This window comes from Meleagris gallopavo, chromosome 3 (assembly GCF_000146605.3).
Source record: "Meleagris gallopavo isolate NT-WF06-2002-E0010 breed Aviagen turkey brand Nicholas breeding stock chromosome 3, Turkey_5.1, whole genome shotgun sequence".
Taxonomy (NCBI): Eukaryota; Metazoa; Chordata; class Aves; order Galliformes; family Phasianidae; genus Meleagris; species Meleagris gallopavo.
Window position 1 is genome coordinate 6,268,797 of NC_015013.2, and position 72,089 is coordinate 6,340,885.

The 72,089-nt window shown below is 41.9% G+C and overlaps 1 long non-coding RNA gene across 1 annotated transcript; it reads right to left on the minus strand.

Moving 5' to 3' along the window:
• Positions 1–12,416: 12,416 nt before the first annotated feature.
• Positions 12,417–40,827, minus strand: LOC116216418. The gene is made up of 5 exons (XR_004159106.1): positions 40,519–40,827; positions 29,099–29,197; positions 28,180–28,285; positions 19,167–19,233; positions 12,417–12,531 (listed from the first exon to the last, which is right to left on the minus strand). It is a non-coding gene; the product is annotated as an uncharacterized LOC116216418 (long non-coding RNA).
• Positions 40,828–72,089: the final 31,262 nt, after the last annotated feature.

Genomic DNA, 72,089 nt, shown 5'->3' on the forward strand with positions numbered 1-72,089 from the left:
CAGTGAATTTGCAAACGTCATTTTTCATTATATTTTCTTCCTCTCTCCTGTGTTCTGGTTCACCTCAACTTCCTATTATGATATATTGAAGTTTCATTTAACTGGCTTTTAATACTGCTTTCACTAGCCAGATAGACCATTTTCTGTTTTTTCTATCCAAAAACTGCCACACATACATTTTGGTATTGATGACGGTCCAGTCTCTGTCTGGATATAGACAGGTTTTCTAATAACAAGAATTCCAAGTGAAAATCATGAGAGGTAGCACCAACCTCTACCCCTTGAAGGGCTTCTGTATAAAAGATCTGATCTCATCCTAATCAAGCTAGAATCTGCCTTCTCCCAGAATTTTTCTTAGCACTTGAAGTATGTATTATCCCTCATTTAACACTGCATTTTTTACACATTGGTTAATGGGTATTTTCTCTCTCTCTCCTTATAGAAAAGAAAAATTCAAAGAATTAGATGAAAAGGACCTGACTCAGTTCATAGAAATGTTGACTTAGTTTCCAGAACCTGCAGAAGTGGCTGAGTTTCTCCACCTCTAGCATATTTTATCCTAATCCTCTCCCATTGCGAAACCAAATTTCCAAAAGTGGAGCATGAATCTGTTACTGATATCTTTGAGAGAACCTCTATTTCAGTGTTTAAATGAATAGCTCTTAAAAACATGCAGCGTTTGTTACATGCAGTCTCACACAGACTCGGATAAATAAACTGAATGTACCTGTCCTCTCCACACTAGGTATTTATCTTCTGCTCACCCCACTCTGGTATAAAACACCGGACTCTTCCACAAGCCTTACCATCTCCTACTCTGGTCCTGTTATGCCACATGCCAGCCTCACATATGTCACTTGGCAAATGTCATACAGATCTTGGAACCTCCTTGTGTCCACGGTCTCAACACATCTTGTTCTGGATTCCAAGAGTAAATGTGCACCATGTACAAAAGGAAACAGTTTTACTCCATGCTTCTGTCCCTACTGCATTCAAGAGCAATATTCTGTAGAAATAACGTAAAAGGCTTATTCTAGTTTGCATTTCCAATTCAGACAGACAGCTGTGGTACCTACGTGATAGCACAATCAGTGCTGACACAGCCATACATGGACAACATTTACAGAAATGTAAAAAGAAAGGTTCCTGGCCTAAGATTCCAGCCTAAATGAGCCAAACACAATAAATGTGATAATTATTCCTTCTCATTGTGAACTGAACAATTCAATTTGGAAGGAAAGATGTTCCATTGCTATCCCCAGTCCTGCTGTTATTTTATTTTATATGCACTGTTACTGCTCATCACAGAGATTTTCCACGTTCAGTCTGGGAGTACCTTTGCCAGAAAGTTCAGATTATGGTCTAAACTCAGGTTAATGAGGCTTCTGAGGGTTTGCCTACACGGGGAAGTTAGAGTGCCATAATGGAAGCTGTTAATTTCTACACTTTCAGGACACCCTTGGCCAGGCACAGACGAGCACATGTTCACATGCTAGAGCTTGAGCTGGCCAGGCAAGAGGGAGCATCGGTCTGACAGCTGTAGAGCTGCAAGAACACAGCACTCTTCCATGCTCTGATAAAAATCTGGCCTTGTCATCCTAGCTTGGCACCCCCAGGCAAATGTCCATCATCTTCAGGGAGAGCTGATGGGCCAGCCCTGCCACATGGGACGCAGTGCCCACCAGGCGACTTGGTGGCTGCTGGCTCCAGAGTGGAAAACACACCCAAAAACATACGGTCCCCAGTACATCTGCGCTCTCAGACAGGGCAGCCCAACACACACCAGCCTCAATGCACAGCACTCTGGGGAGGTCCTCTGAAAGCCTGCCATCCTGCACCCCTTCCAGTTGCTGCTTTTGAATGATTACAGCTATTGCAAAATCACTGCTGCTGTTGCAAAAACAGACAAAAAAAAAAAAAAAAGGCACCAGCCCAGTGCACACTTTTTATATGGGTGATGTCAACTACAGAAAAAAAGAGAAAAAAACGAAGCACCAATCTAGGGGCTGTGAGCTTACACTGTTTCCTGACACTGCAGTGTGAAAGTACTCCAGTCTAATAAAGCATTTTAGCTACTTCCTCATCTCCACTTAGCACCAAAGAGTACCACTACTTAACTTCTTGCACCACCACACATCAGTCACCATGTTAGAAGGGAAAGGTGATTTTGTCCTCTCAAGAAATGTAATCTTATTTGTTAAAATTTGTGCAGTGGTCACTTATTCAGCATCTTGTCTTTGCTTCTTGTTTTGAAGCAACAGCTCGATCTACGTTGGGCTGAAAGAGCAGCACTGTAGGTGGCTTGCCACCATGCAAGACTCTCTTAGTTACCTGCTACCCTCCCATCTCCCATGAACAGGGCAGCTTTGCATGTGTGGCTGTGGGGCCATGCTTAAATGGCAGCACACATTCAGGGCTGCTTTATGGAAAAATAAAGGAAGAAACAACAACGAAAGAAGGCAGATGCACATAAGATACTTACGCTGTCTTCTGAGCACAGGGCAGGTCTGTTGCAGATGCATGGGGCTTTCTCAAGCAGAAAGATGTGCTCAGCTCTGGAGCCTCTCCTAGTAAAGGAGAGCAATTGTAGGGCTTTAGCACGACCTACTATCCTAGCACAGCATGGACAAGTCAGCCACAGTGCAGAGCACCACAAGCTTCCCTCCAAGCAGGTGTCTTGAACCTCACCTGCCCCAAGCACAGCATGAACCTCAGGTGGAATAAGTGCCATCATTGCAGACAGAAAGATGTTTGAGCACGTGGCTCATTTCACTGTGCAGAAATACCCACAGATAACAGCTTTTTTGTCCCATTATATTTAACTACAATCATTACACAGTAATTTTTACATCAAAGAAAAGTTACTTCAGAGCTGAGAATGCTGCTCACATAGAAAACACAAAGGAACTGCTTTTTTTATACTAAAGCTGAAGGGAAGTACATGAGACAGTTATCTCCCATTTGTTCAGGAAGACTGATATCTGCTGTGGAAGGAAATGACTGAACAAACTGCAGGTGTAGCAAGGTAGTTAAATCAATTGGGCCCAGCAAATTGCAGCTTCTCTAAAGGAAGGTTAATAGCTGGCCTGGAAACCGCATGCTAAAGAATAACAAGTGCATGCACATATGTGACAAAGAGAACAAGGCAACCCTACAGATCTTCTTTTATGTCCCTGCACTAAAATGTCTGTGTCACCTGTGATTCAGCCTGCACAGAAAGATCTACAAAAAGCTCCATGTTTTCCCAAAAGACTGATAATCAGGTATATATCCGTGAAACTTTTGCCTTCTGCCCAATGACAAGGGACAGGATGAATCTTCACTTTAAATATTTGCAGTCTTTGGGTAAAAGTGGGAAACCGATGTTAAAAACTGTATTTATATTATACACACGAAGAGTGGTTACGATAAGAATAAATGCCACAAAAAAGATCTCATGATTCCCTGTATTCCCTCACTGGCAATCTTAAGATGCATAGGCAGTATCTTCTGGGTCAAGGGTTTTTGCCTCTTCCTAGAGGCCTAGCATGGGCCCTCTGCCCCAAAAAGCCTACAGCAAAACTTACCCCATTGTTGTCACAGTACTGAGTAATAACAGGGATGTAAGGAGGATGTAAGTTTGGCTACACTCCTCCCCAAACCAGACTTCATGGAGTCTGAATGCCTGCTGCTTGTGTGAGTGGGCTTCAGTGGTGGAACAACTGGTTTAACCAGTGGAACCACTGATTTAACCAATGTCCCAAATTTCTCATTCCCCACACTAAAACTTGGAAATCAGGGTATTCCTCCCTTTTTAAGGCCAGGAACAATCTCAGCTCTGTTAAACTGGGGTAATCTGACTCATTCCCATTTAATTCAGGCAACCTTCGGCAGTGGAGATTTGGGTTTTAGGCAGGTATTGATAGGGCAGCTTTTATGTACTTTTCTGCTTTGCCTTTTCATTCTTGTTGCTCAGGTGTCTGAGGGCTTTAAGGGATATGCATTTTATGTGTCACAAGGAAAGGTAGGATGTGAACTTGACTTCATCAGGTCCTTGGTGTTCTGAGCTGATACCGTGCTCGTAGAAAAAGCCTCTCTGTACAGCTGAGCTTCTGCCAGATCCTGCACAGTTCTTTTTGATGATGTTCTCAGACCAACAAATCATCCACGCAGGCAGGTTGGTAACAACAGACAAGGAGCAGGGTAAGGTACTTAACAGCACTGGAACAGGTTACTGAGCGTTGTGGTTGATGTCCCGTCCCTGGAGGCTTTCAAGGTGAGGCTGGATAAGGCCCTGGGCAACATGGTCCAGCTGTGGCATCCCTGTTCATTGCAGGGAACTTAGACCAGACAGCCTTCAGAGGTCCCTTCCGACTCTAAGGATTCTGTGATTCTATGATTCTATTCTGTGATCCTGCAGTCCATCACAATTCACCAAATACTTAGTATACTTGCCATGTCACTTCATGGATTTGCCATTCTTAGAGATGTTGATGAAAACTTGTTTTCATTCTGTTTGCTATCACAGCAATTGCATTTGTTAAGCTACACCTTTTTCACAGTTTGTATAGAGAAGGCAAAGAGAAAATCTTTTCTTCAGCTGCTGACATTTCAGCTGTTTGACTTCATCAATTGAATCCAACAGATTTTCTTTTGAAAATGCAAGTCAAAGTTTTGTTTGGCCGAGAAGGACACAACCATTTTGAGACATGTGAAACCCACTGTCTTTTAGTCACAGTTTCACAAGCGGTAGATGCTCCCATTTTCAAACATGCTTATTGCAGTCAGCTCAGTTCCCAAGTGCTCTGGCGTACATAATTCCTGAGAAAGCAGTTCTTCTGGCAGATTAAGAGAACAGTTCGCTTTTGCCTCAGGCCATTAACATTTTAATAAAATGTTCGTCAAGTGTGATAACCATTTATCTTTAGGAGACTTTATCTATTATTAGCCTTACTAAGTAACAAGTTTATTTTTGCTGACATGTAGATTTTCCAATCCTAATCAAGACTGATTCCATTTTTTTTCTTCTTATTTCACGTTCCATTGTGTTGTGTTCATTTGTGTGTGTTTTGTGAGTTTATTTGCTTTTGCACTGAATTTCAACGCTTTCCATCCCCTCAGAGTTAGGAAAAATACATGATCTCGTCAGAAGTGGTTACAAAAAGTCTTTTCTCCAATCCATCAGTCACTTCAGCTTGGCAAATTTCTAGTTGCTCACCTCCTGGTTTCTCAGTCACTGGTTTATCTGAAAATTATTACTGTCCCCTAAACTCAAAATTTGGAGAAGAACTAAAATTTGTTTAGCAGAAGCTATAATTATCCAAGGTTTCAGATGTCTGCCAAGATACCAGGGTTACCATTATTCAGAGTAATTAATGCTTTCATCAATTTAGAAGACTGTACAAACATCGTGGCCTCGTGCTACTAGACAATGAGCTCATTCTATGAGATGATGAATGTCTTTGCCTCCTATAGATTTATCAGCATCTTGCAGGTTTGAGATCCATGCTGGTCACGTATGGGAAAGGCTGAACCAGTTAGGAAAAACACAGCTTTCAGCCGCAAGTCTCCCATCCACCAGCTGATTGACAAACACACTCTATTACTGGGAGTAAACAACCTGTTTGGTTATTTTTAATTTAATTTTTAAAGTTTTCAGAGCGTTCATTTCATCCCTGCTTTCTATATACCTTCGCAAAGCCGTGTTATTGCTGAGATTGCTATGGGATGACGCACTGGGAATTTTGCAAGGAAGAAAAATCCAACTGTATTTTATGTGCTCAGAATGACATGATAAGCTTGAGGATATGGATCTGCACAGATAGATATCAAACTATTTCTACTGTAATCTCAGATATGACTACAGTGTAGGGCGGAGTTAGAGCTGGTGGCAGGCTGGCTGCAAAATAAAATAAAAAGCCATGAGGTTGTGAACTAAATCCTCTCTCTGACAAAATTTAAAAAATTTGAAAGCTATCTAATAATAATCTGTGAATTAACAACAATGGAATGAACAAAAACAGCAAACAGGTTCCTCCCTGGGATATAAATAGAGATAGCTTGAAAAGATTTATGGGGAATTCTGGCTTAATAATTTAAAGTAATTGTGATTTGCCATTAAAAAGTCGTAAATTATGACAAATAGACAAGAAGCCTTTCAAATCACTCTGTATGAATCACTTGGTTTGCAGAAGATGGCCTCTTGAGTCAGTAATAAAAGTCTGAAGACAGGATGACATTCCTTACTCTATCACAAAATCTCTCTCTAGCATATGTTACAAATTGCTCTGGGTGCTCTTCAAAGTCCACCAAAGTAAAGAGAACAAAGTGTCTACTAACACTCTTTTAAGAATGTAGGTCCATTCATATCTCTAAGACCTTTAAAAGTACGATGCAAAAAGCAAACTCTGAATGCAAAGCATTTGTGGTAATCCTTGAAACACACACTAAAACTTAAAGCCTTTTCCTTTGAGAAGATTCCTGAAACTCTATAGGTCCTAATGTATACTTGTCCTCCCTCAACCTAGGGAGACAACTCATGGGTCAGAGCCACATTAGCCATTCCCTAGGAGGAAATACAGATCATAGAATCATAGAATGGCCTGGGTTGAAAAGGACCACAATGAACATCCAGTTCCAACCCCTGCTACGTGCAGTGTCGCCATCCAGGTTTCCCAGAGCCAAATACAGCCTGGCCTTGAATGCCTGCAGGGAGGGCATTCATGACCTCCTTGGCAACCTGTTCCAATGCATCACCATCCTCTGTGAAAAACTTCCTCCTAATATCTAACCTAAACCTCCCCTGTCTTAGTTTAAGTTTAAACTTAGTTTAAATTTTCCCGCTTGTCCTATCACTATCCACCCTCATAAACAGCCATTTCCCCTCCTGTTTATACGCTCCCTTCAAATATTGGAAGGCCACAATGAGGTCTCCCCAGAGCCTTCTCATCTCCAAGCTAAACAAACCCAGTTCCCTCAGCCTTTCCTCATAGGAGAGGTGCTCCAGCTGTCTGATCATCTTAATGGCATTCGTCTGGACCCATTCCAAGAGCTCCACGTCTTTCTTGTGCCAGGGGCCCCAGGCCTAGATACAATACTCCAGATCTAAGTGCAAGATCCACAGACAACCCAAACTGCGTGCTTCAGTTCTATTACAAAATCACAAAAAATGAGGAGCCTTCAGGGTCTTCTGTACGAGGACAGGTTAGCAGATAGCCCTACTCCTGCACTGCCCCCAAGGAATGGCCTCAAATGGAGGCTGTGGAGGTTGAGTGCTTGGCCTGCCTCAGGAAAGCAGTGAGCAGAAGCTCTTCCTGCCAATATGCTTCCAGACAGAATTGCTAACTGTATCATTTGCTTTTTTAAACGCAAATGAAGTAGTCTTCACCGTGAGCAGGCAGAATCACTCACATCTAATTTATCTCCTGTTTTATTACCCACTGAAAGGACATGCAGGTTGCCCTAGCGGCATGCAACAGGCAGCTATGGGACAGCAACCATTCATTTCTACATAGCGTATGGGTTTGATCTCGTTTGGCTAATTATCCCATTAACCTGTACCTAAAGATCCAATTACTGCAGCTGTGGGTGACTGAGTAAAGGGCAGCAGCAGTAAGCCTGGAGCCTGGGGTCTGTGCTAACATTCTCTGGTGTTTATATACCTGCATGAGCCAAGCCCTCCCTGAAGAGACACAGCAAAATTTACATTTGTATGATGACCATGAACGAGTAGCATTTTCTATCTCTTTCTTAAGTTAAAATTTGATTTGTGTTGAAGTACTCAAGTACCAAATGCCTGGGTTCATAAACCAGTCACAAAATGTGTGAGTATGGTGTGGCAAAGTTCATTCATCAGTGCAACTGGAAAGACTCATTGAGGAACAGGGAGCAGAGGAGCTATAAAACCTGTCACTGTTTGTACCAGGGGCATTTGAACTGGTCTTGTGTAAGGACCAGCTAGACAGTGTGTCTAGCTTCCTCTCTTCAACAACACATGTCTGGGCTTCATTCCTTCTTGTGTGAGGAAGGGTGGGTGTATATCTTTCCTAGATGCCACATTCATGGTAGATATTACCCCAGTCACTCACATAGAAGAGGAGGTTAAAACCAATAGAACTGCCATGCCTCTGTTCTCATGTAAAGTTCTAAAGGAAAAATGGAAGAGGGAACAGCTGCAAAAAAGCGTATGTTAAAATCCCACTAATATAAAAGATTTATAAGCCAGATTCAAATGTGACCAGTGCAGAAAGTTAAGATGAGGACACAAAGGGACTGTCTCTGAAATTTAGAAAGATAACATGAAAAGCAGTGGTATTGATGAGAAGGAGCAAGTGAATGTCACTAAAAATTATATAAAGCAAGAAAATAAAGGAGAGAAAAGAAAAGGAAAAGGAAAAGGAAAAGGGAAGAGAAAATATACTAATTAGAAACCTTATGTTCCTTAGGGAGGGAAATATCCAACATTATCTATGAGGACTCAGCCAGAAAAGAACAGACAGTGGAAATGCACTCTTGGGACATGCTTGAAGAAAAGGTTTATCATCTTTTAGGAAATATCTTCAACAGACAATTAAAGAATCTTCTGAGGCAAGAAATTCTGTTTTTTTCTGATGGCATTCTCCATTGTAAGAGGTATTTATGTAACCTATTGAATCAGAGACAGAGATTATCACTACCAAAAATTTCAACAGTGGTTCTGGGAAGTACAGTTTGGGTATTTGGAATTTGGAGCAGTTTTTTTAATTGGCAGTCAGCCTACAAAGATCAAATCATTTATCCTGCCCTATTCTCAAAAGCAGAGAATGAAATCCAGACAAGCAGCCTTCTCCATGAGAAATATTTTCCCTCCTTAATTTGGGAAATGTTTTATTTTCTGCCTAAATAAGGAATAGCAAGAACTCAGAAAGCTACACACTCTTCTAATTAGACTTTGCTTCTGAATATCCTTTTGCATTATTTTCCATAAACCTTAGCAGACAGTGTTTTTCATTGCTGTTCTTTGCCCATCTGTCTTCGTGTATCGACTGTCTCAGGATATCTGTTCAGCAGAAGAACCTGCAAGGCTGAAGCCAGGATGGAGCCTGCTCAGAGATTGCTATATTGGTGACTGCAGATAATTCCCTCTCTACAATGGGTTATCTGCTGCTCGCCCAGCAGCACTTTGATTGACTGCTTTCATTTTACTGTTGTAATGTTTGGTGTGATTTCTGGGCAGCGTTTCTAATCTCATACAGTAACAGGTTGGTGTTTTTCATCCCTGAGTTTAATTTCTCGTGCCCAGAGTCCCCAGTGCTGGGTGTGTTTCATATTACAAAACAGGATTCACAAAATAAACCACATCTGCTCTACATTTAATCAGGGTTCTTTTGTTATGTGTGGCTGGGATACATGCAAAACTTCTGCATCCTCTGTGATACAGCAACTACACGCCACTTCCAAGGGCTTCCTGCAAACCTTGGTATCCTGTCTTTCTCTCCCAGGCTTGCTTTCCCTCCTCCTCCATGCACTTGATGAAGGTGCTGGTGATGTCCCTGAGCATTTCACACCTTTGTCTATGGATTTGCAGTGTTCCCCCCCAGTCTCACTCAATACATGGAGCTGAGCAGCTTTGGCTCCCAATCTCTGTATCTATCATTCCTGCACAAGGACTTTTGCCTGGAAACCCTCCCTTTGATCTGTCTATTGGTGCATGTCTCCAAAGGACGACTGGATAGAAGTTTATTTGGCTTAGCTTTTGGTGATTCTGCAGGGAATTTAGTTGTTTGGTTTCCAATTGATCTGAAGGTAAAGCTAATGAAAGGATGGTGATTTTAACTGAATTCATTATGGATGCAAAGTTTTTGTGCTTATTTATTTTTATATGAAGTCATAATGTGTGACTAACTGCCATGTCAACAGGCACTACAAATCTTTAAACAACGATGCAGCAAAACATCCAGCTTTCAAGAGCACTCGTCTCTTTCTATTTAGAAGCTGAAGAGGTTGTTACATTGCACGGTGTACTGGGGAATATCAGATCCTGCAGTGGGACATCATTTGACCCAGTGTGATAAGAGCTGAGTTACATCATTCATGAGGCAGCACAAAAAACAATATGGAAAATTCTCAGAAGTGCAGAAGGCCTTGGTCCTGTAAATATTTAAATATACATGTATCTATTGAGGCTAATCTATAGGCAATAGATAAGCAAATTTGCCAGGTTACCAAGCTATTGCTTTTGAATGTAACTACTATAGATTGCTGTGCAATTCCTCCTCCTTTATTACTGACAAAGTAAAACGTAGTATAATTTGTAATGCACAAGCTATTTCTAGTCAGGACACAAGCTGTCTGCTTTGTGGAAATCTCCTGCACCTAAAACTGACATCAATCTGAACCTTCTTGTTCTGCTTACACCAGAGTTGGGAATGATCCTTGCTTTTCCTTCCATCAGAATATAACCTCCAATTGATATTAATTTGCTGAACTGTCATTTAGGTATAGTTGCTACTTACTTTCTCCCTGTACCCAAATACATGTTACTAATAGATATTTTTTCAAGGTTGATATTGCTTTCTGGTATTAAACACGCAATAGCACCTCTATGAAACAGGTCATACAGCGTTGTAAAAATGATTTAAAAGCCCAGAAATAGCAAACACACCGAGATGAGTCCCGCTAATGCTGAAGTTACTGAAAATGCTGAGAAGGCTGCTCAATTGGCACAATTGCCAATTTCAGACTGTCCACTTTGATGGAATATATTTTTTGCTTGAAATCATGAGGCATCTTGGGTAGATGTCTGTATTTCTCTATCTGCCATGTAAAATACCTTCCCACAGTTCACCAACAAACCAACAACACATACAGTGTTTTGGGAACTGACAACACACACAGTTATGCTGTGGTTTGGTACTGGATCACATAAGTAGGCAACAGCATGTGCAGCGTCAGGAAATTTTCTACTTATTAGTGTAAGCAACTGGTCTGTTGGACATCTTCAAGTTCTCATCTGCTTGGACGTGAGCCATTGGGTTCAGGTAGCCTTGTTAAAAAGGGATTTGCAGGTCTTTGTGGTGTTACAGCCCTGCCAAGCTGGAAGCTATAGACAAGGTCAGTGTCTAGGACTCTGTTGTATTAAATGAGCAAGTGAGCTTATATGCATTGCAGATTCCCTGCCCATGAGATCTCTTGTCTAAAGCAATCTGCTGAAAGGTGATAGGGTTGAAGTGTAGGCTAGACAACATGCATATGGCAGGTTTGTAATATTCTAAATAGCATCCACTGTGTTTTCTTGGGTCAACATACAAAGAGTGTTGGTAAATCAATAGTTTAATCCGAGCGTGACAGGACCATTTATCAAGGCTCTCACAGAAGTGCTTCTCTGCTAAACAAAGCAGATTTACAGCATTACTGGCAGAAGCCATTTTGCATCATGTGGCACGGCACACTTGCTGCAGGACGTGCTTATGGTCCTTCCTGTCTGCAGTGAGAGGAGACAAACCAGGCCATCAAAGCACTGGTGCTGGGGAACACTATTAAGCACATGTTGCCATGTTGCCTTACAGTATTATAACGCAGAAGGGTTGGAAATAATGATTGTTTAATTACGAGGGGGAATTTACTTCGTTTTTATTTGAGGACCAGCAAGCTTCTGTTCTCCAGGCATTATAAAGATGCTACTTGCTGGTATAAAAGACTTCAGTTCTTTCAAAGACTTGGCTAAGAGCTCTTACAAGAAAATGGAGGGATATAGCTATGTTACAGTGACATTTGTGACTGAGGATGAAAGTATGGGGCACTTGCATTTCACCATTAGATAACATTGTGTGAGCCAAAGGTAGCATTCACAAAGCCTGAGTTCCTCCAGTTTGGTCCCAAGCAGCATATTCACATATCAGATTCCCTCCCTCAGCTGCTGAAATCAAAGGGAACAATGGGCATACATACAAATGAGCAGAAGTGCACAATCGTAGGTGTCAGGCCTGCAGGTCTGAGTGGTTCAGGCCAAGACTTTGCAGGCATACCTCTCCACACAGCAAACAGAGACAGCCACCTAAATCCCCAGGTTCAAAATGTGCATAGAACCTCTACTAGAATAGATATATTAAATATAAACATTCTTTCATCTAAGGGATTTATAAAGCAAATGAAATTAAAGCTGAAAGAAAAGAACAGTGGCAGAAAAAAAAAACAACTAAGTATCCCTCATAAAATATATATCATCACCTAAAACACAGAGATTTTATTCTGATACAAACTTATGTAATTTTATTTCAGAAGAATTCTTGAAAATATATTTGTATGTAGGAAAATGAGGCTACACCTCCTGCACATATAGAATATGTCTATTATAGAATAACTGTTGGACTACAGAATACTAAGAAAAAAAATTCATAAGGCCACCACAATCTTACAGCTACTTTAAACCCCCATAAAATTGCTCACAGGATTAACACCGCTATTCATATTACTTACATTTCGAGCCAGTAGTGCAAAGAACAGGGCAAAGTGAATGAGCTCCAACCTTTCTTCACCAGAACCAGTACCAAAAGACACTGGGCTTGTTTCACTCTGTGGATAATGGAGATAATTCAGTCTCTCATTCGCTTCCTTCCTCATTGTGCAGGCTAGCTAGGTAAGCAATCCTTGAGCAACAACTGATATTTTTATTCTCCTAGCTCTTTCTTCACTTTGTCACTTGGAGATTACTATGGCTGTAAGAGTACTTATGGCTCTACCTAGGAAGAGTATTAGTTTTGGCCAGAAGGTTATTAAAAGCATTATTATTAAAAATAACTGTTCCCTAATGTGTACCCAATTTTTCCTCTTCCTTTTAGTGCATGAACTTGCATGGAAGTAGCCTTTTTTTTTCACACTAATTCTAGTTGGAAAAAACTTTCCTTTTCCCATTGCATTTTTAATGCACAGTTCAGTTTAGAGCAGAGGTCAGATGGTAATTTCTCTCATGTTTTTGCATATTTCCTCTCTAAAATACACTCAGTACTCATGGATAATTCACATAGTAGAATGATGTACAAGAATTGTCCTTTACTGAAATCCAGTGGCCAAATATATTTCTGGAATCATAGAATTATAGAATGGTTTGAGGGGAAAGGGATCCTTAAGATCATTTAGTTCCAACCCCCTGCTATAGGCAGGGACACCTAGACCAGGTTGCTCACAGCCCCATCCAGCCTGGCCTTGAACATTTCCAGGGAGGGGGCATCCACAACCTCACTGGGCAACCTGTTCAGTGTCTCACCACCCTCACAGTAAAGAATTTCTTCCTAATTATCTAGTCTAAATCTTCCCTCTTCCAGTTTAAAACCATTTCCCTTATTCTGTTGCTACATGCCCTTATAAAAAGTCCCTCCTCAGTCTTCCTGTAGGGCCCCCTTCGGGTACTGGCAGGCCATTAAAAGGTCTCCTTGGAGCCCTCTCTTCTCCGGTCTGAAGAGCCCCAGCTCTCTCAGCCTGTCCTCATGGGGAGGTGCTCTAGCCCTCTGGTCATATCTGTGGCTCTCCTCTGAATCCACTCCAACAATTCCATGTACTTCTTGTGTTGGTGGCTCCAGAACTGGACGCAGTACTCCAGGCTGTTGGTAAAGCCATGTTGGTTACCACCAATTACCTTGTCTTTACTTTTCATGTGCCTTAGAAGGGCCTTCAGGAGGATCTGCTGCATGATATTGCCAGGCACAGAGGCGAAACTGACTGACCTGTAGTTACCTGGATCTTCTTTTTTTCCATTCTTAAAAATGGGGGGATTATGTTTCCTCTTTTCCAATCAGTGGGAGCTTAACTTTGTGAATGTTCCACATCTATCAGACTAAGAGGCATGATTCCCCAAAAACCTTTCTCTAGACATATTTCCAGTGGAAATCAAATTTATAGTCAATTTCTAATAGTCTCTCAACCAACCTACTTATATAAGTTTAGTCATACTCTGTGTAGTGTTTGTCATCATAGAGGATGTACAACAAGATCCCAAATGAAAAGCTTCAAGGAATTGACACATCTATGTTGTAGTTTGTCCAGCTGTCACAGAGCAAAGATTCAAATGGGAAGTTAATGAATTATCATTCTAGTTGTGAAAATGGAATTAAGAAAAATAAGAAATAATAAGGAATTATAAAAAACTGAAAGGTGGTGTGAACAGGTTAAAAACAAACAAATAGAGAGAATGAAAAGAAATGAACTCAGCAGAATCTCCTATGACATGACTGGTCGAATTCTCTTTACAGGTTGAAGACATTAGCAGCCCCTGAGGACATTCCCAAGTTGTGATTCTTCATGGCCTTCTACCACTGTTGTTCCTGCAAATGCAGGCAGTGGAGAAGTTGATACCTGCCATTTCTGTTTAGCATTTTTCCAGTTTATCTTGAACACAGTGCCAAAAGACAAAATTGAGTGTGAAGTTTCCCTGAGACTATGCAAAGGTCATCGCTGCAGAAAGGCATCTAGGGCTTTTAAAGAATTTAATTTTATTTTCTTCATCTCTCCATTTTTGCCCAGTATCTTCCACCCCTTGGATAAGGTTTCCAAAGAAGACAGAGAGTGTAACACACAGCTGCATCTACACAGCTAACAGGATGAGTACAGTCTCCTAAAAAAGTCTTATTTTTGACTAAGAACTTGTTGGATGAAGGCAAAGTATTCTGTCATGTAGCTAATGAGAAACAGTGCTGTACCTACAGAGGGAGAAAAACAAGAGCAATGCTCCATTGGTAATAATACAGAGCAAAACATTTTCAAGAGTGTGTGTGAGGCAGTGGAGAGCAGTAGGGGAGACAAAACAAACGCTGGCCTGTGCCCCTCAAGTAACAATGGAGCACTAGGTCTTTTTTAAGGAATAAAAACATTTCCGAAATTATTTTTCCCACATAAGGTGGCGGTAACCATAAACAGAGAATCACCACTTTTTCACCAAATTTGTTGAGCAGAAGAGATGCTTTCCTTTCTCCTGGATGGGATGCACAGGTTCAGACACTGTGCTTTCTGGCTCTTAACGCAGTAACACTGATGGTGGGATGTGCTGTAAGCCAGCTATGAGCAGTGAAATCCTGTGTCTCTGCACTCCCTCTTGTATCTCCCTCCAGATCCCACAGTGTCTCCTTACAGAAACTACTTCTGCTCTTCAACCCACCTTTCAAGGCAGCGTTCAGTGAGGAATGGGAAAGCAAAGTAAACATCAGTGGCATAGTCTGGCAAAATGAACCACCCTGTGTCCTCAGTTATCACATTTTGTCGAGCTCTGAGTTTGATTTTTCACAGCTAATGAGCTGGAAAATATCTTGAAACTTCTAATCCCACGTCAAACTTGATTGAAATCAGCAGAGTTATCAGAAACAGGGATGTACAGATAGGTACATGGGAACAACAGAGTGTTGTGCAACATGGCCCTGTTCACTTACAGAAATATGAGTAAAACCAGCATAAATAGAGATCTGTTGAGAGGCCCCGGTCTAGTGAAAGAAATCCAGCCAGGTGGCCCTAGCTTTATAGCCTGATCCATGCCAACATTTCCCATAGAGGCAGTCCAATATCCCACACAGCTCTCCTCTTCCCAGCTCACTAAAACTGCAGCATTTCCTTCAACAGATTACAGCCGAGACAACCTTCCCTGCCCTCCAGATTAACCTTGTCCCAGTTTCTTCAAGCTTTTGTGAGATGGGAGCAACCACCAAAAGCGGGCTGACCTGAAGTCTGCAGCATGTACCTGTATGACAAAATTTTCTCACTCTTTTTTTTTTTTCTTTTTTTTTCTTTCTGTCACAGATACAGGCATTAAAGACCACTCATTCTTGTGCCAAATGAGAATTCTTTGGATTGCTGGACTGACCTAAAACATTCATGCTGAGGCAGTTCCAGCTTAAAATGAATTGCCTTTTAGTGTCACATTACCTCCCCTGGGCCCGTGCCTCTAATGATGCCTCTCAGCCCCCTCCTTCATGTTGAGGATTTGCCATGGGCACTGTGTCCCTACAAATGCATTATGAGAGATGTACTCTAAACAGGGAATCAGGATCTTCTGGAAAAAAACTGGAGCCTGATGCTCCCAGTCTTCAACATCAGTGTACCAGGATGGGTAAAGAGGCTATTCTAGTGAGGCAGTGTGTTTTGGATCAGTTTTTTTATCAGTGTTTCACAATGATATCAAAACGTCCCTAAAAGCACATTTCCCAAACAATTCTTTTGGACTTCTGATTCTCAAAAAAATCAACACCCCATCTCCCTGCTCTTTTTGGCCTCGATTTCCACCGTCACAAATACTAACATCAGTTTATGAATTCCTTTTTCCCTGCCACTGTAATTACCTGTAACTTTCATGCTATCTTCCTATTTTGCTTTCAGTAATTATATATAACATTTTTTCCCACGTAAATTATCACGAAGATAATCCCAGCTCCTCAGATCCCACAGTAAAGATCTGTTCTCTCCGAGCTGACACAACAACAGGCGATTCACTGAGCACACACAGACGGACACACATTTTCCATGAACTCATTTAGCATCATTACCAAAACTGGCTCACTAGCAATTTCAGCTAATAAGAAAATGAAGTTAGCGCAAAGCTTCTGAAAATAAATTCTGTGGAAGACGTTTCTCTGCTTTAATAGAGATTGAATGCAGGCCGTTTCTCTTTCCCTGTGTCCCAAACAACGCATCAAAACAATGTTTAGCAAGTGAGCTACATTTCACAACGCTTTCGCATCATAGATAGACGTAAAATAAGTTACTTGGCAGTGTGAATGCCCAAGAGAGAGGAAAGTTGGTGGGTTTTCTGTCCAGCCTGGTTTCTCCCAGTCCTTTAGGATTGCCCAAGATTTTTCCATGACCTCACTGTGTCTCTGGCGGCTGTTAACCCCCTGAGCTACCAACACAGTGCAGCCGTGGGAAGCCTCCCTCTGTCCCTTCCATTCATTCTTAATACCTGGCATATCCCACATGGTTAAACTTAAACAGAAGGAGACCACAGGCAAGATAGACGGAGAGAAATGCTTTAAGAGATTCCATGTTCCCTTTAGCAAAGCGATGGGGAAAGAGCTGAGGACGTAACCCAGAACACAGTATCAATTCAGTGGTTTTCCCCAGTTTTTCAAGTTTGCTTAACGCTTCTTAAAACTCCTCCCTGGGTGTTCTGACTTCTCTTACAGAGAATACCAGAAGCCTGGCACTTGAAGTCCACTTTCCTGAAATACTCAGCCTGCTGCAGCTCCTTTGCACAACGTATGTGGCAAGCAGATGTAGCAGGGTCACAAACATTGCTGAAATGAATGCTCAGCGATTCAGCAGAGGATTTGTGTGCGGTTTTTGTTGTTGCCTGCTGCTAAACAACTTTGTACACTACCAGTAATTACTGTATCTGTTTGTCGCTGTTGTTGGTTTTGTTTTTTTGCTTATGCCTTACCTGGTAGCTTTGTTTGTCACTATAAAAGTATTGAGAACAGCTTGGAAACTTTCTTTTGCTCTGACTTGAAAAGGCTGTATTCAATTCCCAGGGTACACACTGCGAGCTGGGTTAGGCTCTGTGGCAAAATCCTCTTCCTTTTACAATGCTGCCTTCACAGCAGGTGCTGAATTTTCTTCTACTGTATGATTATTTTACCTTTCTGTGGTAGCGATGTACCAAAATCCCCTGAACTTGCATTAAATGTAGAGTTTTTCTAGATTCACATGTCAGAAGAGCTTCTGCTTCTTCTTCAGTCTCTAGCCCTAAAACTTTCCCCTTCCCAAGATCTGTTCTATACTAGAATTGTTATATGCCAGTCAAGATCATTCACAATATTTCTTACTCTTTTTCCACACACTTTATCTCTGGACTGAGCTTATACTACTACACTTCCTCCAGAGTATCTTATTGATTAGAATTACAGTTCTGGGCTGGAGCAGAAATGAGGATAGGCACATCCTCTTACAAGCCAAGTCCTCTTACTTCAGTTTCCCATCTTTCTTTGGTACCTTTTAAACCCCTGCATCCGGTATCTTAGAAGTCCTGAAGAACTGCATCCAGTTGAGAAGGAGGTAAAGCAATGGGGCTTTAATATCCTCATTAAATTTGCTTGTTACCCTCAATCTTTTCAGAACATATTGATTAATTTAACTCTTGCTTGATAAATGCTGAGGTATTTATACTCAGGCACACAAACAATTCCTATCATATGATAGTAAGATGTGAAAAAATCAGCATGATGTTAATACAAATTTTAAAAGGTATAGGATTCTAATCATACCGAGCAGTTGTTACTGAACTGACTTTGGTATACATACTCTTAATTTTCACATGTATGTTTTGGAAAAGAAAAACATAACTTTCATACAAACTAATCTGAAGTTTAAGGGTGTTTTTTTTAACTAATCAGTTCAGTAACAACTGCTGGGTATGATTATTAAAATGTCAATTTTACTTTGCACAGAGCAGTGGGTTTGTTTTTTTCTGTGGTTTGGGTTTTTTTGTTGCTGTTGTTGCCATTTTAGAGTACCTTTAATAAATAGCATTTAACCACAGACAGCTGTAGATTCAGTCTGTAAATCACACTAGACGAATTACAAGAAAAAAGGAAAGTGCACATGTTCCCAAGTGTTGCCATTTTCCCACCATTGGAAATGGGATTTTTAAAGCAAGTTTTCTACTAGTCTTGTGAATGCCAAAATACCACAGGGCTGAAACAGAAGCTGTAAGCAGTCACCATGCCTCACAATAAAGCAAAAATATTGCACCAAACTGGAAGGAAAAGCAAAGGCACTTTCCTTCCGTGTTACTGTAGATTAATTTTAGAGATGGGCACAAACCATAAAATTTAGATTCAGCCATAAACCTGGGAGCATAAAGCTTGAAATAAATCTGGATCTTTGTACCAGACCACCGTGGTTGCTGGCAGACAGGTATTAGCTGATTAGTTGGAAAAGTCCACAACACATCTATTCCATATGCCCCATATCTCACAGTATGTCTCCAGGTCCCCCACATCACTGTAAATCCTGTACTGTTACACCACAGACATTTCCAGTGTCTTAGGTCCCTGTGATAGGCACCAAAAGCTTTTTAAAGTAGCAGATGTTCTGAAAGAGCAGAGCTTGGATAAAAGTTTTCACCCAGATATATAAATCTCGTTTGTGGAATCTCCCAAATCAATCTCATTTAGTGAAAGAGAAATTCTATTTTAAAATCCAGCAAGAAAAAACATTTAAATAAAGCAACATACCTAGAAGATGACTCAAAGCTGAATCTTTACGTTCATTAATTCCAGGCAATTCCTGTTGAGTCTGAGACTAGAAACAGAAACAGACAAATACATAAAAATGCACGTGTAGTGGACAGAAAGGAAGAAATGGATATGATAAGGGTATACTTTTCATTTGAATAAGAAGTAGGTTACTACAGTGTGATCGAAAAGATTATCCCTCAGCTAATTTATTGTGTTGCCAAAATTTGTTATTGGATATCAAGGAAATTAAAAGACTTGGTAGACCAAAGTAGATGAAGGCAAGCAATGGGGAGCTAGGTCCTAGAGACCCATACTGCTTCTTAAATCATAGCAGTTCCTACTTTCTTTAAAACATAAATTACACCAAGTAGTCAAAATCCAGCTTTAATTCTCAGCTTAATGATTACATTGGTCCATTTCCAAGGCTGCAGCTAAAGGCCATGAGAACTTTTAAAATATTTTCCCACCCATATACATATTATCCCAAGCTTTCAGAAAAAAAATGGCAAAAAGACAAGCGACCAAGAAAGAAGAACAATGATCATACAGAAATTACACTGGTGAAATAAAACATTCAGCATGAAGTTCCAGTCTGCAAGGGAGCTTGGAAGCTGCTAGGTGAAAGGAAAATTCTGATTTAGTGGCTTGCTGAAGTCTCAGAACAGTGTTGGAAGAGGTGGACAGAGCCACATATGGCGCATTAGACCTCTTCTCACATCCATTTACTATGAGTTTGAGGAGTTTCGGGTTTCCTTTTATATTCTTCTTTTTATTTCCTTCTTTTTTTTTCCTTACTATGTGTTTTTCGTAGAAAATTATTTCAAGAGTTTTCCCTTCACTTTCCTATGCAGAGCTACAACAGTTTACAGTTAGCATCTGGCTCTGCATGCCTAGAACCCATTCATTTCGAGCCATTTTCAGAATCTGGATCTTGACTTGTAATAATGCACTAAAAAATTCTGATATGTATGTTTTTTTACAGTACTTTAAATTTCAAAATACCCCCAAATCTCCGCAAGCCTCCTCCCAGGAGAGTAACTTTCTGGAGAAGCATGACATTCTTCATAGCGCTCCGATAAAGAAGCAGCATGACAAATACTTAGCCTGATGAGAAAGCTGAATAATATCAAAATAAAGTATGAATACAAATTTATGAGCTGTATCAGTCATAATTAACCAGTCAAGAGAAATGTCACTGTATACAGATCTGCTACGTGAAGAATACGGAATATTGTACTGAATATCTTAGTAATTCTTTAGGAAGGTATTGAACTTTTCTCGCAATTAATTATTCATCCATAAAACTTTCCTTTCCTTGTTTCCTCCTCAAATTATTTCAGAACTTTCCTTCCCTTTGTGAGATCGGGAGTGCAATCCCATGCATGTACGCAGCACAAAAACACAAACCCGTGAAAAAAGCCACAACAGACACCACCCCCAGCTTTCCCCAGTTGTACATTTGATGCTTGCCGGTGCCATTAAGCAAACACAAAACAACAGCAAGCGCATTCTGTTGAAATGTTTAGCTAAATGGAACCAAAACAGTCACAGTTCACAATTTCATAAATACATTAATTAGAAGTGTCTCCAAATAGCATGTGATTTTGAATTATTAACATAAAACACTGCATTATAAATGACTGCAAATTGCATTCCTTAGTGCTCTCCATGCTTAATTTATTATGCCGTAGGAAAATTTGCAAATTACTTTACTGTTTTATATTTAATGGATAGTTTTATATGTATATTGTTTCATTAAGATAAAATTAAACCACAGTGTACATATTATATGCCTTTCCAGTGACATAAATGTCACTAGAGACCCTCAGACTTTGTCAGGAGGGGTGTGTGCTTCTGTCACTTCCTAGATTTAGTAAAGGAGCAAAGAACAGGTTCAAGTTTCTGGTCTTTTCATGTCAGGTCACAATTGCTCCTTCTGGCCAGCCTGTTTCATAGGCAGGTGAAGGGCATGCCAGGAAAGTTTCCTGCTCCTTGAAAGTAGGGAGAGGGGTGGCAGAGCCATGCTGGAAGACAAAGGACCGATTCCAGTGGTGGCCAGTGCTGCAAGGATCGTGCAATCACCGTGCCACTGTGCTCTGGGGTGGAAAGAAGGAAGCCTCCTGCCCTGAGCTCCACAAGCAGAGAGAGGTCGAAAAACCCTTAAGCCTCCTAGGAAGAGACAAAAAGGCTGGCATGGACTGATGGACTGCACTGCCAAGTCTATTGCTGCTGCATGTATTAGGATTTGGGACTGTTTACTCTGGAGGAGGTTCAGGGGAAACCTCATAGTTCTCTACAACAACCTGAAAGGAGGTTGTAGTGAGATGTGGGTCGGCCTCTTTTCCCAGATAACTAGTAATTGGGTGAGAGAGAATGGCCTCAAGCTGTGCCACTGAAGGTTCAGGTTGGATGTCAGGAAAAAAGACTGGTGAGGTATTGGAACAGGCTGCCCAGGGAGGTGGTGGAATCACCGTCCCTGGACGTGGTAGTAAAGACCATAATTTAGTGGGCAGTATTGGTGGTAGATGGACAGTTGATCTGGATGATCTTTGGGGTCTTTTTCAACCTTAATGATTCTATGAAATCCCGATGAACGTAGGGCTGGAGATATAGTCAGTGAGGGATGTTGTAAGTATAAGGAAAATCCATTAAAACTGTAACTGTAAAGACATTCATCTTCGACAACTTTTTTGTATGCTGCCTGTTCTTGGCCATTTGTCTTCTCTATTTGTAAATTCCTCAGAAGAGGAATTGCCTCTAGCCAAGTGCTTGTAGAATATGTGTTACTGTGGAGACTCCGTCAAAAACCCAAAATGCAAATAGAGTGTAAATAATAGATATTATTTATGGTACATAAATAAATAACATTGGGCCATGAAAAGGCATTCTAGATATGTTTAAATAGGCTGTCCAATCCCCTAGATTTTAAGAACTAATAATATCCCTTTGGTGAATGTGACAGACCAATTGTTTCCTCAAACTGACTTTCAGACTTTTATATAAGATAGGAAAGGTACCATTTACCTTCAGAACAGTTTCCATGACGTTTTCAGATGTGTTTCCAATTAATAAAAATATAGCAAAATAAAATGTGGCAGGAAGGGTAGGAGGTGGAGAGTCTGCATATTTGGGGAAAGCTTTAATTCTGCTTTAAGTTAAAATTCTATTAATGAAAATGAAGTTACAAGAAAATGCGTGCAAGAGGGAGAAGTAGCCTCTGAGCTATTCTTTTCAAGTAATAAAGATGAGACTGTCAGAAATTGAGGTGTCAAAACTGGAAGTGCTGGAACAAATTCACAAATTAAAGAGCAACAAGTCACCATGACCAGATGGCATACATCTGAGAGCTCTGAAGAACTTAAGAATTAAGTGGTTGAGCTGCTAACAAAAAAATATGCAGCCTTTCATTACAGTGCTACCATGCCAGAAGATAAGAGGTAACAAATACCTCATCTCAAAAAATCTGGAAGGTGTGTTCCTGCAAGCTTGATTAGGGCTGTAGATTGCTTTTCTCTTTTAATCATCCTGGCTTCAGAGAGATCAGCACATCCAGCAAAAAGAGCCAGCCTCAGCCCATCAGGAGCCACTGGCAAAGGCGAGCATGGGTGGTTTGCTGGCTCAGCGTACTCTGGTGACCACTGACCTAGAGACGAGTGGTGGTCCTTGAAAGGACTGACTTCAATGATAATTAAAAAACAACTTCCCTAATTAGCCCCTGCCCTTCTTAAATGTGGCCTAGCTTCAGTGAGTGTCTATCCCTTGAAATAATGTTGGGATAGGTTAACTCTTTCCTAGGCACATTTATGAGTGGGATGATAGGACAAAGCTATTGTCTTAATAACCCAGGATTTCTTCTTGGTTTTATGCCCTGTTTGCAGTTCCTTACCATTCAGATAAGAGGCTCTCTGCAATGGAGGAGAAGGCACAGAGAGGAAAAAACTAATTGAACATCCATCCAAGCAGCACAAACCACGTACTTGTATCATTGCATAGATTTTAAGGTGAATGTTCAATCATTTAGTCCTGTGGCGCACAGCTGCATGTGAAGCAGCACAGACGTCTCCCCACAGCCTCAGGTACACCCTGCATTCACAGATGCAGTGTCAAGCCCCTGCTCTTCCCTTACTGTTAATGAAGAAGTCCTCATACCTAAGGCTGAGGGATGAAGGCATCTCTGATCCTATCTTCTGGCTATTACAAAGTGTAAGTTTGCATTACAATGCTCATATCGGGTTCATTCATTCTAGTGCTAGATAATCAGCCTGGGATGCTTGATAACCAGATTTAGGAAATCACTGGCTTTACAAAATCTAGCTGTGAAGGCTTCTGCCAGTCACTGGCACTATTATCTCACTTCTGAATGGAGGACACCTGGCTTTCACACTCAGTTACCAGTCCTTCTGACATTCCTGTGGTTAATGACAACCCTAAGAATACCAGTTACCCCTTTGAGGATTACAATCAGATTTCCTACTATCCAGGCAAGAGCTGTGGGAGAGCAGTTTATCCATCTCAACAAACATTTTGAAATGTTAATAATATATACAGAAAAAAAAGGGGGGGGAGTCCTTCTTCCACAGAAGAATCACCCCATGCCTTGTAAATACTCATTTTTTGCTGACTAAAGACTCTCCTGTTACCTCAAAATTATTTACAAATGTACTGTAGAACTCTTAAGTAGGATGCAAGAGGAGATGGTGGGAGATATGAACTTGAAAATAATCACTCACTTGGAGCTTCAGCTATGTCTGTAACATGAATGACTGAGAATCTAGTCATTGCTTGGAGCAACTAACAGCTCAAGCTCTCATTCAGGGGAAAATAAACTCTTCTCATTGTCTGGATGAGAAGTTTAATTCACATTGAAAACAAAATGTAAACACCTGTAAGAGGGGTCTGAAAAATATTTTCCCCCCCACCCTCCAGATAAAATAATTTGTCACAGAAAACACTTGGTAATAACATTCTTGCTTTCTTAGGAGCTTCATAGCACCCTGAAGTGACTTTCTTGCAGAAGAGCATAGATTTAAGGTAGATGCTAAGAACCCAGACATGTGGTCTGGGACCAGCCCTTACTTTGCCAGCACTGATCATTATAGCAGTCAGACTGGAGATAGAGATGCTCTCAGACACTTTGCTGAGTGCAGGAGCATGCAGCATTTTGGTTGTTTTTGTTTTTTTTTTTAATTTGAAGTGCTTGGTCTAGAGAGTGAACTTTTCTTCTGCAGATGCAACAGAGAAGTGATGATCATGTCAGTCATAGTCAATAACAACTTTGGGACTGTGATGCTTTTCAACCCTATGCTGTCTCTAGTGAGTGTTGACAGACTGGTGTGAAGGAGGAAAAAGATTGCTGCTGTCTTCTGTGAACTGCTGATAAATCCTTCTCTTTCCTATGCCTATACAGCCACATTTTAAAGAAAAACATGAGAGTTTCTTCAGGAAAATAAAAAATAAAAGTAAAAAAAGAGTAATAAATGTTGCTTTCTTCTCTTGATGTTCTTAATGCATGTATCTGTGAGCAAGCAGCCAGGGGTATGAGCAAAAGTCAGCATCTGAGCAGGCTTTCTATTCCAGTAACAGGCTGGATGGGCTGGAGCAGACTACCATCTTTCCTGTTTTCTCTGTCTTATGGATCTGCTGAAAAGGACAGCCAACTTTTCCCGATGTCTCAAAAGTCCTCACATTAGCAAAGTGCCATTTCTACCTCATCCTGTCTCAGTTTCCACCTTCAGAATCTTAAGTTCCTATGGTATATCCAGGTTCTCTAGATGGCCAAAGCCACCCGATCTTCTCCTGGAATGGGTAGTCTTAGGCTTTGGGCCACGATGGAAAATCCCGTCGTGAGTGACTTTTGTATTTTCAAAATCCACTGGAGGAACCGCAAACAGATGTTCTCGCAGAAATGTGAAAAACAGGATATGTGTGGGAGTCCTCACTGGGAAGAATGGTGGCAGTCTTGCAAATTAAGTAATGGACGTACGATTCACGCTCAGCAGAAACCAACGGCTTAAAAATAGCTAACCCTCTCAATATATTCTCTGTGCATTCTTTTTAGGGCAGTCACTTCCTCATCCTATATCAGGCAATAAATACGGACAAATTCACAACTTACTCTAGTGACTTTTAACCTAGGAATGCTAGTTGCTTTTATATTTTATCATAATGAATTCCACCCATCATTACAAAAACCCAAGTTTTCCCATGCTTGACTCAAATTAAGGCCCATGCTGTTTAGGCAGCCAATATTTTTGCAGCCTCTAGGCTGAAGCAATGCAGCCTGTTCTTCACAAAGCTATCAATGGAAAAATCTAATAGCTGAGAAAATAGATGTCCATCTTTTAAAAGCTCTGCAGTGTTCACTGGTTGCTTTCACATGCAGCTGTGCTGCCAGACATCTGCCTGCTTCCTCCATGCCCAGAGACCCACGTAGCAGACATACCTAAATTCTGTATGTCCCATTGTAACCACCAATTTGTGCAGAGTTCTTGCAGACTCAGAGGCTGTCTTGGAAGAGACTTCCACAGTGGAGGGACCAGCTTGCTTCTGGTTGTCATTCTGCAGCACTTACAGCAAGGTCATTAGATTTCTCTGAATGTAGTTTTTTTTCATTTTGATGAAGCCTCAAGTTCCAGAGCTCTGCTCAAGACCTGGAATGTGATGTCTTTGCCTGTTCTCTCCCTGACAAGTCTCTGAGATATTAAAAATCAAAAGAAGACTCTAAGGAGCAAATAAAGCCTCGTTAAAGTACTGTTTCTCTTTTGTGTTAACTCACAGAAGCTCTTTGCTCTCTCTGCCTGGCCCTCGTCAGATCTTGCATAAAAGGGAAAAAGTGCACTTAAAAGTGCTGTTTTCCTTCCATTTCCCCCTGTACTTCAAAATCATTAGTCTTTCTGCATTTCTCTTTTATTCCCAGCCTGGCTTGTGCCGAATCAGATTATAATACATTAAACCTCCAAGAAGCACAAAGCTCTGCAAAGTGCTCTTTGGGGTCTCGGTACACGTGTTCTCCAGCTCCTTTCTCCAGTAATTACTGCTATCTCAGGGTCAGCTCCTGTGTGCAGGTCCCATTCAGACATGCTCAGCCTCACCTCCAGATCAGTGCAAAAGGAATTCAGGATGGGTTTGGCCTGTGCGTCACCACTGCTCCTGTGTGCAGATGCTGGGGAACTGCTTTGCCAGCAAGGATGTTGCACTGCTTTTCCAGGCCACTTTTTTAGCAAGGAGAAGCAGCTCCTTTGGAGACAAAGGGACTGTGGCCTTCCAGCTAACTTCTCTGGACAAATCTTAGTACTTTGCACTGAATGTGGGGCTGTTGGAGCACAGCTGTAGCCAAATAAAAATCTGCACCAAGGCTCCCCCAGTTCCAGTGAGACCAGGACACTTGCTGTGTGCAGTGCTGAGTGATGGCATCCATGCTGGGAACAGTTCACATATACCTGTGCTTTCAGAAGGAAACTCTGCCTTCAGCCCAGAAGCAGGAAGATGGCTGTATAGGGCAATTCATGCTAGAAAGAGCACCTTCATCCTAAGGCAGCACAAGGAAAAACACTGAAGATAAGGCTACTACTACTAACATTAACATCAGCTAGAAAGCTTGCAGTAGTAATTCACAAAGAGGCACTTCCCCCTGTGTGGTTTGACTCCTTCCTCACAGGTTATAGGAGAGCAGCAATGCTGTTTTTCAGCAGTAATGCTCCCAGCTCTCTCCAGGAGGGACATGAGGGTCTCCAGGAGGAGCAGAACACAGCAAAACCATTGGTACTACCAATATTGGCAGTGTGACTGTAAGTCAAGTCCTACTTCTGGAGTGAACAAGTAAGCAGAGAAAAATATCTGTCTCTAAACTATCACCACAGTTCCTTCCTTTCCTCTAGAGAAGGTGAGCACACATTTCTCTTGAGGGCAAAGAGATGGGAGTGCAGATCAAGGGGGCATATGCTTCTACTACAGCTTTATGAACAAACCTGAATTTCATTCCGAAATGTCGGTGTTCTTCTCATCCTGGTCTCCTCTTCTATAATGACACCTGCTCTCACACTGCAGTCATGCTTTGATAACAGTGGAAAAATGGCATCCATGATGGAAAGAGGGAAGGCTAAATTCGATTCCTACTCTCGCCCGAAGCAGGAAAAGAACAGATACCTCCCAGATTGAAAGCCTGGTTATCTACTCTGCTGCAATACCATGCCAATAAAGATGCCTTTTTTTCTGTTTAAATAAGTAATATAATAAAGTGTTGCTTCATTTCATTATAATGGCTAAGAAGGATTTGCTGGTTTCACAGCATAAATTTAGATTAATTTTTCAGATTTGACAACGTTATAAAAATTATATTGATTCTGAAATTATAATTTTAGATTGGTTCTGTCATTTTAGCCTATTAGCAGTCTTTAAATGAAGTGATCCAACGTTACAATCAATCTTATCTTCCATTATGCACTTCCTGGTGCTAAAAAGTGAGATCGATTCTAATTAACTACACTGGTTCAGTCATTTGGGTGGTTTGTTCAGAGGGAAAAAAAAAGTTACTATCCTACTGTCACTAAACAATTTATTATACATTTATACACAGAATTTATAAGCGATATTAATGTCACTCCTATGGTAAAAACAACACACTTGCAGCTCTCTAAAATATTAGGATAGCAACATTAATGCTATTGCTTTATCCAGTGCAGCACATGAAATGTTTTCAGGGTCCACTTGCGCTATAAGAAGCAAAGCGAGGTCAGCAAAAAATACTTCCTCTGCAGCACAGCTATAAATCTACGTGTACAATGAGAGCAGCTAGGAGCTGTTCTGAAAATGTCATTTCTGATGTGCAGCTGTGGGCTAAGAGAACAGGTTTAACACTGCTTAAGAAGCCATCATGATGAAAATAATGCTGTGAAGTGGGTGATGTGATTTAAATACGAATCAGCTTTCTTTCTTTCCACACTCTTTAGCTTTAGCTTGGGCTGATGTACGGAGAATCCAAGGGACTGCTGACAGAGACCTTAATACAAACCTTGCCTTGCTTCAGAGTCACACTCTGTAGAACATTAGCCTTCAAATGAGCTATAGATGTTGGCAGAGGTGCAAGGCAGTGGAGGACTGATGTGCTGCACTCCAACCTGAAACGTAGAATCACAGAATGATAGAATTGCTCTAGTTGCAAAAGACCTTAAAGATCACTGAATCCAACCACAACCTGACTATACTACCCTAACTCTAACAACCCTCTGCTAAATCGTGTCCCTGAGCAAAGGAACTTTCACGTACTTGCAAGTCTGGTGAACACCAAGGGAGAAAAGAAGAAGCTGGAAAGATATGCACCCAAATTTATAGGAAGGACAGTAAAGGATAATATTAGATAAAAACTGGTGAAAAATGTATGTTACATATGATTTTAGTCTTTAGCATCCTTTAATCAATCTTTTAAGTCAAACAAATTATATTACTTCAAGTACCAATCTGTTACTTTTCTCATCAATGGTGCTTGTGCCTGGAGTCCTTTCTAACTTCTTCCTTGCTTTTCCCTGCTACAGCTTTATTGAAACAGAGCATATATACGCCCCATATTAATTCAACCCATCTATTTGTTATAGTCAATGCAACGTAGAAACAATCTGCAGTTCAAGCAATGCTACACTCACTTTTCAGCACCACTGCATTTTTTCATGTGGAGTAACATGCAGGAGAATGAGTCAAGAGTAAAAAATGCCAGCCAGGCATCCTGCTGCAGTCTTCCTTGACTTCCCTTTCCTTCATACACCTTCACACACGCTTTGTGCCTATCAACCTAATGACATTGCCTCATTAAGAATCCAAAACAACAAAAATTCTGTGAAAGAAAGCAGTAGCTTTAAAATTATTCTTATTTCCTTGTTGCTTTTCTGCAAGATCGAATTCTTGAACATTCAATGGAAAAAAGATCAGAAAATTACTGTGAGTTCCTGTGCCTGTCCCTTTTGTGCTACTCATACTGCTCCATGAAGATGGCCTTCAACTCAGCCGGCCCCTGAGGAACAAGGAACTGCCAAGTCCTGCAGAGACAAGGAAAAATGGCAGGTAAATCAGAGCTGCACACCCTGTGATCCCTCAAGTATTGTTGTCAGTTCTTATAAAGCATAACAATAATTCTTGGGGGAAATCTGAGAGCCATGGCTGTTACATGGGTTACTTTTATTCCTCCCCTGAATATGTCTTGGTACTGAAGAGGTTCTGGTGCAGAATAGTGACTTCTGGTTCTGAACAAAGCCTCTCCAGAAAAGAACCTGCGTGCTGGCAGGAGCTTTGCTATGAAAATCTGCTTTTTAAATGAATAGTTTGTTAGTTCAGTGGCTGAACAGCTGTTCTTCAAGGAGAAGTCTTGATTTCATTCTTACTGCTATTGCACTCACACTGCAGACAGTAATTATTTGCATCTTGCAAAAAGCCTTCAGGAGCCTGATTCTCCACTGCCTCACACCTCATGCAATCATTTACATCTGTGCAAAGTGAGTGTAAAACACTATCATACCACTGTAACCAAAGAGGAGGTCTTATTTCACCACCTTCTTGCACCAGACTGAGCAGTGGAGAATTAGACTGAAAAGCTCTTGAGAGGGGCTGACAGCATGTATGCACTCTACTCTTGTTTGCATGGGGACAATGTTGACTTACTTTTTAACCTCTGACTCAAGGACTCTGTGATTGCTCAGTCTGGAGAAGAGGGGGCTCAGGGAAGACCTCATCGCTTACTACAACTACCTGAAAGGAGACTACAGTTTGCTATGGAGGTTGGTCTCTTTTGCCAGGTAACTAGTGATTGGATGAGAGGGAATGGCCTCAAGCCATGCCAGAGGAGATTCAGGTTGGATGTTAGGAAAAGTTTCTTCTCAGAAGAGTGGTGAGGTATGCACAGTCTCACAGGCTGCTTGGGGAGGTGGTGGAGTCACCATTCCAGTACGTTTTCAAGGAGAAGATAGATGTGGCACTGAAGGACGTGTTTAGTGGGTGTGGGTGATGGACTGATGGTCTTTTCAATTGTAATGATTCTATGAGTCTATGATTCTATGTTTCCTGACTGGCCAGCTGGTGTGGGAACCATCAGATCCTCTCCATGCCCAAAAGGCCAAGTTCTTGTGTGCCTGAAGGAGCAGGTGGCTGAGGATGATGAGGAAAGAGACTGTGCTGCATGGACACTGTAACACTGAAAACAAATGGTGTAGGAGCTGGGCAAGGCAAAATACTGCAAAAGAGAGATGACATTTGTGTAGAAAACTGCTTTTGTTTCTTTCCCATTTCACAGGCAGTGTGTCTATTAAACGTGGCTTTTGCTGCCAAAGGACTTGTCATATTACATTAGGTTTAGCAACTTCTGCTGTGGCAAAGTGTGCAGTGTCTCCCTTCACATAAAGAAAATATTTTCACAAGTCTGTTCAACCTGCTAACTGTGATTACAGACAGTTGGCCCCTAACATGACATTTATTGTTCCGGCTCCAAGAAAGAGCCTCACAGCACTGTCCAGCCAGCTACCTGAAGAGCACATATGTGTGTGGAGATCTTAAGCAAGCTTCTGCTAACGACTTCATTTTGTACCTTTTTAGAAGGTCTTTAGCAGTTTGATACAAAAGATGCTATAGGGAAGTGCTAAAAGCAAGAACTTAAGGAATATATACAAGCTATACTTAACGTGGACAAACCTATTCTTTTCATGCTTACCTTAAAACATTTACTATAATATATCAGATCCCTTCTGCAGGTGTATTTTTGCACACATTTCTATGTTGCTCAGCAATGTAAATGTTAACTGTGAATTACTGGATTAAAAAAAAAAGGAGCTAAAATACCATCGTCTACCCTCACCTGGGAGACCATCACACCTGGAGGAAAAAGAGAGTGAGAAATCATACCAAAATTAGGGGTTACAATGGGGCAAATAATGCCAATGAGAACCACAAGGAACGGGTTGATCCAGTTCAGTCCCCACATCAAGAAGTCCATGAGAAGTTTGCCCTGAGGAAATTTTGTCATGAAAAAAAAAACCACCAACTCAAACAAAACCAATAAGCCCACAGTGTAAATAAGCAAAGGACAAACTCTTCCCTGTAGGATATGCTGATTGCAGTCACAGCAATTTCTAGAAACATCTGCAAGGAGACCAACTTCGTTATCGACGTATCCAGTTGGTGTTTAGACCACCTACTCAAGGCCGACCTACTCATTTTCCTGGCATTTGGGAAGAATGCAAAAATAATTAAGGTTTTGTCAGGACAAGAGCATTTGGTTATTAATGGCTTTATGTGAGAGGTGAACAGTTTTAAACTAAATTCATTTAAAATATTTTGTATGCATTGCAGTCATTTAAAGATGTGTTAAATGGCCTTCGCTTTCCTTTCTTGCACAAGGCATTTGTAGGGCCTGAATTCTTACATGACTTGGCCTATGCCACCTTACTTTTTGGCAGGTCACTTTGCTCTATTCTTTTCCAAACAGAAATTAAGCTTTGGCCGAGGGAGAAGCAGAGCAGAATGCAGCCTGCTGCAACAGCTTGCAGTGAATTGGAAAGAACTCTGTGTTACAGATGAGAGCTGAGCAAATACCCTTTTTTTTTTTTTGGTTTAATTTTACTGTCTTATTTTTAAACTTGCATGTGCATCGGCCAGCAGCACTGTGCCTTATTATAATATTCCTATTAGGCAGGTGGATATACATCGTGAGCAGAGAAGAATTTAGCTCTATTTCATTTAAAGGCATGCTCTTCAGTGATTAAGTTGCGTCTGTTGGTTTGGGAATTCAACTGATTCTGCAGTGTCACTCTGAACAGTCTCCCTCACAGTTTTGTCTTATATCTGAAAACCATTTACAAAAAGGCCAAGTGATTTACAAAAGGGATATAGAAGATTCATTGGTGGACTTTCATAATTTCTTTTGTTGGAGTTATGCCTCTGTTGATAAAAAAACAACTTGTCCCCAGGAAGGACACGAGAGCTTCCGCCTTCCTCCTTTTTTCTGCCTATTTAAAACAAACAAACAAACAAACACATTAATTCTCTGCTTGTCTTGAGATCAGCTGAAGATGGACTGGATGAGGAACAAGAGGTGGGTGCCAGTATCCAGCAAGGAGGAGCTTACACATCTAAATGAAACCATTTTCCTTTCTCCGTGTCTCCCTACCTAAAGAAACCAGCAACCCCCCATGACAGGATCTTTTCCTAGAGGTTTCCGATGCACTACACTAAAAGCCATTTCCCAAGACCCTCCAAAAATCCCCAGGGATTTTTCATGGCCTAGCCCGAGTTAAATTAAAAAGCATATTCATGGGGAAATGAGTAATCCCCTGCCTGAGTGCAGTGGCTTTGTCAAAGTTTGTGATCTGGTACACTAACTCTCTGATTTGTTTGGCCATGTGAAAATCTTTTAAGCTGGCTCGAGAAATTCACCCCTGAAGCCTCTTCTGGGGCTTGTATTTTTTTATTTTTCTCCCATTTTCTCAAATCTTTCCCTTGTTTCTAAAGAGTGCCATAGTCCATTCCTGAGCCCTCAAATCCAATTACCAAACAATGTACAAATATATGGCTGAGCGTGGTCTATGGGAACAGCTGCAAAATTGCTAATATTAGGTCTAATTTAGCTACAATAAATTAGCAAGTGTGTGGAAGCAAAATGATGACAGCATAATTATAACAAAAGTCGATGTGTTGAAGTATATGGATGACAATACATACTAATTTTAGTGAAAAAACTCACCAAATGAAATGCATGCAATGAACAGACGGGACTAATAGCTCAGACACATATACTTAATGTGACCAGTCAGTGTAAAAACAAAAAGATAGATGAAGCTGTTCAGAATCTAGTGCTAACAAGCAGTGTAGTCTGAAACCATTAACTGTCAGGGGTAATAACACTCAAAGTATTGAAGTGCAGTAAAACAGCAGCACTTTTCTCGGGATGATGTGCTGATGTACAAGCACACACCTGTGAAGAGGGTACTAAATCTATCCTTGCGTTTATTACTATGGAGGGAGGAAAAACAACACTAATAATGTAAAGTATAAACGAAAATAGCAGACAGCAGAGAGTGACATTTGCATGGTCCCAGTCAGCTTGTTAGCTGAAGTGGGTTTTAATTAGCTATTTTCCAGCAAGCAAACGAGCAAATTAGTGGCAGCCATAAACAAGCAGAGACAATCAGGCCCAAAGAAAAAAAAACATCGGACCTTTTTCTGTGTGTTTTCCTTTTGGAAATACAATGCCTTCATGCTCCAGCTAAATATTTCGATTGACTAGAAGAATGCAGCAAAGTGAAGACCTTGGCAATGATGTGAATTCGCAGAGTGGCTTCGGGCACAGCGTTAACAGCACAGGGGAAAAATAACCCTGCTCTGACCCAAACTCAAGGGCCAAACGTGGGGTCTCCCACTCAAAGCATCTGCTACGTGCCATCCTCAGATGGATGCTTGTTCATCTGCTGCTCATGGGATTGCATGGATCCAGCACCCTCCCTCACCCGACTCAAGATGCAGGATAGCAGAAGTTCTGATTGCCAAATAAATAATTAATAAATAAAACCTGCCGAGATGTTACAGTAGCGTGAACATGGGATGAGGAGAGTTTGGTCAAACAAGGGCCAAAGTCAAGTGCTGAATTTAATCTACCTGAGGGTAGGAAGGTCTTATAGATGGATCAGGATAGGGTGGAATGGTGGGCTGAGGCCAATTTTATGAGCTTCAAAAGACCAAGTGCTGGGTCCTGCACTTGGGCCCTAACAATCCCATGCGTCGCTACAGGCTTGGGGCAGAGTGGCTGGAAAACTGCAAGGAGGAAAAGGATGTGGGGTGTTAGTTGACAGGCAGCTGAACACGAGCCAGCAGTGTGCCTAGGCGGCCAAGAAGGCCAACAGCATCCTGGCTTGTATCAGAAATAGCATAATCAGCAGGAGCAGGGAAATGATTGTTCATCTCTACTCCATACTGGTGAGGCTGCATCTTGAGTACTGTGTTCAGTTTTGGGCCTCTCACTACAAGAAAGACGCTGGGGCCCTGGAGCATGTCCAGAGAAGGGCAACAAAGCTTGTGAAGTGCCTGTAATACAAATCTTACAAGAAGTGGCTGAGGGAACTGGTATTGTTTAGTCTGGAGAAAAGAATGCTCAGCAGAGAGAGAGACCTCATCTCTCTCTACAAGTACCAGAAAAGAGGTTGTCGTACGATGGGGACTGGCCTCTTTTCCCAGTTAACTAGTGATAGAATGAGAGGGAATGGCCTGAAGTTGCACCAGGGGAGGTTCAGGTTGGATATTAGGAAAAATTTCTTCTCCAAAGAACAAAGAGGTATTGGAACAGGCTGCCCAGAAAGGTGGTGGAGTCGCCATCCTTGGAGGATTTCAAGAAAAGGATAGATATGGCTCTGAGGGGTGTGGTTTAGTGGGCATGTGTTAGTGGCTGGACTAGATGATCTTTGTAATCTTTTCCAACCTTAAAGATTCTGTGATTCTACCTCAGGCTTAAAAAACTGTAGTATTTCTGCTACTAAGCTGAATACATTAATAAGCATCACTAATGAAAAAGACAGCAAGTTTATCAGTTTCTCTTTTTTTTCCCTCTGATTGTAAGAAATATGGATGTCACAACAATTAGAAACTTACTACAGAGGAAAAAATGTTTCAACCATTAGATTTTATACCTGAAGGATTTAGGCAAGTTCAACATAAGATACAGGCCTGCATAGTGAGGGAGCGATAATCACACCGAAGTAGTTCCTAGGCAGGAGGGTTAGTGGCTAGACACTAACGTAGACCTTGAGAAACTTGAGTTCATGTTTCTCTCCATCAGAGACTTCTCCCATCACTATGGGCAACACACCAGTCTGTCTGCAGGTTAATAGTAATTCTGCCTCTGAAGTTTGCTGCGAGACATTCATTAAATACTGCGTAGGGCTCAGATATTGTGGAGAAGGGGCTAATTAGTGAGAAGGAAAGCAAAATTCCTAATAAAAATTAATCTTATTTATGCATCGCTATTGGTACACGTGACACTACAGCAAGACATTGCAGCAGGCTTTCAGTTGGTATAAATTATCAGAGAGCTGCAGGAGAGACTCTTGCATCCCTGTCCTTGTCTTGTGCCAAGGGTATTACAGTCTAATTAATACAGATAACATGAGTGCAGACGCCTACCTGTTGGGTGCAGTTGGAATACTAACACAGGCAAAGGGCCGGGGGAAGGCCCTTGAAGAAGGCTTACTTTTTACTTTGTTCATTTGTTTAGTGTTGTTCTGACGGTCACAGAAAACCCTGGCAATGAGCAGAGCCCAAGAGGCAATTAGTAATGGGCTGAAAATGCAATGAGCCAAAAAATGAATTAGCTTGAGCAGACCAGGCACAGGCACAAGGGGATGATGCTTTTTGCTAGTTTCTTACCCCCTGTGCCTGTACTGAATTTGGGAAAGTAGAAGGAGGTGTGATTGAACACAGGAACCTTTCCTGCAGCACCCAGGGTAGCTCCTCACTTCGTGAAGCAATAGCAGCATGCAGGTAGCCTGAAAAAGCTCTTGCCAAAGATAGTGCTTGCCCCTAAAGTTCCCTGCCATTGCTACTACTATCACAGAAGGGACAGCCCTGGGACAGCCAGCAGGAGCTAACCCCAGCTGCGCCCAGGCATGAGTTCCCAGGCCTGCCACTGCCAGCAAAGATGGGCACAAAACAAGCCTATTACAAGCAAGTCTCCTCTGGGTGATTTTCTGCTCCCTTTGCCTCTTCTGAGTTTTGGTCCTCTATTTATTTATTTATTTTTTCCTTTGATGGCTTTCAGTTTTTGCTATTAGCGAATATGCATGCTTTGAATCGGGATTGGGTCTTTTGTTCTGAGTCATGAGTTGGTATTGTTTCAGCTCGCACAAAACCATAAGTACTTTCACCACATTCAAACTGTTTGCACATTTTTTTACAATGAAGTTTTTTTCCCTGGCTCTGACAGCTGTATCCAAACACCAGAGGGAAAAAATAGGTAATTGCTCTTGCAGGCAAGCATGTATGGTTACTATCTAGCATTCACACGAGGCAGCAAGAGGTAACTGTCACCCAAATTGTCACGTTAGCCATCATGTTAGCCATTAGAATCAAAGATAATGATTCCTAGTTTAGAGGAGCTGCTTGACTGAATCACAGAAAAACACAACTGCCCCCAAGTGTGTGCTAGAATGATTTTCAATGCATGCTGCAGTTCTGCAACATTCAGTCCTGTACGGCCCATAAGTTTGGTCCTGAGAGAGACAAAACTCTGACAAAAAAATAAAGTTGTTTTGTGGAGTTCAGGGAGGGAAAGTTCGAGGAGAAAAAAAAAATTATTTAAATTCTCTTCTTGCATGGAGAGCTCAATGCTAAATGAGCTTTCAGGAAGGCCACAAAGCACACATGCTTTTCAACACTTCTCCTTTCTTCCTGGGTCATGCCTGATGTCATTTCATCACGGCCAGGGGACCTGGGGAAAGTGGGAGCAGAAGAGAAAGAAGAAAGATGATCTTTAAAAGAACAGACTGTTGAAAATGCAGAGCAAAGAAATCAATTCAAAGCTTTATCAGCATACAGCACGTGGAAAAGCAAGAGATTCCTCTTCAAAGAATAAAGTCCCCAAATGGATAAAGGTTAAGATAAAGGAGCAGAATTTCTGCCTGGCTCCATCCAGCTCACAATAGCTCTGATATCATCCGGATCTTTTGTTGTTTTTTTTTTTTCAGGTGAATTATCACCGAGCATAAGAAAGTCATGACCAGCTGCCTTAGCATCCCAATGGAAAGGAGGAAAGGGTCTAATCCAAACGTCTGACACATTATATCCACAACTGCAAATCTTTGCCTCAGTTTCTGCCAGCCTTGAAAGTTAAATGGACAACACCGTCCATTTCTTATGCCTGCACGGCTCTGTTGCTTTCAGTGAAGATGCACTGTTGTAATTGAGAGTCTGGTAAAGAACCTTTTTTGCTGAGTGATGTTACTATCTTCCTTGCTAGAACTCCTTTAGCCTTATAATAGCTCTTTTTAAGGGATGGTCTGATCTACTTTCCGCAGCCTTCTGCAGAAAACAAATTGCATTCAGAGCACAGGAGTAAAGTTGAAATTTGAGGCCCATTCCAGTGATACCTCATGCTACTCAGGACATGTTCTGATGACTCCTCTATGCAGGAAAATGAGGAACAGCTTTCAGTGAGGACTCCAGCAGCCCAAGGAGACAGATCCACAAGCAGTGAAGGCACTGGGTATCCAGCCCTACACAAATCCAACCTGTCTGAAGGCAGGGGCTATGTTAGCCCAACCTGGGCATTGAAACAGTTATTCTTATAACCTGTCCTCTGTGGCTTTTCTGCCTAAACCATGCCATATAAAGAATAAATTGGAAAGGGTGCTTTGCTTAGAGTTAGCCCCACTGTTGGTCTCTGGGGACTTGTCTAAACATAGTAAGAGAGACCGTTGAATTTTCATGACAGTGATAGAATGACTGCACCACAAATGCACCAATGGCCACAACAAAGCCATTCCTTCCCTCTCTTTCTTTCCCTGTCTCTCGTACTCCTTCATGTGCAGTCCTCTTCTTTACTTTAAGGCTAGTGATACCATCCTTATGTGCACTGAATGTTCAATAGCCAATAGACTCTCAGGAATTAACAAGAGTGCCTAGCAAAGGCAGAGGAAGATAACACAGCAGTCATGGCAGCAAAATTGGATGCTTCATAGTATCTTCTCTATGACTGGGTCTTGGAGACAAAAATCTACCTTCAGTTCTCACTAACTGCAGAATAGCTTCAAGAAGGAACGCTTATGACACTACTTTCTTCCTCCAGATTGCTATGAAAGAACTGTTCCTGGTTGACAGGAACAGAAACCTAACCAAGAGCACAGTAAAACCCCCAGAGACAAGAACATGTGGTAGCTGTGATTGCTCTTAACTTGAGCACCATGGGTCAAACCAGGAGCTCTCTGGTTTAGTTAAAGGAAGCTGCCACGTCTAATCTGCAACCAGGATTAAGAAATCACTACACCATTTTAGAATAGACAGTCACTTTAATAAGGGCTGTTCTGTACTCTATCTGCAATATTTTTAACAGTCAGTATTTTGTGGTTAATTTCCCTTATAACAAGATGTATTTCTGTTGGAACTGAACTGTGGCCAGGCTGACTGGCTGGAAATGAAAGCAGCTGGCTTTCTACTTTGCTTATAGAGGGGAAGAGTTAATCCAGTCACATATTTCCATAGGACACGGACCAGACTGAGCAAGAACAAGTGTCTCTCCTTTCCCTTCCTGGTAGATCCCCTTATGAGAAAAAAGGGAGAAGAGCCAAACTTCTAAATACAAATGTTTTCCACTGGGTAATGGAAAGAAACCAAACATCTCCACCCTTATCTTTTCCCCCTCTATGCCTTTTTCCCTCTCAAAAGAGAAAGACAGACATCTTTCGGGAAGATGCCTCAGGCTGCTGTTTTGCAAATGAATGATGAAGCCCAGATATGAACTTCAGATCAGACTGTACTTGTAATAGAACTACTCCTTCCATATGTGATTATTGGTAGCAGTGGGAATATGAGAAATTCATAGGCTGAGACACAATGAGCTCCCTCAAAGTCTCAGCATTCTTCTGTAATTTAAATAGATTAAGGATACAAAGCCCTCAGGACATAATCTCACAAGTATATTTTCCTGGCACTTTATACTTAGCCAAGAAGTGCTTCCCAGAGATGTCTTTTTTCCTCCCACTATATCCATCCTCCTGCATCTAGTTTCAGCAGCAGGCAAGAAGCACTGCAAGAACTGGGCAAAACCAGAAACCCTCTTAGTTTGAAACTGAAAGATCTTCGAATCTCAGACATTGGGTCTAGCTCTATGCTAGAGAGAATTCTTACATGTCTTGTAAAATGAATGACAAAAAATCTGATTACTAAAATGACTTTCTTGGTATTACCTTCTAAGCAGAAATTGACAAATAGAAAACAAAATCTTACTTTAATTCTTATCTTCAGATAAGAATATAAATACTTCGGATTTGCAAAGCTATGTTGGCATATTGTGAATCCAGGTTTGCAGAGTCAGGCAAGTACATTCTCTGAACTTCTGCCATTAATATTTTCCCTCTTGTCTAAGTCTAGGGGGTGATGAGAAAAAAAAAAGCACCACACACTGAGAAAAATTCGGTGGTGTTTCTGCATGTGGAATTCTCAGAAAGGTATTTCCTTACCACTTCTCCTACTGCAGTCTGGTCTTCGTCATGGCTTTGGCTCTGCCTTCTCCCTGTACTGCCACACTGCTGCAGATCACCAGCAATAATGCTTCTGGTGGCGAGCACAGTTGAAACCAGCACAAACACCACTGGAGCACATTGCAGATTGCTTTTTCTGTCTCCTTTTACTTATTTTTTCTTTACACATTCCTTGTCTTTCTTATGGCATAGCTATTTCTGTGCATATCAGACAAAAATCTCAGAGTAAAGCAAGGCATAAGATACTATAAAAAAACATTTTCACAAAATTCATACAGTCTTCTGCTATAGTAAATATTTCTGTTATGGTGTGTTGATGACGATTAACACAGGACCTGAAACCAAAACAAATAAGCTGTGGGAATGATATTCATCGTCCTTCTCTCGGTATATTTTCCTCTAAACTCTTTCCAGATTAGAAAATAAATTGTTTTTCAGGACTTAGGTGTTTCCAGTTATGGAATCAAAGATGATATGAACAGAATTAGTGAGAAATATTGACAACAATCTCTGAGCATAAGGGAATTTTCAAGCTGTGACTAGAATGGAAAAGATGGTTGCTTGCCTAACAACCAGTTCTTTTGAGGGACACTGTGAAAATTCAAATTCCCATGCTGCTCCAAGTCATTGTAAAAAAAAAAATGGACTACATACTCAAGATTTTCTAGTATTTCTGCGAAAAAGAATCATCATTCTAGAGTAATGATTGACTTTCTATGTGGTCAAAAGGACAGAGATTGATCCAGCTCCCAAGGCAGCGTGCCTGGACGAAAGTCATTTTCTGGATGTTCACAGGTAATAATTCCATGACTAGCATGGTAGCAGCAGACCACATCTGACCATATCTAAGTACTTGTGAGACAGAAGTGACAGGCTTTCCGAGTAAAACCTTTGAGTGATATTTTGCTATCTGGAAGTAAGAGATTCTGTAAAGCAAAAGGCCTTACCCACTGAAAGACAAGCTGATGAAAACGGGAACACTGTATGAACTATTACCTCCAAACACCTGGCCTCCTCCAGGCATCCTGAGTTTTAATGCCAGTTTACTTCTCTTCACATTGTTTGATCTCTCCTCATTTTCTTTTCACTGAACCCGCAATTTGTTCTCCAAAATAGGGCAACAAATTTCTTACCAAGAGCAGTCAGCCAAAGGCAACACCCAGAAGGATAGCCACGAGACACCAGGATCACTAAGGGAGATGGAACACAGGGACAAAGGTTACACCAACGTATTTCCTTGTTTGAACAGCTGAAGAGACAACAGTTAACGCAGTTCAGCCAGAAGGAACCTGGAATGTCACGTGGTCTGACTTTCCATATAATACAGGCCAAAGAGATGCATTTGCTGTTTCCTGTATATGCACCAGGAACCAGTTCTGGAGAAACTTCTAGAACAGGAGCGTCCAATTCTCTCTGTACTGACACAGAGGAGTCATTTTCCCAAAGAGCTGCAAACCAGAAAGGAGAAAAGATTTTTTTCACCTTCTCTAGGCCTCTCCTCTTTGTCTACTTGTCCGTGTCTCTTGGAAGCTTATGGAGGAGCCAAAAGGCTTCTCTTAGCTCAGGTCTCCATGGTATTAATGCAACATGCTAGCTGAATGTCAAGAAAAAAACCTTCAGACTATCCTTTCCAAACTCCAAGTTCTTTGCCTTCAGCAAGTCATCCTTTCCTCTGCCGCCTTTTACTACTCTCTCCCTCTTACAAAGTTCTAGACCCCAAAGCAGAACAGCTTTAAAAGCAGTTTCATCCAAATCTTAAAATCAGCTTCTGCTTGAAAGCTATACCTGATTCAGTGTGAGTGCCAGTGCAGTTGTGTTTTCCAGAAGCTTTTGTTCCTTTTGCTCAAGGTCCTTCACAGCTCATGAGATGTCCTCTGAGGACACTTCAGACTTCAGGACATCTCACCCAACACTCCAGGAAAGCTGTCCTGTCAGATGTCACTCTGCGTGTTGATCTGGACTTCCCTACCTCCACATACACACACAGAAAAGACAGGAACGAAACACTATCTCAAATGACTGATAAAAATGTTCCTAACACAAACACTCCCATGAGACACAATTATTCCCAAGTGCTTTCATTTTAGATGAAGTATTTTCTTCCTTAGAAACTTCTAGACACTTAATTCTGGAATACTGTAAATTCCCACAGTTTTGAAATACTTGATCCCTCTCACCAAAGAGAACAGTCATGTAACAGTCATGATACACTTTCTGCTTTCATATGATCACTCCTTGCACCACTGGTAGGAAGAAGAAACTCTTGTCCCATTGCGCTGCTGGTTTCAGCAGCATCAAGCTGAGCTTTTCATTTCAAGAGCAAACGATCCATGAATCCAACTCGCCTTCAGACTGGATGGAAGAATCTCTCTTTCTCCAGCAAGAGAGAAATGGTCACTGTTCTCATTTTCCACCACCTCCATTATTGATTACCTTCTTACTGGGGAAAAAAAACAAAACAATAACAACAAAAAAAACAACAAACCTCTTCTGCAAAACAAGGAGTGTCCCTGAAAAAAGCTAACACAACCATAAAACCTTAATTCCTAGAGTTGTTTATCACAACTTTTATCACGTAATGTCCTTCACATGGGTTCCCTCACAGCTGGAACCTGAACTCTCGACTATTGGGTACAAATGCACAAGCTCTGTATTTTGCATTAATGTAGGATTCCTACTAGCTGCCACTTAGAGTAGCCCTGATGTGCTCCTCTGAGCTTAAGGTCAGAGCCTGCTGTGACCCTGCACAGCAGGAGCCCATACTTGCAGGACTTATCGATCTCAGGATGCACTTAGGCAACTCTTTTTTTTTTTCCCAAAACATGTATTTTACAATTGCTTTCACAACCCAGCACAAAGGTGGAGGCTTGCTCTCATGTCCCTGAAGGAGAAGCATCCAGACATGACGGAGAGGACACAGCACTGAGGGCAGGGGGCAAACAGCTCCTTTGTGTGCTAGGGGTGGTGGGAAGCCCAGGGGTTTCCACAGTACCAGTGCAAGTGCTGGGAGGATGAGAGATCAGAAGCATTCTGTGCACCTGTTGGTCACCCAAGAGGCAGCTTAGAAAGCTTGTCAGACTGGGAAGGGTCAATTAGAAACATTTTTATCCATTTAAAGAATGATCCTATCTGTCACCTCAGGCAGAAAGCTTCTGCTCTTCTACCTTTGTAGCAGGACTGCAGCCATCACAGATGCACTTTGTTTCAGTAGTTTTTCTAAACACCCTTAACAAGAATGCTGCTGTAAATTGTTTGAAAGTTATTTTGCTCCCCAGACAATCCTTTAGTTTCCTTATAATCACAGATAAATGAAGAAATATTCTAGTAATTATGCCAGCAAAGAGCAATTGCTTTCAGAGATGGATATTATAAAAAGATCCTGAAAAACAGCAATGGCTCAGTTCATCTCCCCAGTCCCAGCTCTGGAGAGGACTACAGACACCCTATCTTCCCCAGGAAGGGCACTGTTGGGATCAGCATCTTCCCTTGCCCTTGGCAGAGCCAGAGCAAGTTTTGGGTCTCCCACGCCACAGCAAGGAGCAGGATCCTCCTCAAGGGAGCCCCTCTGCAGGTGCTGCTTTGCATGTCTGGAAGCTTGAACTCCCAAACTTAGCCAAGACAAATGCTGTCTATCTCACAAGCCTTGAGATCTTCTGAAAACCTCTCAGCTCTTCAACAATGAGGCCTTTCCTATCTGCACTATAAAGCAATACAGTCTCCTCCAGTCCTGGGTCTGGATTCACCCCATTTTGTGCCCACAAACAAGCTGCCGAATGGCAGCATTTGTATACACATCTTTTATAGGTGAAGATGAGAGGGGAAAGGAGCCGCAAGCAGGTCCAGCAGATTCTTCTGAGCAGAGGGCTCCCAGGACAAGGAGGCTGCTGCTTGTCACTTGGAAAAGCCACGGGATCTGCTAACAACACTCTAAAATGCTGAGTTTGCCGATTTGAAGAGGGGGATGGAAGAAGTGTTTCTGTCAGCTTCCTCTGTCTTTGCTGAGACCATCTGTACCAGAGAAGTGACAAAAGGAGGGCATGCAAGCTGCAGTCCGGTGCAGTGTGCGATAATGATGCATCTCCCGGAGACAGCGCTGCCTTCAGATGAGATGTTTCCCCAAGAACGCTGTCACTCGTGGTTTGCTGCAGGTGTCAGGTGCTCCGACCGTTGCTGTTATTGTTATTCGATGTTTGCCGAGTGCCAGCGGTGCACCTGGTGCTCATCATCAGCTCAAACAAGCTGCCGATTTTTAACAATGGGCCAACTGCATTTTCACTTGTGAAAATTTGCCTATTTGCTTCTTCAGGCACTATCATCTCCGAGGGGAAATGTGGAACATAGTTGTGTTTCCTTCCTCCAGGACTTTCAGTACCTGTTATTTTTTGCAACGCACAGCAGCCCGGCATCTCACCACAGCGAGCCCATCTTTTTTATCCATCATATCTCCAGGATCAGACCACTAATTCATGTACAGGATAAGACAACTGCCAAATTATTATACTACAAAGAGAAGATCTTCAGACACCTGTCATCCTGATGAAAGCAGCACCATCAAGTGACCTTTGCCAGTTCAAGGTCGATAATGAGACAAGTCAGGCAGGAAGAGCAGCGTGTGCTGACTCCATTAACGCTGGCTGTGTGCACACTCAGTAGCGCTGCGTCTCCTGTCAATTAGTGTGGGTAAACCAGGGACTGCTGATTGCCAGAGACACGGCATAGCGAGCTGCTGCTACCTTTACTTCTACACCCTGCTGCATTTTAATTAGCTCCAGTCCCCTGACTATTTCTTCAGAGCTTCATTACTGCCGTCTTCAAGAAACTCAAGGCGAGCCTTTTACATTGCACATCGCTAATGAGAAGAAATGTGAACATCCGCACAATGGAGTTTGATAATGCTGGACTGTCTGTATGCGTGCCTGAAAGCCTATGAAGATTTAAGGGGCTTCTCACTGCAACACGGTGTAAACGTCGCCCAGAGATGGCAAAAATTAGAATGCATCAGACTAGTGAGGGAAAGTATTCCCAAAGCAGCCCACAGTGCAGAATGGAAAAATGACGCGTGGGCCATGATGGGCACAGGTGAATGTGCATGCCTGCACAAGATGCTATTTCAATAATGGTTATTACAGACTGCATACATACATTACAGCTCGATAGCACGAGGTATCCTCAGGGCACACTGCTCTGCACCATACGGCCCATGCAGAACCCCCCCATGGATGTCCCACAGTGGCAGCCATGCAAAGTTGCAGACGAAGGACCCCAGGCATCACTCAGTCATTCTCCAGGCGGAGCACCACAGCTTCCCAACTGAAAGCCACTTTGTTTGTTACTGTCTTTTTAACCTTTCTGCAGTCATGTTGATAGTATCAGCATAGTCACACTCATTTGCCTTGAGTTTCAATTATATTTGAAGCAAATTGTGATAGATAATTGCTGTCGTTACTGCAGAGCTCTGACCAGACCAGCCCCAAATAGCTTCAGGTTAAAACACTGCAGCCTGTGCAGCTCTCTTCTTACAATGCACAGATGTGTTTGGGCAGGTCAGCTCGGCAGAGAGTACCAGTGAGGGATTTACACTGTTTTGAGGCAAATTCTGAGTCTCGTTCTGTTCTTCCGGCTTTACCAGCTGACAACTCCCTCAACATATGGGAGGGCCTGTTGCTAATGCTTGGCTTGGGCATCTAAATATCCCTGTTATAGCTCAATATTAACACTGACTGAGTCCCACTCCCATCCTATATGACCACCAGCATTCATTCACTCCTCTCAGCAATGGCTGTTTTAATTAACTTCTCTCGTATGTCACTTATGCCCTTACAGACATGCAGTCTAATGAGCCAGTAAAACTACATTAGGATTGTTTTCTTTTGTTAACACTGTTATGCATCTTGCAGAGGCAACAAAAAGTTGTGATGCCAGTGTACTTGCTGGAGATGAGATGCAGAAGTCATGGGCTGCTCTGAAGAAATCACAACAAACCAGTGCTCCAGGAGGGGATGCTCCCATGGCTGTGAAGGAGAGGGAGGAAATCAAGCCTGGAGAAGCTGGCTGGCTGCGGTGGAAAGCTCGGATCATCTGTCATCCTGCAAGGAAGTGGTTTGGGACTGCACCTCCCTGGGGAGCCTGTGGCCTTTGCAAACTGACCTCCAGGGCTATGCAGCTCCATCCTGCTGCTTGTCACAGAGCTGTGCTATAACAGCATGCTCTAGCTCCAGCATATTTCCATTACCCAGAAAAAATACAACAAACAGTCCCGTGCCCCCATGCCTTATGCCCTCTTTATACTTGCTTTCAATTACTAAGAAAATAATCTCTGCACCCAGGCATAAAATGTGGTTTGTACAAAAATACGCAATCAAAATTGAGGTTGTTCTTCTAAAGTGAGAGGTTTTTGCTTTCCCTGAAACAAGAGCCTGATGTCAGCAGTCAGACAGACGTGCACTGCCCCAAAGCTAACTAGAAAAAGCCAATAGGCCTTATCCAGAAAAGATGGGATATCCAGCACTCCCTCTCTGCTATTCCTCACCCACAAGCAGTCAGATTGCTTCGGTGCTCATGCTGTGCCTCCTAACAATCGCTTGCTGGCCACCTGTGTGGTTATTTTTAAAACGGTAACTTTAAAAAACACCCACCAGCATCCAAACATATGGATATGTGCCTGCAGGCTGAATACATTCAGTATGTACAGCTATTTCTGTGCCTGATGCAGCCCGATACTCTGTAGGGGCACCTCCCTATGTACTCCTACAGGCGTGTACAGAGTGCTGTGGGATCAGGCAGTGGGTATCATCTTGTAACCATCATCTAAATTCACCTCATCGTTTCAGTGCTGGAGCATAATTGTGCTGCCTTGAGTGATAAAAACACAGTTAATACAAAGGATATGCAACTCTTTTGAAATGCACAAACACCGTACAGAAGACAGCAAGAACGGCTGTGTTGCAACTTCCACAGGAGAGCTCTGCTTCACAAATCTCTGCGCAGAGCAGGTGAAGGCACTTTTACCAACTCAGGGTGTTCTACTAGAAGTCCCTTTCTATTTATTTTTCATAACGTCCCCGCTGTGTGTGTCTTGAGAAGTCTGAAAACATAAGCTTCAAGGCTCAAAACCAGAAAGAAAGTGCCCCAGTTCCTAAAAAAAGTGATGTGGGGTTTCTTGTAGATTCACGGTTTGGGGGAGTACATCCTGTTGTGTAGGGTAGAGCATAATCCGTTATTTTCTAATGACCATTCTAGCAGAAGGCCTCTCGCACTTGAAAACGATGCAGCAGGTCTGGAATTCAGACCCTCCTTCACCCTCTCCTCTCAACAGAGAAAAGTGCTGTTTTTCCATGCTCATTTACATTTTTTTCACGGAGATGAACTGATTTCTTGACAGAAAACTGTGTCACCAAGAACACTAAACATATTCCTTCCCCCACAGAACCGATGTATCTTCAAAGAGGAGAAAACATTCAAAACCAAAATATTTTTGTCACACACTTTATTGAAACCCAGGAAGAAAATATTCCTGATGTATTTCACTGAAAATCAAAACGCTTTGGCTGCAAATATCGCAGGAGTGTCTCAAGAGAGGTTCTAATGCACAGAGGCCCTTTTCCCCATGGCGTGGGGAGGCAGAGGACCTCTGTTGTGCAGCACCTCAGCCCCTGGAGGAAGGCTGTGTCCTAGGGGAGGATCTGCTGGGACAAGACAACTTGGGCACACAGATTACAGGAGTGCAGCAGCAATCTCTCAAAGCCTAAATGCTTTCTTGTAAGGCTCAATTGCTTCATCTGATTCTGGGCATTCTTCAAAATTCTAATTTTCCCCACAGTTTTAAACAAAAAGATTGTGGAAAAAACACTGACATTTACATAGACTCTGTATTTTTTGCTTTTCCCACACTTCCTCAGACCAGCAGCTGGCAAGCCAGGTAGCTGCCAAAAGAGGCCTCTGAAGCAAGCTGCAGTGATGCACACAATGCAAAGTCTCGCTATGACCTTACATCTGAAAGACTGTGAAGAATTCAAAGGAAATTCTCCCATGACTATCTCCAGACTGGGCTGTATTGTCTTCAACAGTGTCTCCTTCCCTGCAGTATCAGCCAGCAGGACCCTAGTGTGCTGGCCACCCCTCTCCAGCTATTTTTCCCAAAGTGAGGCATCCCACAGCATGTGAAGCACCAATGTAGGTTATCACGCTGGATGTCTGTCACACATCATGACTCACTCTGGGGCTCTGGCACATCCCAAAGTCTGCTCAGAAATGCCTGTCACTCTGCGTCCCCTCTGTTCAGCTGACAGCTTGGTGAAGGGCTGGGCTCTGATAATATAATGATAGGAGATAACATACAGACAGCAGCATCCAACCATGGGTACCTACCGTGCCTCAACAGACAGACATGCATAAAGGGTTTCCTTCTTCATCGTTATTAAAGTCTATTTGTGATCACAAAATACGTTGCAAATGAGATAAAACTTTGCTGTGCTATACAGATGATAAAAAGAAAATAATGCAGTTTTTGAAAGCATGCTGGTACCTACTGCTCTTTAGAAATAAGCTGACAAGAAAAGCATAAAAAAAAAACAAACAATGCTTATGAAAATAAAGAAAAAGAAGGATTTAGGGATTTATTCTTGCCCAGTAGTCAGCTACATGAATTGCCTGTGAATAAGGGTTTTAAATGTTTTAAAAGTTTTTGAGGCATATCTAGGCTTGTTTATTTGTCAGGGAATAATATTTGCGCCTTTTTATCTGTCCTGGTCTAAATCACCCCAAACAGACTGTAATGCTGCCAGTAAAGCCGTGTGAATCCAAAAGAGTAGGAGCAGAAGAAAACACCCCTGGCAAGGAAAAAATTAAAAGACATGTATGGCTTGTGCAGCTGAGAGTAGTTCCTGCAAAACATCAAATTACAAAATGAAAACCAAAGGAGCAGGAGGGAGAAAAGATGCAATGTGGGAACTGCTGTGTGTCCATAAGAGATTTATATCAGGAATTCCTGAAGCATCCACATTATCTGTCTGCGAGGAGCATGGAAACAGGAACTGTTGGTAAGGTCTCTCCATACAAAGACATGAAGATAAGAGAGATGTGCATGATTTTCTGTTTCTCCCAAGATTTACCAAATTTCCCTGGAGGCAGAGCCTGGAAAGAAGAAAACGCGGCAGCACTTTTAGGGGAAAAAATAAAATAAAAAAGCAGAAGCTGATAGAAACTCGGGAGATTCAGGGGCAGGTTGTGTCCATCAACTTGCAGCTTGGTGCTGCACTGCTCGGGTTCACCCCCGGCTCCTGGCTCTGCATGTGACTCTTGCCAGTTCCTTTCCCCTGCACCCCAAAGCAGGCACAGCTTGGAGGATGAGCTTTGCCTGAGCAGGCTTTCACAGGTCAGGCTGTAAGCAAACCAGCAGCATTGCCAACAGTCAGATTTCCTCCGTCTGCCCTCGGCACAGGTGAAGGTGAGAAGTGGTCCCAAAAATATAAATGTGTTAAAAATATAATATGCGTTAAAAATACAAGAAGTATTTCAGAATACTTGCTTCCCTGCTTCAGCCACTGAAATAAAAGTAATTTCTGCTGGATATGCACTGCAAACATCAGTTCCTTGCTGTAAGATTAAAAGCAGCTTCAAATGTTTTCTTCAGTACATATTGGTGAAAGAAAAGATATATTTGTACTACAAGGAATGTAATATAAGATAGTTGAAAACACTGGTCAAGTTAGTGGTTGGATGTGATGATCTTGAAGGTCCTTTCCAACCTAAATAATTCTATGATTCTGTGAATACAAATTTTTCTAGAAGAAAGGCCAAATATAAACCAGATTCTGTTTTTTCTAAACTCACATGAGTTGGTATGGAGACTGTCCCTTGACTTCGATTTCTGCCCATGCTGGTGCACTAGAGAAGGACTTGGCTCCACAGCTTTAAAGCTGTGGAACCAACATCGCTAAAGCAACCCTAAGCACCTATGTGAAGAAAATCTCCATGCCTCCCCTCTTTCCCAACTACAAGGTAGCAACCTTTGCAGACTGCAGTTTCCCCAGAAATAAAATAATGAAGAAATTGCTGAAAGCTATATAAAAAGCAAAAGTATATGTCACAGCAGGAAACACAAGAAAAAAAAAAGAGACCTCAAGACCCCAATAGCACTTACTAGGAAAAGTGAGAATGGAATAAGTCTCCATCCTTTTGCTTCCCATTAAAATGTGTTTGTTTCTTCCTACTGACCATCTTATTTGATTTCTATTTTTGTTGGATGGGTTTCTATTATAATCTTTGAGAAATCAAGAATAAAAGTCCACTTGGTCTCCTGGGCCTTGACAGAATTATTTTAAATTCAGCAGAGCAGGGAAGAAGGAGGAAAGGTTTTCATTTTCTGTTTCAGTCTTGGATCTTCCTTTAGTATACGGCAACCCTGCATGGTTTCAAACGTGCTCATTAGGTGCAGAGCTAAAGGTAGCTATAATTAAATGCAATTTTCCATCTACTGCCAAGGTGCATAGGTTTCCAGGGAGCCAGCTCCTTGTCACCTTTTCTGTGTACTTGTGGCTAAATATGAATATTAATGAACTCTCAGCTCTCCTCACCCTCCCCTTTCCTAATTTATTCACAACTATTCTGTCTTTCTGCAATGAAAGAAAAAAAAAAAAAGCAAAATATAATTAGCTTCTCTATGAGCCTTCAGTCTGCTCTGGCATCACTGACTGAGCCTCCCACTTTTCCAGTAGGCAACATACTGACGAAGAGAAGGATCTTTAATAAGATGAGGTTTTGATTATCTTCAGCATCCCTGACAAGCTTCAGAGAGCCCTGGAGTGAAAATAAGATTTATTGCTCCTGTTTCTAGCCATGTCATTCAGGGAAGATGTTCCCCTGTCCAAAAATAAACATTTCTCCCAACTTGGGTCACATTTCTTAATTGAAAATCAGCAAACTCTCAGGGGGAGTGAGGACAGAGGATTTGGTCTAAAACTACCAGTTCTAATAAAAATAATGACGTTTCTCCTCTAGCAAGCCATTCCTCCTCTAAAGCTTACAAATTAGCTTCAATACTGGGTTGTGAATCCACCCTTAGCACAGCCTGCTGACATTGCATATGTCAGCTCTTGGGGCACACTCTCCTCTTGACAGTCCCAGTCCCTGCCTGGCCCACTGCAGGCTGATTCCTGCTCAGGAGATGGCGTCAGGGAACAGGCCTCACAACAGCCTGTTATCTTCTCCCCAAGTTAAACCATCTCTAAAAGCTAACAGCAGTGCAGCACTTCTCCAACCACACAGTAAAGGAGAACACTCCATGAAATACCATTTGTAGAACCAGGTGCCTCAGCACCACATGGGAGAATACTTCAAGGTAGTAGTGGGTGAAGGACGCACAGAGGCATCCCCAGGCATGTGTGGTTGCCCTCACTAGCTTGGCTGGGAGCTGCCCCCCACCAGGAAGGAGATCTGTCCTCTTCTTCCTCAGTCTGCCTGCCTCGCTTGGGCCATGTTACCTCAGGAACAGGCCTAGTCTCATCAGCTCTTTGTTGTTCAACACTGTACTACCTCTGCCAGGGCTGCTGCAAGATCTCATATTTTCTGCCTCTTGCCCCCCTAAAAACAGTCTTATCACAAAGTCTCTTGTACAGGCTCTCACAATACAATAATTCATTGCTTATGCCTGGCCACGTTAAATGGATTGGTTGATGCCATGCGCAGGGACACTGCCAGGTTGCTCTAAGCATGTGCTCACATCACTGCATCTTGTACTATAAAAACCATGCTTCACTTTTCATAGCCCCAAAGGTGCAGGCTTGCACAGAGTGTGCCCAAGTTTGAACTGAAGTGCATTCCCTGAAATACAAGACAGAAAGATGATTTCGACCTTCTCCAAATTATTTTATATTAGATATTATTTCAGTTCAACTGTGTTCACACTTCTGTGGTATTTACTGACTGAAAACATGCTGGCAAATGTGTTTACTGAAGAAACATTCCCCACACACAGGCAAATTTCAGGCAAATATTTGTGGTAAGTAATTTTCAAAACTGCAAACCCAAATATTTATCCCAGAAGAAGGATGCTAAAAGTCCAGTCAAAAAACAGAAACATACCATGTAACCTCTGTCTCCAGTCAGTTGGACAGGATTCCAGCAGATCTGTGGACAAAGAATCCTTTAGAGACATGCTGGGTGTGCTTGATAAAATGCCGATGCATTTATGGGCAGATCAAGACCCAAAGGGGAGAAAGGACAAAGTTTATGGAGCAAGCGACTCATCGCAATAATTTGCTCAGAGCATCCATGACATTTTCTGGGTCTGACGTAGATCCAGAGAGGTCCAGGTAAAATGCAGCCCATTTCTACTTGATTATTTGGCAACTGAAAAGGGATACTCACTTTGGATTGCAGTTTGCAGGCTATACCTTTAGAAGCAGAGGCAGTGGGTGGTGGCCATCAGACCTCAATTAGATATGAGAATATCACATAGATGGAAAGTATGTATCTGCAGTATGTATCTTACACTTATGCTGTAAAACCAAAGGAGAAAAAAACTAGCTTGAGGCAAATCTTATACTAAATCCAAGCCAAGCATCTATAATATACATTTTGTTTGGTATTTATATAGAATCGATCTGTAAACGAAGGTGCCTTTAGTTGCCAAGGGTAGCAGATGTTTTTTCTGGAACCTACTGCCAAAAAGCAAGTTAAAAGGGGGTAGAGAGGAGGAGAGAGAAGTTCAGCTCCTTCAGCACAGAAATTTTGGTGTCTGAATATGCTAAGTCAACCTACTTGCAATAAAATTTAAAACATTTAACCCAAATGGCAGAAGCTGCAGCTGGCTATTTTTAATCTCACTGACAACGTAGCAACTGTACACGAGGCTCAGGGTTCAGCCTTCCTGACACAGATATTTGCCCATCACCTACAAGCGATACATGGGACTTGCCAGAATACTTGCCCCAGGGAATAGCCTGTTAAACTGCAAGGGCAGGATTGGCTCAGGGACTTTTCCACTGCCTCCTCCAAGAAACATGGGTAGCTTGGTGCACCCAACTTGCTCTGGGAGCCCACCTTGGCCCTACAGGCTGTCCCCAGTGTCCTTTCTCCTACAGAGGCCTGAGGTCTGGCCCAAATTCCAAACAGCACACAGCTCCTTCCAATTCAGCACCTTGCTGAAGCCACAGGAGGATTGTATGGCCACTGGCCCATTACAAGAGCCATGCTGCTCTCTTAAACACAGAGGATTTTGTCTTTCTTAGTTCTCAGCCATTCCGTCTTTCATGACCTAAAATTTCATTCTCTCAGCACTTCCTTGAAGATTTTTAAGCAGAACTACACATTAAAAGCCCAAATGGCCTACAAAATTTCAATAGTGTTTTCCCTATTGAGACCTGTGAAAACTGTAGTTTTAATGTGTACTTACAACCCCTTTCTTACTCCTCATCTCAGTGATCTCTGCACAACACATGGTTCAGCAGTCAAAAGAATTAAACAAATATCTAAGAAGATAATGAAGCAGTAAAACCTAGTCTAATCTCTCTGGAAACCTGCCGGCAGAAAAGGCTTAGAATGGTGTTTCACTGCAAACAGGAAAAGAAACGGGAAACACTTTTGCTTTAAAGCAATTGAGAATCTGAAGAGAAATCTGAAATTTTAGAAGAATTTGTCATTTATGTAAGGCAGAGTTTGAAAATTTGAGAGGGCTCACCAAGCCTTTGTGAGGGAGCAGAAGATGATGGTCAGAGCCTGCTGAGGAAGGGAGCTCTTCGGGTGCATGAGAGCTTGCCAAACCAAGAAAGGGCACAAAGTCTGTGCAGCCATCCATGGTACTGTTTCCCCTGCAGGAGGAAGATTTGTGAGGTTCTCTGAGGCCTGTTAACATGCTTTAATTAATGCAAACGCTGGTCACTATGACTGCATCTACGTTCCTTGCTGAGATATATATCACAGAATCTGGGGCAAATGGAGATGGCAGTGTGGACCACAGCTCTGACTGGGCCTGGTGGTCCCTTGCAGAAGTTGTCATGCACTTGGGCATAACCCAAAGAAAGCCTGCACTCAGGCTCAGGAACTGAGAAGTGTTGCTGCATTCAGTAATGCGCTATACTGTAAAGACAGAAACCCACACTGACTGCCTTACAAGCCACTGCAGAAAGGTGGACTCTCTGAGCACTGATTGTTGGAGATCAGATACAAGAATGAAAAGGGAGATCATTTGTATTCCCCACTCTCCACAAGAGATGAAGGCTATTTTAAAATAAGCCTATAAGAGCAGTAACAATAGACAGTACTTTCTGGGATAGCAGTATCTGCAGAAAACTGTACAGTGGTTCAGCATCTGCAAATTGCAGAGCACTTCCCTCTGCAGAATTCACAGTTTTCCCCTCAGCTCCACCAAAGCTAATTGAAATGGACAACACAAACTATTGAAGCTCTTATTTTCAGAGAAAGAAGAAAAACAACAAGAGAAACATTTATATCAGTACAATTTTTTTTGTGTGTGTCATTCGCCCTTTTTCTCCTAACCTTGGTTATTAAATAGATCACTTTAGCTAGGAAGTTCTTCTTATAAATTCCTTACCTATACACCAGTGCTGACTGGTTGATTATGCTGTCAGCTTCCCAATGCCACAATGTTCTTTCAGAAAAAATGTGGGTGTTTTTTTTTTTTCAGATGACACGCTATTTAACAAAAGACAACAAACAACAAACCTCCAACTTCAGATACTGCAGAAAACCATCATCCTGTGACCAAGAACTGCAGAATGCCTGAGGTAAGAAAATGCTATTTATTCTTGTAATGGATTTTATGAAGAAATCAAATGAGGTGAGATGTTTCTGAAAATCTGATCATTCATCACCAAAGCTTTTTCTCATCTTGTACTCATCAGTTCTATTACCTGCTGCTGCTGGAAATATGCCCTGTACGTTGAAATAGATATCACACACACAGACACACAGACACACACTTACTCATAGGCACACACTCCAAGCAAGTGTCTGGCCTTCTTTGGAGTGTAGCAGATTTATAAAGATGCAAGGAACATTTAATCAGTCATTTTTATTTGCTTTTCTTTTAATAAAAAAACCTACTCCAAATACGGAATGTGAACTATTACCTACTTCTTAATGTTGTACTTAACTCTTCTCTCCTCTTGCTTTTCCTCTCTCTCAGAAATAGCTTTAATATCGCTGTATGGAATACGCACAGTATTTTTAAAGTTACTGTTTAATTTTTTCTTTCAAAATGGTAATGATTTTACAGTTACAGAAGTACAAAAGATCTCAAATATTTGAGAAAGCTAATACTTTAGTTATTAGTTAAGCCGTAACTTATCCTACAAGCATTTTCTGAGTTTTTGGGAAAGATATGGTTGCAAAAAGGCAGTTTTGATTCTGGCAAATTTTTTGCATATGTATATGCATGCTTTGTATGTTAGTTTTAATGTCATAAAATACCAGAGAGAAGTTTTGGGGTTTGTGGGAATAAATTTTCGGCGTTTTTGCTCATTTAAGGGAGGGCGGCCAAAAAACGTCTATTCACAGAAGCTTGGCAGCCATCCCTCACAGAGACAAATAAGTACATTACAAGATAGCGCTGTTCCCTTTCCACTGTGTAGCGATGTAGGATTTCACTCTCTGTTCACATTGCAGAAGATTGAATGAAATTTATCAGCGCTTGAAGGGATCATTAAAAAAAGAGCAAAACCCAATCTTCACCCTGTAGACACACGCAGTCAGTATCTCCTTGTATGGAGGTACTGTGATGCGTTCAAACGATGGAAGACAAACCTGCTGGGGCCATACCAAGCTTTGCAGGCTGATTCATCTTTACTGCCCATAGGCGGTGTGGTCAGTCCTGAAGTCACTCATGACACTTCCTTGCAAGCCTCCTCTCAATTTTTAAGACTGAGGACAGATGGTTTTCTGCTGTTTCTGGCTCGTAAGAGGGGGGAAAAAAAGTGCAGTTTCTCTCACTTTCTTTTCACCTACCGTGGTGGTTGGTAAGCAAGCAAGCAGTTGATAGAAACTGTCTTTGGCTACTATCCACCACTTTCAAACTGAATGGCACTTTGCTCAGAGGAAGCAAGTTGTGACAATAAGCAATTCAAAACAACACACTTAAAATACCTTGAGGCTCCAGCTCCAAAACTGTTGCCCAAAAATAAAACCACAGAGGCTATTTTTCTCTTCTCTTACCGTATCACCTCTTTTTCCTCCTGCTCTGGAAAATGCTTTTTCCCAGGTATTTCACTTTTCCTCTCCACTTATCGGCTGTTTTATCTCCCTGATGTATAAGGACTTTTCCTGACATCAGTTTAAATTTTTCTTTTCTCTCTGCCTTACAACAGTCTTAAAAGAAACTCCTTCAATTTCCTTGCTGGATCATCTTCAGTTATCTTGCCTCTTCAGAGCTCTCCAGAATTTGTGGCACTTAGAGGTTGCACTGAAAAGCATTGCATCTTTCTGACTCCCAGGGAAGCCATGCAACTTCAGAGAGAGGTAATAAGCAAGCTGCAGAATCTGAGAGTGAGAGCAAGCGGAAGGACATCAAAATGGATATGTTTAATATTATTCTTCAGGTGTAATAAAAAACTGCCTTTGCTGGAAGCCTCACCAACTCTTTGCCATCTTTCTGACCTAAGTTTTCATATAATTGAGACACACGAAGATCCAAACTGAGAAAGTATTCAGGTTTGACCCTATAACTGTGATAGATATTTGCAGTGGTAGAGCACTGTGAAATAACACAAGTGTGAAAATCATTTCAATGAATGAGGTCGATTGAAAAAAAAATGCATTGGGAAATGAATATGTACATGTAGGGCTTATCACATTTAGAGTGGTTTTAAGAAAATGGACCATAATGCTTTTCTGGCAAGAGATTTGGCTGTAGAAAATACTTCTGTTGCTTCCCTCATACTATAACAGCAGCAGGCAGGCTGATCTGTTCAGAGAGAATTCAAGTAGGATTTTTTTTTTCCTCTTGTTTAAACGTAATTCTGAAGTGGTTTCACAAACACACTTGAATATTATCATACTGAAGGAAAGACAAATTTCTAAAATGTACATTTTCCTTCCTTCCAGTGTTGGAACAAGATGGGTTTGCAAAGGCACTTCACATCCTTCCTCTGCCATGCTGAGACAGAGAGCTGACCTCACAGTTTCACATTATATTCAGAGCTAATGCCAAACAGGTTTAACTTCTTTCTTGTTTGGTTGGTTTTGGCCTAGTCAGATAGTCTGGAAATGGCCATACAAGTTAGAAATGTGTAATTTCTGTTTGAACCAAGTGAATGAAGTTTTCAACAGTTTTCCAGGTCAGATAAACTGACTACTGTTGTGTTAGTGTTACCACCTCAGCATCAGGCAAGTACATTAAATCAGACAAGTATTTAAATATCTATTATTATATATATGTATACATATATACATATATACATACATATATATATATTTATATATATATATATTTTTATTTATTAAAGTTGGCCAGGACCACTCTGGAGCACACTGGCAGGGGCAGCTCTAGAAAGAAGAATCCTCAGGACAGTGTAGGAGCACCACACATGTAAGAAGCTGTGGAAAATCCCAGCAGACTGGAGAGCAACCCTTTGATTGCAGGATTTTATTACTTAAGACACAACAAAATAACACCAACCAAGGGACAGGACTTCCAGTTAATGAATGGGTAGGACAGTGAAGCCAGCACTTCACAACAAAGGTTGTGGCCAAAGTTTAAGAAAGTTTCTAATTTAATTTCTTCTACAAAGGATACCAACATGTTTCATCTTGGTGGTTCTAAGCACTTGTTTCTCTCTGCTAAAGGTTTCCACCACTGAGCCTTGCTATTATTCTGTGAAGTAACAGCAGATTATTTAAGAGCAGAAGAGCTTTATGCATTCATACATCACAGAAATGCCAGAATGCTAACTGCCTGCACTTCTAAGATAAAAGCTGGGGTGCTCTGCCTTCTGGTGCACTGACCTAAATGTAGACACATACAGAATCACACAACCTGTTTACCATCTAAATGGCCCATGCTTTCTGTAGGCACGACAGTGTTCCTGTAGGCTTCAACACAGACTGGAGGCAGAGAAGGAAAGCACCTTGAGATCTCCCATGGCAGGAGAAGCTGTATCTCAATACCACTCCCATTGGATGCTTGTTTTCCCTGCTCTAGAAGGCAGTTCTACAAGGAGGGCTCCCCAGATACACAGACATTATTGTCACGTTCCTCGCAATCCTAAAGTAATTTCTTGATTTCTCATTTTCTCTGCAGTTTATGACCAGGAATTCATGTTCTGTACACCACAGATACAGAGATCATTCCCTCCTCTTTCCACTTGAAAACTGTTATCCTGTCCCACAGGTCTGCTCTCCTTTTATCATCTTAGACATTTTCCTTAGTTCACATTTACTAGATGTCACTGCCTCTCTATACTCATAGAATCATAGAATGGCTTAGGTTGGAGGGGACCTTAAAGATCATCTAGTTCCAACCATGCATTTCGCAAGGTTGCCAACCACTAGATCAGGCTGCCCAGGAACTCATCTTGGGATACTCCATCCTCTCCAAGTGATCTATAGCTTTCTAGAAGTGCAATATCTGAAACTGGACGTGAAATAGGTTTACCAGCAGAAGGATTATTGAAAGTCTTTGTTGTTTACGGATTCATGCGAGGAGGGACTTCCTCCTTTTCACAATAGGCTGACATTGCTCACACATGTTTAGCTCATGATTCAACGTAGTTCCTAGATCTTTTCTGAAAGAAATCAAAGTTTCTCATTCTATATTTAATAAATGAATTTTTCCAACTACTTTGCAGGATGCTCTATGGAATTCCATACTATTTTTAGGAAATTTCTCCAATTTGTAAAAATCATTTGTAATTCCAGATCTTTTCCCTATTGTGCTTGCAGCCATTCTCAGACTTCTTTTATCTTCAGATTTACCAAACCTCCCATGACCCAGCTCACTAAAGGGAGTTTTAGATGAAGCTGCATGGAGAACAGACACTCATGCACTACTCAGAGGCAGAGATTTTCTTATCATAACTTAATAATATATATTTTGAAATTCCTGTCCCCCTTTTGACATCAACAATTACTTTTCTGAGCTGTGAGCTTCAAATTCACCTACACAAAGGCTGTAATAAGATCCTAGAAAGCATTTCCTAATTGATACCTCTGAGCTTCAGCAGGCATATGAATCTGAGGTCTAAAATTATCTTAATTCATATCCATGTGGATTCACACCTCATGTTAATACTACAGAATTTGCATCCCTTCCAGATAACAAAAATGTTTGAAAAGCCAAAGCCTTTCTTTCTGGTGCTCTGCATCTCCTTGCTGATGATAACTATTGCAAACACGGTGCATTTCCAGTATATTATTTATTTTTCACTTATGTGACTGGTACAGGCTTGCTTTTTCTCTGCTGAACTCCTTAAAATTTGAATCCCTTCCTTCAGTGCAGCAGAGCTATATGTCAGCAATCTTCAATGCACAGGCAGCATGCTCTGATGAGCTGGGAGCCAGAAACTCCCTAATTCCAAATCCAACTTCACCATGCAGACAATTGCATAGATCCGGAGAGGTGTTTTAGCTTCCTCCCTTGCCTTCCTACCAGCCAGCACTAAACCAACAGAACAATGATGTTTACCATGTTTCCAGTCTAAGTGGAAAATTAATACCCTCAGTGACTTGCACCCATCTAAAATCTCTTAACTACAATTCCTCTTTCACATTTTCAAGTATATTTGCAAACAGCCTCTTGGAAATAGGCTACCAGATCTTCAGTTGGTGTAACCGTGAGGCTCCACAGATGGCCAGGAGAACAGTTCATTAAGGCATTATGTTATTAAACTATCTGGTTCTGTAAATCCAATTTGACAAGAGCTGGTTATAAAAGCAGTTTCTGCAACCTTGAGCTTTACTGCAAAATACTTGCATTTAGCTTTCTTTCTTTCTACTGTGGGTACAAATATTTTAGAAGCTGAATCTTAATGGAATTGATGTATCAGGGAAGAGCAGGAGGATTTCTTAAAAAAAAAACCAAAATGTAAACATATGGAAGGAAAGCAGAAGAAGGAAAGCATAGTTTCGCTACAGAGAGTCTTTCTGTGTAATAAAATACTAAAGAAATACTGTGAGAAATCAACCACAGGAAAATTAGGAGCTACAAAACTGGAGATAAAGCAGAATTGGAAGTAAAAGAAGCAGAGCAGGAATACAATCTGGAAGGTCAATTGATAAAATATGTAGCAAGCACTGAACCAACACCAATCAATACCACTCAGTATGAGCCGAATAACAGCCTAATAACCACATCACATCCACTTTATGGTACTATCTATCACAGCAACAGCAGGAGGTTGTGGCAATTCCACTTTCTGCATACTCGGATGGACTGGCCTTGCCCAGAGCTCCCAGTGTCGCTTCATGCCACTGTGAAGGCAGCGGCGTTGTCCTGCAGCAAGCAATGCCATCCTTCAGTTGAGCTCACCAAATGCTTGGGACAGCAAATCTGGAGCGTGTGATAGGCAGAGTGGTGAGGAGCTGAGCATGCAGCCAGATTTGATGTCTGGAGACATTCAAAACTCTCCTGGATGCATTCCAGGGTGACCTGGTCTAGGTGTTCCTGCCCTGGCTGAGGGACTGGACTAGGTGATCTTTCAAGGTCCCTTTCAATCCATGACATTCTGTGATTTTGTGACTTCTCCATAAAAGGGAAAAAACTAACAGTGAGGATTGGACTGAGATAAGACTGGGCTCCTCACTAGATGATGAGAAAAGTCAAGCCTGGCTCATTTTTTGTAACATACAATGGAGAAGTATTGGCCCCTTTCAAATCAGTAAAAAATCCTACAAATGGTTCCAAAAAGCCTGAGAATTCATCCCTCATTTTGATCTAATTTTAAAAAAGTTGATACACAGCACAATCTATGTATTTCCTAAAATGCTGGTGGATCCTCTTCAAAGTTTTAATAATCAGCAGCACCTATGAACCAAAAAAACAATAGAACCAAATTGGAATGGACCCACAAGGATCATCAAGTCCAACTCCTGGCTCCATACAGGATCACCCAAAGTTGAAACCCTGTGTCTTAAAGCATTTTCCAAACGCTTCTGGAATTCCAGCAGCTTGGGGCCATGACCACTGCCCTGAGGAGCCTGTTCCATGCCCACCACCCTCTGGTGAAGAACCTTTTCCTAATATCCAACCTGATGCAGCTGTTCCCTTGGATCCTGTTGCTGTCACCAGAGAGCAGAGATCAGCGCTGTCTCTCCAATCGCCTTGTGAGAAAGTTGTAGGGCACCATGAGGCCCCCCCTCAGCCTCCACTTCTGCATTAAGGCTCTAATACAGGAGTACATATAATATAGGCTGTGGTTACTACTTTGTGCCCAAAAATGAATGCTGAAAAGAAATAATCTACTCTATCTCCAGTTATCCTTATTCCAGAGAATTACAAGGTATTAAATATATATGTGTGTGTATATATATATATATACATACATATTTAATGCAAAGCCTCAGAAAATCAACTATTCAGCCTAAGCCCTTCCCTGGACCTGGACTCTCCTCAGCCTGCAACCATCACTGCATGCAATAAGCAAGAGTGACTGAGAGCTGCCACCACCCATCACAATATCTGTGGCATGGCCAGGCAGGGCACAAGGGCTCTTGATCATACTGAGTGCCTTGAACCTTCTCCTAGTGAGAGGGTAAGTATATACACAACCTGAGCAAAAGTGGATGATCTTTTACAAGAGGCAAATTACAAGAAGCAATTAAAACACTTTGTGGTATTAAAGGTGCTCAGAGACAGGCAGATGGTTTATTTAATAATCATTCTGCAGCAGTGGGCAACATTGAGAAGGAGGCACCTTGTTCCATGGTGGCCCACAAAAGCAGGGTTAGACTTCAGTCCCCACTTTCTAGCTTCACTACCAGAAAAGGTATGAAGCTCTTACAGCTATAGATGCCCATTACACCCATGATAAAGATCTGCAAGAAAAAATCACACTAGCAGCCTACAGTGGAAATCGTAAAATGAAATGCTTGGTGGGTGATTCCCTGTTCAAAGGCACCAAGGCTCCCATCTGCTGGCCTGGCAGGGAGTCTCAAGAGATTTGCTGATTCCCAGGAGACAAGAACAGGGACATCTCCAAGAGAGTGACACAGCTTATCAAGAGCACAGACTATCTGCTATTGCTCTTTAATGTGGGCATGAATGACACTGAAATCTGGAACACGGGCAGAACCAAATGACTAGAAAGCCCTGGGAGCGCAAGTGAAGATCATTGCTGCCCAAGTTATCTTCTCTTCAATTTTGTCATTTGGAGGAAAGAAAGAAGCCAGAAATAGAAGTGTAATTCATACAAATTCCTGGCTATGGTATCAGTATGAGGGCTTTGGTTTTTATGACAGTGGGACTTTCTATGAAGATTACAATCTACTAAGGAGGGATGAGATCCACCTGTGTAGACGAGGCAGGGCAGTCTTTGGCAGCAGGCCAGTTGGCCAACCTAGTGAGTTGAGCTTTAAACTGAAGGTCTTAGGGAGTGAGGTCCAAAATGGCAACGCTCATGTCACTGCAGGCAAGTAGGGAATATCCAGACCAACCAGAACAGTGATAAATGTTCCTTAGCTGCTTCCCATGACATGAGCCAGAAGGCCAACCATCTCAATGGTGTGGATAGCTATGGAGGATTCTCTTGCATCCCTCTATGGAAATCTGCATCCTCTGCTCCCTTTTCATATTGAAGTGCTTGTATGTCAATGCATACAGCATGGAATCACAGAACCACACAACGGTCCAGGTTGGAAGGGACCTCAAGGATCACCAAGCTCCAACCCCCCTGCCACAGGCAGGGACACTAACCACCACATTTAATACCAGACCAGGCTGCCCAGGGCCCCATCCAATCTGGCCTTGAACACCTCCAGGGAGGGGGCATCCACAACCTCTCTGGGCAGCTGTTCCAGCACCTCACCACTCTCTTAGTAAAGAACTTCCCCCTGACATCCAACCTAAATCTTCCCTCCTTCAACTTAAAACCATTTGGAGAACTTAAAACCAATGGAGAATAAACAAGAAGAATTAGAGATCTGTGTGTGGTTGCTGGGCTATAATCTCATTACAATCACAGAGATATCGTGGGGCAGTTCGCATGACTGGAATGCTGTCATGGATGGCTAATGTACTTTTTGGGAAAGACAACCCAGCAAAGCAAGGCAGTGGAGTTCCTCTTTGTGAGAAAGCAACTGGAACATATCAAGCTCTGACTAGAGATGAATGATGAACAAGTGGAGAGCTTATGAGTGAGAATTAAGGGTCAGACTAATATGGGTGACATGGTTGTGGGCATTTACTACAGTCCGCCTAATCAGGAAGAGGGAGTTGATGAGGATGTTACAGATAGGTGAATGTAGCCTCACAATCACAGGCACTAGTTCTCATGGGGGACTTCAGCCACCCTCATATTTACTGGAAAAGAAACACTGCCAGGTGCACACAGCCCACAAAGTTCCTGCAGGGCATGGAAGATAAGTTTCTGATGCAGGTGGTGGAGGAACCAACAAGGACAGGTGTGCTGCTAGACCTTACCCTTATAAACAAGGAAGGACTCATTGGAGATATGAAGGCTGGGGGCACCCTCAGGTGCAATGAACATGAGATAGTGGAGTTTGGCATCTTACCTGGAAGAAACAAGGCAATAAATAGGATTGCAACCCTGGACTTCAGGAGAGAGAACTTTAATCTCTTCAATGGCCTTCCTGGAAATATCCTATGGATTAGATCACTGGAAGGTAAAGGGACCTATGAGACTTGGTTGACATTCAAGCACCACTTCTTCCAAGCTCAAGATCACTAGAAATGATCTTGACTAGAAGTAAGAAATCAGGCAAAGGTAGGGGGAGACCCACATGGATGAGCAAGGAGCTCATAGAAAAATGTCTACAGAACACAGAAAGGAGATCTGAACATCTGAGAGGAATATGGGAACATTGTGAGGGCATGCAGGGATGTGATGAGAAAGGCTAAGGCCTATTTGGAATTAAATGTGGTGAGAGAAGTCAACAAAAAGAATGGCTTTTTAAAGTATATCAGTAGCAAAACAAAGACTAGGGAAAATGTGGGTCTGCTGTTGAATGAAGTGGGTGCCTTGATAATGGAGAACACTGAGAAGGTGGAGTTATCAAATGCCTTGTTTTAGTCTTTATTGGTAAGACTGCCCCTTGGGAGTCCCAGACCCTGGAGGTAAAAAGAGAGAATATGGAGAAAAGTAGACAACCCCACTGTTGAAGAGATCATCGAGGCAAACTCAATGTGCACCAATCCATGGGCCCCTATGTGATTCACGCATACATGCTGATGGAGCTGGCAGAAGTGATTGCCACACCACCTTCAGAGGTGCCTCAGAACTGGAGGAACTCCAATGTCATTTCAGTCTTCAAAAAGTGCAATGAGGAGCCAGGAAACTACAGTCAGCCTCACATCCATTCCTAGGAAGGTGATGGAACAGCTTATTCTGGATATCATCTCCAAGTAAGTGGAAGGAAAGGTTATCAGGTGTAGTCAACATGGACTCACCAAGGGGAAGTCATGCTTGACCAACGTGGTAGCCTTCTATGATATCATGACTGTCTGGGTTGACGGAGTGAGAGCAGTGGATACTTTACTTCAGCAAGGCTTCTGACACTGCCTCCCATAACACCCTCATAAGTAAGCTTATAAAATGTGGGGCAGATGAGTGGATGGCGTGCTGGACTGAGAACTGACTGATTGGCAGAGCTCTGAGGGTTGCAACTGGTGGCACGGAGTCTAGTTGGAGATCTGTAGCTAGCAGTCTCCCCAGAGACTGATACTGTGCAGTCTTGTTCAACATCTTCATCAATGACCTGGAAGAAGAGATAGAATGTACAGTCACAAGTTTGCTGATGAGACAACACTGGGAGGAGTTACTGACACACCAGAAGGCTGTGCAGCCATTCAGTGAGACCTGGACAGATTGGAGAGCTGGGCAGAGAGGAATCTTATGAAAGTTTCTTGGGAGGAATAACTACATGGGTTGACGTGATGGTAAGGAGCTCTGCAGAGAAGGACTGGGTGTCCTGATGGACCACGAGCCAGCAGTGTGCCCTTGTGGCCAACGTCAATGGTATCCTGGGGTACATAAAAAAAAAAACTTGCCCAGTTAGTTGAGGGAGTTAATCCTCCCTCCTCTGCTCTGCTCTGGTGAGGCCACATCTGGAGTACTGGTGTCCGATTCTGAGTTCAGGAAAGACAGGGTTCTATTAGAGAGTCCAATGGAGGACCTCAAAGATCATTAGGGACTTGGAGTATCTTCCTTATGCTGAGAGATCTGAGACTGTTCAGTCTGGAAAAGATTGAGAGGGGATCTTATCAATGTGGGGTGCAATCAAGTGGATGGGGCCAGGCTCTTTTCAGTAGTGCCCAGAGAGAGAACAAGGGGCAAGGGGTACAAACATGGCAAGTTCCACATGATCATGAGGAGAAACTTGCTTGCTTTGAGAGTTACCAAGCACTGAAACATGCTACCCAAAGAGGTTGTGAATCTCCTTCTTTGGAGATATTCAAGACCTACCTGGACGCTTTTCTGTGTGACCTGCTGTAGGGAACCCGCTTTAGCAGGGAGGTAGATTAGATGATCTGCTGAGGCCCCTTCCAACTCCTATAAGTCTGTGATTCTTTGATTCTGTGCTGTCCGCCCAGAGCAATTCTCATGCTCATCTTACCTGCAGGTCCACCTGAGACTATTGCAGCCCTATATCTGTCCATGTGAGCCGTGCAAGTACTACTGAACCCACAGCCATAGGAAAGACGAGGAAGGGTTTTCCTTGATTTTCTCCACATGTTTTTCCTTTTTTTTCACTCAGTCTCCTGACTGGAGAAAATTCTTTTTAAAACCTAGGAGATCTTTTTGTTTTGCTTTGTTTGTTTGTTTTTATTTTTGAATATATTTTCATCACTGTCTGACAGGAATGCCAGATTCACAATTTGAAAATTCTGCATGTTAACTTTAAAAAAATAAAATAAAATCAAATGCAATTAACGAGGCCACAGAGAGATGAAGAAACCACATGTTTCAAAATGCTTCATCTCACCAAAAATGCCTTTCACAACTTTAACCTGCTTTCAGCAAAGCAGGCTCACCACATTAATGAGCTAGCACAGTTCTTCACTTCATAACTAAACTTTCTGAAAAGATGATCTACCATATTTTTTTCATTTACAGTAAATCATCATTATGCTATATAACTTATGAGATACATTTTGAAAATACCATGTGTTGCTTGTACTGCTATTTCAGAAATTTAAGGAAATAAACCTTACTGCATATATTTGCAAAGCTGTTTGCAAGATTTTGGAGTCTAATTAACTGCAAGTTCTACTCAAATGAGAAAATAAAGAAATCACAGAGAGATTGAGAAGCAGCACAAGAGTGGAATTATCTCAGGAAATTAATCAAAATGTGCATAACCAATTATTTGACAGATACTGCTTCTAATTAGCCAGATACTACAGCTGACAGAGAAAGCAAGGTGGCTTTTTACATAGGAGCAAAACACAGGACACCATGATCTATTCTACAGTTATTTCTCCTAACACCTCAGTTAAGACAGTCTCTGATCAAATCTGGATATAAATAACTGCACATTTCCTATTCTGTGTCTGTGTAAGCCAATGAAGTCCACAGGCTGCTAGATCTGGAAAACATTACCCTGTGTTCACCACCCTGTCCAGACGCAGGGAGAAGTCCAGCTGAGAATGTTATCCTGGCCCATGCCCAGCTTATGCTTGCAATATGCTTTGTACCCATGTTATCCCCTGCTATTTGAAAACACAAAACAACTTTGTTGAGTTTCTAAAGTCCACTATTTCATTACTTCACGTACTGTTAATCTGCAGTGTTGGGGGTGGCTCTGTTTTATTTCAGACTCATCAAACTCAGCGTGGTCCACTGAGGTTAATCTTTCCCACCCCAGCAATACTTTCGTGCTGCTCCAAATACTGCCAAAGCGCAGTTCAGACATGCCTGTATTTACGTCTAGGCATGCCCACACACATTTCTAGGCATGTGTATACAAACACATGCACACAAGCACAGAGAAACAAAATACAGTTCCATCATGTTTTTCCTTTAAAGTGATTTTAGCCACTGGCATTGCAAAATTAGCCTGGCCTACAACCAGGAGCCTGCACCTGCATAGATCCCAGTTGCAGAACCCCTCCTGTAATTGTTAAGCAATTTGCCTGTTAAGCATCACTGGCAAGAGTCTGGGAGCACTTACACTCAAACAAGCATTTGTTTGGCTCTGTCACTAAGACACTGCGTTATTCTTCAGACTGTCTAGAAAGCTGCCTGTTACCATACTGGCAAAGGGTTTTGCTCTCTCCCTCCAGTGGATGAAATGCACCTTTTGTTCAAAGGAGCACAGCACAGAAGAACCAAATCCTTCCTAAAACAACATTCCTATCCTACACATTTCCCTATATTTGGAGATGTAGGAAGGAGCAGAGCTCGTTGTTCTCTGCTCCCACTCTGACTTCTTTATAGAGGAGCTGGATGTGGTAAGGAGATAAGGAGTAGTTCAGCCTTTTTGTCCTTGGAGAGTGCATTTACTTTCTATTTCTCTTTGCTTCTCTCTCTTTTATCTAGCTTTATCTAGTCTCTGCTAATGTTATTTTATCCATCCTGGTCAGTGCTGCTGGCGTGTGCTAGAGCAGTGAAAATACTGCAGCCCGTGCTATAGGTGGCAGCAACCAGACTAAAGATGACCCACAGACCATGGGATCATGTTCTGCTTCTACAGCTCTCTGAAATCCATGTTGCTCTGTCTTCACTACTACTGCCCTCCTAACGCATGCAACTTAAAGTTGAGGTGCAAAAAAAAAAAAAAATGCTGGCAAACACATGGTCTGAATAAGCACTGTAACATGACTGCAAATAAAGGCTCTCAAGGAGGTCAGGGAAAAGCTGCTGGAGCAGGTGGGAACTAATAAATGTTTGCCATCCCTTTGACTCTCCCAGTTTCCAAGATTTCAGAACAGCTTATTTATAAAAATGCACTAAAAAAAGAATTGCACTAAACATGCTCAATTCTGTTGCTTTTACCCTACATAATGTCCAGGGCACTAAATATTGGCTGGCTCCTCAGCACAAAAATGAACAACAAAAATTAATTTATCATTCTCCATTTCCTTCAATTTCTTTTTCTCAATTCCCCTCCTTTAGTTTTATGTAGAACAGAGAAAAAGATCAAAAATTAGCAAATGCACAAATCTCTGGTGAAATATATATATATATAATTTCTGGTGGTAAGCCATTTATGGTAAAATCACTAAATCTATTTGTGTAGAAAAATGTCTAGGCCGAACCTGTTGCCGTGCCCTCTGAAGTCAGTAGGAATTCATTGTTTGACAGAATTGCCCTCTAGAGATGCCCTTCTCAGACATGTTCTTTGGTGATCCTCCCCCTCTACTCTGCCCTGGTCAGGCCACATCTGGTGTACTGTATTCAGTTTTGGGCTCCCCAGTTCAAAAAGAACAGGGATATTCTAAAGAGAATCCAACAGAGGGGCGCAAAGATGATTAGGGACCTGGAGCATCTCCTGTATTGAGAGACCTGGGGCTCTTCAGTCTGGAGAAGAGAAGACTGAGAGGAGATCCTATTAAGTACCTGAAGTGTGGGAGTCCAGTTGATGGGGGCAGACCCTTTTTTGGTGGCCAGCAACAGTGGAACAAGAAGCAATGGGCAGAAACTGAAACCCAGGAAGTTCCATCCTAATACAAGGAGTAACTTCTTTGCTGTCAGAGTGACAGCGTGCTGGAACAGGCTGCACAGAGTGGTTGTGAAGGCTCCATCTCTGGAGATACTGAAGAACTGCCTGGACACCTACATGTGTGACCTGTTATAGGGAACCTGCTTTAGCACAGGGGGTAGATTAGATGATCTCTGGAGATCCTTTCCAAATCCTACAATTCTGTGATTCTGTGACAAACAAAAATTTTGGAGATGCCCATCTCTAAAGGCAAACTGTTGTAGGATTCTGGAAAACCTTGGTTTAATATGTATTTATAATGGTAAAAATGAATGAATGATACTGAAAGAGCTGGAGCTAAGTGAGAGGGATCCTGCCTTTATTGTCTTGTGGCCAACATAAAGAACAGACAGAAAGGCACTTTGAGCATGGAGTGCTAATTCCTATAGAAACCATAGCACCATTTCTGTCTTTTACCTTTATTCTAACTTATCATGTAGGTTTGGAGTAATCAAAATTCTGGGCCACCAAGCCTTTACTTGGTTAATTTCTAAGAGAGGACAAATTCTGAGGCCATTCCTTGCTTTCTTTATAGACTCCCCCACCAACGGATGAAAAGGTTTTTAGCCATGCCATTAATCTGCAGGTACTTCAGTGAGGAGTTGACAAGCAGTCTTAACAAACTACTGAAGACCAGTACTTGAAAAATGGGAACCATTGTTATTCCATGCCTTGCAGATTATGAACTGATATCTGTAGCCTCCATCCTTTGCTTGCACTTTCTAACATGGAAATCTCTGCACATTTAGAGGAGCGTTCAGTTAAAAAGGAAATAGATTTCTCTGTCTAATTAGTCTAAGTGCTCTCTCCTCGCCTTTGTCCTTGTCTTTCTGGGATCCCATTTACGGCGCTATTTAAAAGGAGTCACATCTGTTACAATGAGCTGTCTGTCAACTAAACGTCCCATATCAGGCACAATTTTCTCTCACCTTTTACTTATACTTTTCAGTAACAAGATGATAGATGCAGATTTTAGTCAGCAGTTCTTTCAAACTGCTGAAAGGAAAGTTTGCCCTCCTCCCTATCCTCATCCAGCCTGCAAGACACACTTGATTTAGATACACCATGAACACGCAACAGAAAACTGGGATGAGTTTGGCCTTCAAGTTTGCTTTTCTTTGGACCATTAAAAATCAACTCAGTCTCTGCATGTTTTAATTGAAAAGAGTGTTAAACGTTCAGCAGCAATAGACATATGCCTCACTGTAAATTTTACATTCAACCCTAGCTGTTGCAGCTGGTGTTGATTTAGTGTTACCCCGCTAACCCTGCTGGGTGTTTTTTCACTTGATTTACATTCCCTGTGACGGGTGGAGGTAACATTTCCAAGAGCGTGAAAAACAAAGTGACCTTATAGCTAAAACCTCACTCCAACAGGCAGCAGAGCAGTGTTTTCACCACCTAACCTTTAAAAGCAAAGCTGCACAGGTCACCCTGAGGAACACTGCTGCAACGAACCTTGCTTTCATCTGCAGGCCACAAACACCCAGGGCCAGCTTTGAACATTACTGAATGTGTTGGAAAGAGAAGTTAACCTTGATCCTAGCTCAGGGATTGCTGAAGCCACTTGGGCAGTCCCTGCCACCCAGAAAGACCTCTTTGACAGCTTCCAGTCTGGATGTTTGCACTGCAGTGCTTATATGAGATGGCTTTTTTCCCAGCTCTATGGGGCGTTTAGGTTATGAACTCTTAGAATGTTGGTTTTGCTGCACCCTGGTCTTAGCAGACCTTCAGAGGCTCAGTCACACACAAGCAGTGAGTAAACTATTAATTGTTAGGAGTAATAAAACTTTTGTCTGAAGTACCCATGTCGTCTTTGTAATGGACAGCTGGTCAGTACTCTTTGCAAATTTAGTATCACACAGTGAAAATAATGATATTTCTTCTGAAGTTCCACTTTCTATCGGTGTGCAATCAGCTATTTTCCACTCCTACTTCCAAATTCTGGTAGCGCTGAGGTCTAAGTCTTGGCGTAACATTTTAGTCTCGGTTTAAATACAAATAATAATGCTTGCTGCACAGTTAGCATATATAAGGGCTCTCCAAAAGTAATGCCCCCTATTTTATTATATTGACCCACAATATCAGAGGCAGATGTTGGTGATAAAGCAGTAGGGGTTAAACTTTCCCACCAATATTCCATTACATTTTGTTGCTGTGTGACAGATGGCAGAAGAGGGGCAAAATCGTGTCTGATGTGAAGTGAAAGTGAAGCAAAGGGGTAGAAGTGAATTCCTCCATGTGGAAAATATTACACGCCCATTGACAATCATTGATGTTTGCTGAACACTGATAGTGACCAAACAGTGGATGTAAGCACAGTGTGCCAGTGATGGTGCATTTCAATGCTGGCAACAGTGACAGTGGGTCACCTCTGCTGCTGCAGGTTGTTACAAGCACGGCACGCAGGCTCTTATTCATGGCTGGTGAAAGTACATAGCTAATGGAGGTGACTGTGTTGAAAATAATGTTTTGCAGTTGAGACTTTGCTCTAGCAAACAGTGCTATTGTGCTCTCTGTGTCTGTTGTAGTTTCCATGGAAATAAACAGGAGGCATTACTTTTGCTGCAATTTACATATAAAGCCAGACTTGAAGTTCCTTATCAAGACCATAGGAAAAGAGACTGGAAGCAGTGCTCAGTTTTTACAGAGACTAAGCTGTGTGCCTGGCTGCACAAAATGGTTGTTATCAGAGGTGAGACCAACTCAGCCTTGCTGACTGCCTGCTTATGCTGTTTTCCACTGTTTCCATTTCAGACAACAAAAACTCTATTGCCACCAAATGATATTTAATAGCAAACTATTTGAAAGTTCTTGGTTTAAATGAAAAGCAGATCCTGATTCATCATCTTAACATACTTGTTAATACCTCTAGCTCCAGTTGACACTGTGGGTGGGAATCCTGGTTGCAACCTTGATCTGATCTGACCCAGCCATAGTGGCTGCATTTTATCTCTTTGCTGCATTTTATCTTACAGTATAGATACCTTCTGAATTTTTTTTTTGCTTTTTTTTTTTTTTTTTTGCTTTGCTTTGCTTTGCTAAGCTTAGCATGAAGCACAATGAAGCTAGAAGGAACAAAATCTCTGTTTTTAAGCCATGTTCTTTAATGAGCCTGCCTCAAATTAAACCAGCCTCCATTATAACTTCAAAAACCTTCCCACGTTATAGATATGCTTTGTGTATCTCAGAAGCAAAGTTCACGCCAAAGGGCATTTTTTTAGCTTAGCTGCCAAATGCTGCATTAAATCACTAGCTGAAATGCTGATTCATCAGACCCTGCTCATCAGGGATCAGAAATGCCTGTGTGCTCTCAGATAGAGATTGCTTTCTTTTCTGTGAGTTCAGATGCCTCTTCTGTGACAAGTTTCAAGCTTTGTGGCCTCAATAAATCCTTATTTGATTCTGGATTTCCATCACAGATTCAAATCTACCAGCTAGAAACCTTTAAAAACCTCTCATGGAGGTATGATAGTTGGAATATGATCAAATGTAATTCTTTGCTGTTTTTCTTACAAAAGATGGACTCTCTTTGGAAGCTGGACCACAGATGTTATTATCTGTCCATCCTGTGGGGGATATTTCTGTTTTCAAGGGACCCTAGCTCAGCAGACACACATTCTTTCATTGAAACCAAAGAGACACACAGTGCCACCAGCTCCCTGGATTTTCTGGTTTCACTGAAATCATAGGATTTTAAGTAGAAGCTGGAGGTTAAGAGAAGGAAGAATTAACACAAGCAAAAATAATGAGGAAAGGGCACTGTGATGCAGAAATTTTGGGAAACAGAATTGGTTTGGTACTTCAGGGCAAAATTAATTGCTGGACAGAGGTAGATTGTGTGGTATAGTGTCTCTAACGAACAGCAAAATCATCT